Raw genomic sequence first — 72,089 nt, forward strand, 5'->3', positions numbered from 1 at the left:
AAATTGCAAGATACATTAATGGATTAAGATCTAGAATACAAGATGAAATAAGTTTTGTAAAGCTAGAAAGTGTAGAAGAAACATATCAATATCCCTTGAAAGCTGAGGAGATCTTGACAAAGAAGCATGAACAAAGATAGAGAGGTAGAGGTGGTAGATTCCAGAGAGGCAAAGGTAGATCTTATGGAGAAAGTGGCAGATTTGACAGTTCTATACAGGATAAAGACAAATTTGAATGGAAGAATGATGACAAAGGCAAAACTAAATGGAAAAGTGGTAATTCTTATCGAGGAGGCACTAATTCATATCGAGGAAGAGGTCATTCTCATTCTAGAGGTGGATTTCATGGTAATTGTTTTAGATGTGGCAAAGAAGGGCATAGATCCTTTGAATGTAGATCTTCTGAAGGTGGGCAGAATAATAGAAATGTTGTGATTCAAGAAGATGATAAGGGTTCACCAAGTGGACCTGAGGTTGGAGAAAATTTGATGGTGAGAAGAACCTTATGTAATAAGGGAGGTAATGAGGAACCTATTCTAAGGAGAATTCTTTTCAAGACAAGATGTAAAATGGCTGGAAAATGCTGTAAAGTGATCATTGACAGTGGAAGTTCTACAAATCTGGCATCAAAAGAGCCAGTGAGCATAAGATATTGGTAAGTGAGCAATGCCTTGTGAAATTCAAAATTGGACATTATGCTGATGAAGTTTTGTGTGATATTATGCCCATGGATTGTTGTCATATTTTGTTGGGTAGACCTTGGCAATATGATAGATATGTTGTACATGATGGAAGATTGAATCAATATACTCTTTGGGTAAATGGGAAGAAACAAACATTGTTGCCTTTGATTGAAGTTTTAGATGAGGTTAATTGTACTCCTATAAAAATTTGCATGGTTAATGGGAAACAATTTGAAAAAGAAGTAAAAAAAGAATCAAGTTTGTTTTGCTATAATTCCAAGAAAACCAAGTTTTATCAATGGAGACCGAGTGCCAAAAAATAATGTTAACCGAGTGCCAGTCAGTGGTGACCGAGTGACAGATGGTAGTATTGACCAAGTACCAGGAGAAATTGTAGAGTTGTTGAATGAGTATAAAGGAATTATTGCTGAAGATATTCTTGATGGTTTACCTCCAGTAAGAAGTATAAGTCATTGTCTAGACCTGATCCCTGGAGCTAGTTTGCCAAACAAAGCACCATATAGATTGACACTTGCAGAGAATTAAGAACTTAATAGACAAGTGCATGAACTATTGCATAAAGGTTTGATCAGAAAAAGCTTGAGTCCATGTGCTGTACCTGCTGTATTAGCACCTAAAAAGAATGGAGAATGGAGAATGTGTACTGATTCCAGAGCCATTAACAAGATAACAGTGAAATATAGGCTTCCTATGCCAAGAATGGATGACATAATGGATTGTTTGAGTGGAGCAAAGTATTTTACCAAGACTAATTTGAAGATTGGCTATCATCAAATTAGGATCAGAGAAGGTGATGAATGGAAGACTGCTTTCAAGACAAAAGATGGTTTGTATGAATGGTTGGTTATGCCCTTTGGTCTGACTAATGCACCTAGTACTTTCATGAGGTTGATGAATGAAGTTCTAAAAAGATTCTTGGGTAAGTTTTTAATCATTTATTTGGATGATATTCTGATATTCAGCAAGACTAAGGAAGAACATCTTGAGCATATTAGGCAAGTATTACAGAGGTTGAAAGAGGAAAAGTTGATGATTAATCTGAAAAAGTGTGCTTTTATGAAAGAAGAGATTGTGTATTTGGGATTTGTGATTTCAGCTAATGGTTTGAAGATGGATCCTAAAAAGGTTAAAGCAATTTTGGAATGGCCTACACTTGAGAATGTGAGTGAGGTAAGATTATTTCATGGTTTGGCTAGTTTTTACAGAAAGTTTATAAAGAATTTTAGTGTTGTTTGTAATGCTTGACTAAAACAATGAGGTGAGATAAAAAAGAATTCAAGTGGACACACGGAGCTAATAAGAGTTTTGAGACTTTGAAACAAAAGGTTGCTGAATTACCTGTATTGGCTTTACTTGATTTCAACAAAGTATTTCAAGTTGAATGTGATGCAAGTGGTAATGCGATAGGAGTTGTATTAAGTCAAAAAGAGTTTTACATTTGTGATCAAGCATAAGAGTGGAGTTACTAACAAAGTTCCTGATGCATTGAGTAGAAGACATTCTTTGTTGATTGAAATGAAGGTTGAAGTTCTTGGTTTTGATGAGATGAAAGAGTTGTATGATGTTGATCCTGATTTTTCTAAGGCGTGGAGAGAGTGTAGAGCACCAAATCTGACAAATCACATAAGTAAGTATGATGAGTATTTCATTCAAGAAGGTATGTTGTTCAAAGGTATTCAATTGTGTATTCCTAGAAGTCCTATGAGGTTGAATTTGATTAAGGAAAAGCATAGTGGTGGATTAGCTGGACACTTTGGAATTGATAAAACATTGAGTTTGTTGAAAGAGAAATATTATTGGCCACAAATGTATAAGGATGTTCAGAAATTTGTAAAGAGCTGTGGAGTTTGTCAAGTTGCAAAGGGAGTGAGTCAAAATACTGGTTTGTATACACCTATTACTGTTCCTAAGAAACCTTGGACTGATATCAGTATGGATTTTGTTCTTGGATTGCCTAAAATGATGCAAAGGTATGATTCCATAGTGGATAGATTTTCTAAGATGGCTCATTTCATACCATGTAAGAAGACATCAGATGTAGAGCATGTTGCTGAACTTTTCTTTAAAGAGATTGTGAGATTGCATGGATTACCAAGAAGCATTATTTCAGATAGAGACAGTAAGTTCGTTGGTTATTTTTGGAAGACTTTGTGGAAGAAGATGGGTACTGAATTGAAGTTTAGTTCTACATTCCATCCACAGACAAATGGACAGATAGAGGTTGTGAATAGAAGCTTGGGTAATTTGCTGACATGTTTAGTTGGGAATAAACCGAGCGATTGGGAGATGGTATTGGCACAAGCTAAATTTGCATATAAAATTTTTGTGAATAGAAGTACAAGGAAGACACCTAGAGGTATATTAGATTTGAGAGATGTTGTTGGTGAAGAAAAGAAAAGCCCTGTAGGAGAAGAATTTGCTGACTTTATGGAGTCCTTGCATAAAGAAGTGAAGTTGAGGTTGGAACAAAGTAATCAAAAGTATAAGGAGAATGCTAATCAGTCTAGAAGACTCCACGATTTTCAAGTTGGTGATGAGGTGATGGTTCATCTAAAGAAAGGAAGATTCCCAGTTGGAACATATAGCAAGCTGAAGATGAAGAAATTTGGACCTTGTAAGATCCTAAAAAAGTTTGATAGTGGTAATGCTTATGAAGTTGAGTTACCTGATGACATGGATATATCTCCTAAATTTTACATTGCTGATTTGTATAAGTATCATGAGTCAGAGGATGAAGTTGTTATACCAGATGATTATCTTAAGAAATAGATTGAGGAAGTTGAACAGATATTGGATCAGAGAGTTGGCAAGAATACAAGAGGAAAAGATTACTATGAATATTTGGTGAAGCGAAAGAACAGACCTATTGAAGATGCTTCATGGATTTCTCAATTTGAGTTGGATTCAGCTTAGGTTAGGACATCTTAATGATTTAGGAGAATCATTTATTCTGCATGATCTAATCTCCACAAGGATGAACTTCAAGCTCTGATACCAACTGACGCAAGCAAGGAGGATGAATAACTAGGGCCAAGGGCTCACCTAGCTATCCAAACCACCCCGCAAGAGTTAACACAATAGAAGCAAATGCAAATGGACAACAACCAAAGGAGGAGAAGAGGAAAATACTTCTATTGATTCATCAAAATATCTTCATACATGCCCAGTTGTGAGGCCTTCTAGGTTACGGCCAATTTAATACATTCAGTTACAAAGATCCAACAAAAAAATCACACTTTCAGTTCTGCTCCCAAAAAATTCTTCCCCTTCTAAAACTTACTTAGCTCTAGGCCTAAAATCTCTATGTATACTTGCCAAAACGGTTTACAGAACATTCTAGAACATTATGTAAGAGGAGGGCCGACCCAACAATAGTCTGGACTCATCCCAAGAAAAGATCTTAAATTAAATTTCGCAAATAAAATAATTCCCGCAAGTCGACTCGCAAAAATCGCGTCCAAATACTGGCACTCAGCATACACTGGATAACTTGGCACATGAAGGATCACTTGGCATCCACTGGGTAATTTGGCACCTGAAGGAATGCTACAGTAAATCGCCACTTGAAGAGTGCTACAGTAACTCGACACCTGAAGAGTGCAATAGGAACTCAGCACCTGAAGAGTGATATAGTAACTTGGCACCTAAAGAGTGCTACAGTAACTTGACACCTGAAGAGTGCTATAGTAACTCGGCACCTGAAGAGTGCGATAGGGACTCGACACCTGAAGAGTGCTACAGTAACTTGGCACCTGAACTTGGCACCAAATGCAAAAGAAACAAAAAAAAAGCAGGATAACAAGGCAACCCAGGATGCTCCTGCATCATCTTTTAGGTCTTTAGACAAAGAGAAAATTTGCATGTCTAGTTTGTGGTCCAAAGATGAAATGTCATCATTCAAGAAGTTTAGAAAAGCAGGTGTTTGATGAGTTTAGACACTTTCTCCACAATAATAATAGGTATCAAATTGTCAAAAAACATATTTTCAATGGGAAAGAAGAGACATCATCAAGGCCACAAAGAATGACATCTCATTTATGGAAGTTGGAATACGATCGACTAAATCATCGAGGTAATGTCCATTTTGTCATCTAAAGTTTACAATTTGTGTTTTGATATTGTCTTATATTTACTAATGCTATAATTGATGCTCGTAAAGGTCGTCAAGGCATCAATGACCAATTTCCTAGAGGAATGAAAGGTTATCCTACTCAATTTAGTAAGTTACCATACTACAAAGATCTCCCAATCGCGCATTTGTTTGATGCTATGCATATTGGAAAGAATGTAACAGAGACACTATGGAAAATGTTGGATGGAAGGCATGATAGAGAACAAATTGCTAAAAATTTTACTGGCATTCATGAATCCAATCATGCACTAAAAGTTTTCATTTAATCAAATAGCAATGGAGACTACATAAATACAAGTGCCCTTCCTTGGTTATTAACGGAGCAACAAAGTGATGCATTAAAAGAAGTCATAAAAAAACAAAATTTCTAATAGGATTTGCTGAAAATATAAGTTCTCTTCTATCAAAGAGAGGTAATTTTTTTTTCAAGGTTTAAAACACATGATCGGCATACCTTCCTCAAGGTAAGTCATGTTTTCTATTTACAATATATTTGTAAGATTGAATTTAGTACCAATTGCATTATTTAATAATATATTGAAATGATCATTTTTTAATGATTGCAGTTCATCCTACCTCTATCCCTTCCACAACAGTTTGACAACATTATTAAACAAGTTATATATGATCTTGGAAAATACATGAGGTTAGAAGTGTTTTTTCTTAGATCTGTAACTTTTTATCTGAAATCTATTATATAATATTATTTGAAATCTTCTTTATGTGTATTTGTGTGTTGAATCTCTTTTAGGTGGTTATCATCTAAAGAAATTGATAAAAAAGATATAAAATATTGGAAGAGAAAAATTCCACAGCTTATGTATGAAATGCAAAAGTGTTTACCTCCAACATTTTTCAATGCTCAAGAACACTACCTCATACATCAAGTTGAGGAGATTGAATTGTGTGGACTTGTATAAGCTAGATCAATGTGGATGGTTGAGAGGCACTTGAAATTTATGAAAGGCTTGGTTCAACAAAAAGCACATCCTGAGGTTTCTATGATAGAGGGATATATGATATACTAGACCATGGTGTATATTAGTGAATATCTTCCAAAGTTTGTAGCAGGTATCCATGTAGATTGCATTTGGGATCCCAATTGTAATGACAAGTTCAAAGGGGAGTACTTGACGGGGAAAGGTAGATTGAGGAGGGTGAGAGGTAATTATAAGTTTTTTTTTTGTAATTTAACAATTCTTATCCATCATCAATATATATATAAGTTGTTTCTAACTGGTGTAATTATCTTCTTTATAGTTTTTCATGAGTGGGATGCACTACACTTGTATATTACAAACAATCTTGATTGGATGACAGTATGGATTGAACAGTCTCAAGAAAATGGTCGCTCATTAACATGGGATGGTGTTGCATCATTGGTTAAAGAAGCTCATCATAATGGAGATACCAATGTTACACCAATGGTAGTTGATCTAATATATGGCTTAAGAGATACAAAGGTATGTATAAGATTACTAATCATGAGACATAAGTTTACTATCAACTCATAGATCAATGAGAAGATTCTTGACATGTTTGAATAATTGTAGGTCAAACACCACAAAGCTATGTACTACCATTGCTATAAATTTTGCACAAAAAAGTTAGATGAAACGAAGAAAACGTGTGATTTCGGGATAAGTTTTGTCTTCGCAGTCACCAATATTTTATCTAGAACTGACATACATTCTCAACAATCTAAAAATTGATACTATATCATTTTGAATGATATACTTGAGTGCAAATTTAATTCATTCAAAATAGTTCTATTTTTCATCAAATGGTTCAGGTTATGACTAAATTGAAATGATCCTGATAGGACTATTATTGAACATGATAGTGGATTTACTATGATTAATACAAGGTCATTTGAGCTAGTGGAAGATGAGCCCTATGTTCTTCCAAGCCAATGCGAGCAAGTTTTTTACTTTGGTGTTCCACACAAACTAGGTTGGTCATTTTTTGTTAGACATGACCCAAGAGAAAGTTCAGTAAAGTATAATGTGATCAAAGAAGAAGATATTGAAGAAACATAAGAGGAAGTAAATGATTATTAGGAATGATAGTTACCTAGTGATGAAGAAGAAGAAGATGGTGATGATTTTGGTCATGCTAACAATAATGGTGGTGATGATGATGATGCTGATGACACTCATGATCATGGTGATGAAGATGGTGATGATCATGGCGATAATGGTCATGATGATGATAGTGATCAAGAGGATGATGATGGTGATGAAGATGGTGGTGGTGACACCGATGATCAAAGTGAAAAGTATGATGATGGTGATAATGATGATGATGATGATGATGATGATGATGACATGGATGAAGATCATGATGATCAATGAAATGTCTAGGTAGGATCAATGTCAACTATGATGGGGTCTTGTATGACCAAATTTTTCTTTCCAATCCATATGTGCACATATAAACATTAAGTAGAACATGTCAAATATTTTTTTAGATATAAACATTAGTTATGCTAAATTTTTAACTTAAGAAAAATGATTTACATATACAATCTACTTTATTATTAATATTTTTTTTGGTAAGTCTATTACTTTAATTTCACTGCTGATTTCTAAGTCTTACTAATTTTTTTCACAGGGTGATATGGATGCACCGTCTCAGACACCTTCAATAGAGGTAAACATTAATTATTGTAAATTTTAATGTTAATATAAAAAAAAATTTAATATTATTATGTTCTTTTCTTTATGGATTTGGAGTTATTTTGATGAAAGTATACAGATATTTGATGTCAAAAATGATAGGAAAAAACTACAATGGTCGCTGATCAAATGCAATCTGAAATATGGGCATCATATCTATATGACATTTCCCTTAGTACTAACCCTGTATTCATCACCCAACAAATTATGAAAAGATACACTAATGAACTTGTTAACATTATCATCAAGGGTGACATAAGTGAGGAGAAAGAGGCACTGAGAATAGAATTGGACCGTAGAATCCAATCTTTGAAGGTAAGCAGTAATTCGACTAAAGCAGTAATAGAAGTTCAATAGATATTAATATTTTATAGTATCTTATGGATCATGATCTCTAATTTTATGTGTTCTTGTATAGACATATGTGCTAGTTGTGACATCACATGGTGAGCATGGTGAGGGTTGTCATGCACAACCTTCATGTAAGTAACACTTTGTTTGTTTTGATCAACATTATAACACTTACCTTTTTTTTGTGGGCATTTCTCGCTAGTATCCCATTTGATCTTTATCCATCATAAATGTCTTTGCTAACAATATTTTATTCTTTAGCTCATGATGAAGTGTAGACTCCTCTTTCGATTAGCGATCCAGTATTGTTTGCTGCATTGTCGGTAATAAGGACCATGCAAACATCATCGTCTATGCCCACTAGAACTAGTAAAACCTTGTTTTTCTATATTTTGTAATGTGCTATATTTTTTAATGTCTTTCTACAAGTTGATGAACAATGAAGTAGCATATTAGTGCTTAAATGATGTCTACAGAAGCTTGCATACACACAAACACATGCATACACACACCATACATATACACACACCATACATACATACATACATACATACATACATGCATACATGCATACATACATACATACATACATACATACATACATACATACATACATACATACATACATACATATATATATATATATATATATATATATATATACACCCACACATAGAGAGACATAGACATAGGCACATACATACATACATACATACATATATATACCCACACATAGAGAGACATAGACATAGGCAAGGAGGTAAACCAATAGAGAGCAGTACTAAAATTGTCATTTAGTTGTCATGATGTTTCAGTTGATAGACCAACAAAGAGTAGTACTACTGAAGCTAATCCATTTCCTGGAGCAATTCGTGTGATTAGTACTGGTTTGTGTGAAGGGACATTGTTGCTGAATAAGAAAACTATGTTTCCATTAAAAGAATGAAAGCTTCCAGGTGCTTTAAAATTATTATTATTTAAAGAGTAAATTTAGTTTACTTTTACATTACTCATTTTGGACTGATAAATCCTTTTTTGTAGGTAATAATGCTTTCTTTGAACATCTTTTTCATATGAGATTGAGACTATTTGGACTCACCATACATAAAAGGTACATAGTTTCATATCATTGCTACGTAATTTTTCTCTTCTTCTATTTATTGTAATATATTAAAGTTATTGATATAAAAATCTATTTGTTTTTAAAAAGGTGGAATTAAAAAATCAACTGATTGCATCTATTGAGGAGAAATTTGGGAAAAACATTTTTGACACTAGCCTACTTCTAAAAAGAGTAGCAAAGCATGTAAAGACTGTGAGGGATCAATATAAAAGGGCTCTTAAGGATAACCCAAAGTACGACTGTCCTCCTATGATTCCACCGATGGAGTGGAATGAAATAATAGAAGATGCAAAGGAGAAAAGGCTATGTGAAGATAGAGATAATGAAGTAGCACAGGGCAAAAAGAGGCATGTCATTATAGTATTAAGTACATTGTAATCATGCACTAATTATTGATATTTGTAAATATATAATCTAATGGTTGAAATTGTTCATAGATCACAAGACACATCTGTGGCTACAAAAGTGAGAGTAGAAAAGGTTGGCCAACACAAACTTGGCTCTAGTGGCTATATGAATCTCCAGTCTCAACTTGTAAGTAGAGCAATGAAATTTTATTTTTTTTAAATATAATGTTGCAAACACTTTTGTTTAACGAAACCATACATGGAAAATTGACATTATCAAGCAAAAAACATAGGGCACAGATTTCAATGTGGAGGTCACAGATGAAGATAGAAAAATTGCCTTGAAGGAAGGCTATAAAGTTGTGGCTGCACGCCTACGCGAAGAATTTGTAAGCCTTGCCCAAGAATCCAGTGCACCAAATGATATCTCACAAGTAAATTGGTCATATGAAAAGTAAATGAAATTAAATAGTTGAGAAGATTCTTTTTTGGTATTAGTTATAAACGTAAATTAACTACATAACAATATGCATAACATTTTACTGTAGCCTTCATATCCTACCATAGAACTTGCTTGTGACGAAGGCCATGATGTGCATTGTAGTGGTGGAGGTATTAATTTGCTATTGGAAATTAATTATGCAATTATGAATACAATTTAACATCTTCAATTGGAATTTGATGTGTATCCTTTTTTTGAATATTTCAGAGCATGTTGAACATCATGCTGAAGGAGTGGACCATTTTCCAAGTGTTCAACATGTTGACGTAGTGGCAGATGAAAATGTTAATGTACATGATGTGGCATTGTCAGGTAAGAAAAATGCATTTTATATTGTACACGTACTTAATTATAGACTTGTAAAAGTTAGAAAAAGAAAAAGAGTATGCCAATTTATCCCATTCACTTGTTCTTGCAATATAGCCCCCTTTAGTGCAGCAGCCTCCTGCTCCTCCAAAGAGAAGGAGCCATCGTAATTTGACATTACACATGCCAGAAGAGGAGGAGAATGATGCAGATATGGATGCTCCTATGAGTGCTTTTCTTAAGAGAGCTCATAAAAACAAAAAAAAGAAATGATGTTTTTAAAATCTTCTTTGATAAACCTTGTTGGATAATGAAAGAACTTTGTTTTAAGTAATTATGTATGAATGATGCATATTAATACAAATTTTTATTTTATGTTAATGAATATTGTTATGTGTTAATGAAGTCTTGATTAGTATTGTGTATTAATGAATTTTATATCATATTAATGAATGTTATAGTTCATAAATGGATGAATGGATGAATGAATGAACAAAGTATGTAATTAGATGATAATGGGTACTTTAAATTGATGTTAGGTGGAGGGGGGTGAGGCCAGATGAGCTTCCACCTTCACGTGGTTGGCCTTGTTAAGTAGAGAATATTATAGTATTCTTTAAACCAAGTGAAGCTCAAACTAACATAAAATGGACACTTTGCATGTCATAGGTCTAAAATGATCCACAACTACTGTTGCCCATAACATACAATGCAAATGTGATATGGGATTTATGTGTGGCTACCTACAATGTTTGATATTTGATCATTTTGTTCCCTTTATATATTTACCCTTTTTTTTGCCCTCAACAATAGTTGTCAATAATGATATTCTGAACTATGCATTAGGTGACTTAAATGACCATTATGGATAAATACTACAATATCATTCTAATAGAAATGGTTGATCAAAGATTCATCTCCATCTTTGGGGAAGAATTTGATAACTTCTCTATTGAATTCTTTATAGAGGGAACATACTTGAATGACTTCCATATAGAAACCCAAAAGTTTAGCATATATCTAGTTAAGTTTGGCTTTTTAAAACTCTACAGGAAGACCATCAATATGTGGGGATTTACCATACTTGAGGGATTGCACAATAGACCAAATTTCTTCCTAAAGAAATGCCTCTTTCAAGATTAGAGGCACCAGATTTGTTTAGGTTCATGGAAATAGTTCTGCTACAAATAAGTCTAGGTTTCTCAGCTTTATAATTGTTCTCATTTCATCAATTTTATCAGTTGAATTCCCTACAATATCAGTTGGTCTTATATGATCCTAGATAAATTCAGGTGTTGGCAAGCTGAAAAATCCTTCAGTCTTTTTAGCACCACATTTGATCCAAATGAAGTTTGGATCTATTTTTTCTCTTTGAGAAATATAGTTCTTATGGCATCTTTACATATGTTTAGCAAAGGCCAGGAAACCTTAGAGTAAGCTATAATTGGATTATATTGTAATTTATGTTTGATTCTCACCATTTATTCCTCAAAGATTCTACATCTTACTTCTAGGCTTTGTTTTACCAAATATACTTTTATGTCTGAATTACTCAATTACTATTTTTTCAAATTTGTTTATAAGACTGACAATTCAGTCTGAATTACTCAATATCTTCTTCAGGATGCATTTTTCATCCCCCCAAATCTCCATAATTTTTTTTGTAAGCTGTTATTTATACTGTGCATGGTGACACTCTTACTAATTGTTATCAACATATGATCAAGCATAAAAGAAGCTCCTAAAAGGACCTATCTAATCTAGATTACAACCTTTTATATCCCTTTTTTATTACTACACCAAATAATCTTGATATACCTACAACCTTTTTCATTATGTTCAAGAGGGTCAGAGAAGCTAAGGACCCTTTTCATTTTAGTCTAAAAAGTAAGTGTATTCTGTTACAAAAAGACGTATCTTTATTTTCCTATCATATTGATGTCCTCACCAGAATCCAAGGAACTTTAGGAAGTTTATATGTTAACAAATTCCACGTCTCTGGCCCATCAAGAATATTTGAGAAAGTTGTGGGCATTGACTCAGGAAAAAGGTTGCCCAAGCACAGTATGGTCATAGGACATAGCCAATGTCCACCTGGACATATAAATCAATTCTATCCTACCTAATATTCTTTCTAGCTAATATTCTACTTTACCTATTTTGTCTTTTGAATGTGGTATAATTGGCTTTTGAAAAACTCTTATGACAACATACAATTGTCTAACATAAACATAAACTTCATCAACCTGGCATAAACAATAAATAACCATCAGACTTCCTAAAAAACACTTAAGGAATCATTAACTAAGGCTGAAGCGGTTTATCTTCCAGCATTGTAAAAATTCTCCTTGTTCAAATTTCTTTTCCCTAAAGCAATTGTAGTGCCAGGTTCTCCAATATTTTGGGGCCTTCCTACATGGTATTGTACTATTGTCCAATGAAAAAGCCTTTGACTAAATGAGATATTTTTGTAGCTCCTTTGATCTCAATTCCTTCTCGTATCTATCTGGAATCAGAATAAAACCTCTATCATCTAGGGAATACAAGGATCTTGATATTTTAAAACTTTTGTCCCACTACATTCTGCAAACCTGAGACATGAAATGGTGTTATGCACTAGCAACACTAGTAGTATCTTAACCAAATATATAAACTATCTTCTAGATCCTTGTAAGACCCATGGTTAGTTGGTCCAAGTATTTCCCCTCCTATAATTTTGAGCAACTTTAGCTTATAAGGTTGTCATCTCAAGAAGATCTAATTTGTTACTTCTAATTCATGCTCATTTGAAAGCCAATTTGTTGGAAATTCAACCTATCTTGGGCCAATTTGAGGTTTTTCTTAGTTTCTATGATAAAGGAGAGTTATAACTATAGAATGTGTACCTGGTAATGTTCCAGGGTTGTATTGTAAACTGTATGATCATGAATCCTGCTAATTTGTAAAAGGGACAGTTAGTGCATGACAAAAGGAACAGCTATATAAAAATAGGGAAAAGCAAAATATGTAGTGAGATTTGAAATATTTATGAAAATATGGATAAGGTGTGTCTTTATACATTATAGGATCTTAAAATATAAGGATTAGGAGAATTCTTATGCCAAACTTGTATTCTAAGATTTCAACTCAAAATGCCTCTATAATTAATGTCAAATTCTCCTAGACATATGTTCCTAGGATGTCCTAGGATGGAGTGGTTGAAGGAGAACCTAGGTATGTATCTCAGGACAATGTAGGATTATTTGTTTGTGGCAATAGTTAGATTTTAGCAAAATGTGAATGCCATCTCCTTGCAAGAAAGATTATCAAGCAACAAAGACACTGAGTGATGTTCTTTGCTAATGCATAGGGTCTACAACAACCTAGAAAAAATCTTTTTCAAAGGCACCTTTGAGTTTTCTAGATTTCGCATACATGTGGATCAAAGACAACTTACTTTTACTAGTTTTCATTTCTCTCTAAGCTTTACCTTCCTTGCTAATTTCCTGTTTGCTAGGTCTTTCTCCCCTTCTAGACTAGCTTTGTTTAAACTAGACTTGGATATTGCAAAAATGCATCTTTTTGCAGTAATGTAAGAATCAAGAACCAAAACTCTTCACTGGTGCCTACTAGAGTTGAGAAATCTCTAGCACTTTCTAGTACAAATCATTTCTGAGGTTACAAAAGCAGTCTTAATCTATGGGTTTGTAGATATAAGCAACATGTTAGATGTAAGTGTTAACAACACTGACATCATTGCTTTAGTTATTAGTAATTACTATCTTCTTAATGTGTTGCAAACAAATTTGAGAATATCCAAATAGTTTGTATTTATATCAGATTGTGCTACTAGGGAGCAGCTTCAATGCTAGTTCCAAAATTATTCTCACAACACAAACAACCTAAATATCTTGTATCTTGATTCAACTATTATGATTTTGATTATCAGATGAGAAGAGTTGTAACAATGTAGGGAAAGTCCTAACTTGACAACAAAGGTGAGTGGTGCACTTGAAGTAGCTGTGGTGATACTTGATGCTTTCCATTAAGGAAGCACATATGTATTTTAGCTGCCTATTATAAAACTTATTTGGATAAGCATAAAGAAAAGAGCTTACTGTAAATTATTACATCAACATATCCTCATCAATCCTTTGGTTTGTTGATCATGTTATGTACCTCAAATGCATTTGACATTTTTTTATTGATCTCATGAAACAATGTTTAATGTTTGCCAAAGAAACTGCATTGGGAAATAATTTGAATGGTTTGGTTCGGTGTTTTCTCAAAGTTTCATTCAATTTATTATACAAGTTGCTTATTTAAGAGAAATTATGTCATATTTAGTTCTTTTCAGCGTATGTGAAATGTTGTATAGCCTTTTGGTGTACTTTATGTTATTCTTCAGATATTTTCTCTACTTTTTTGATGAATGATTGTTCTTTTGAGGCTTGCAATGAAAATAGTTTCGAATCATTCTATTTTGATGCTTGGGATAAGAAAATAATTGTTAACAATTAGAAATGTTGGAACTATTACTGTAGAATCTAGATAGATGTAAAGCTAAATGTTGTGATATTGAACACTTAAAGTGTGATTAACTCTACTGGTGAATTGAATTTTTAATTTTCTACAAGTTTGGGAAGGATGGGCAGAAGTGCGATGATTGTGGTCATTCAGCCCCACAACACTTTTGCTGGTGGAACAAGGTATAATATCATTGGTTGCCCTTTTTCCTTATGTAAGGGAAAACAAGGATTCGGGTTTATATTTTTTCTTGCCTAGACTGGCATATTCCTACAAATTCCTCCTGTTTGAACATTTTATTTTATGTTATATTTCATGTTACAGTTTGTTGCAAATCCAATAAAGAAATGGGGCTATACTCATGATGGGCACAAAGCACTGATTTTTCTCAAGTGCAAATATTGAATAACATAGTTCTAAGGCGTACAAAAATTGAACGGGCAACAGATCTTGCCCTTCCACCTAGAACAGTCTGTATTTCTTCACCTATGGCTTTAGATTGCTTTATTATAGTAGTCATATTTGTTATTTTTGTTTTCTTTAGAGGGGTTAGACAAGGTAGATTCTCATTATTTGTTGTGTCACATTCTTTTCATTACAGGCATGCATTTGATGCAAGAGAACAAGATTTCTATGAAGCTTTGTATACACAGAGTCAATCACAGTTCAACACATAAGCAAACATTTACATGAATTGCTTTCAAGGGATGGATTTAGATGCAATTTTTCAGTGAACTAAGTCACAAATATAAATATTGGCTTGTCATTTGCTTCAACTTTTTTCAATTCAATAATTCTCTTCCTATTTTTATAATTTAGTCGTAAAATCTAATTTTCACATTACTTATCTTCTATCCAATTATTTACCTCTTCTATGTGTTTTTCCTTTCATATGCATTAGATTGGATTTGCAAGCTGACTAGGGAAGTCAGCCTAGCGAGCTGACATGGCAAGTCGACTTAAAGTGGTGAGTTGGTGAGTTGACTTAAAGAGTCAACTCATTGAGGTGATTGGGTGGGGGTGACTTGGTGAGCTAACCTAGGGGGTGGACTTGGTGAGTAAACTTAGAGAATCGACTTGGTGAGCATACTTCAATTGTCAGCTTGGTGAGTTGACTAGGGGAGCCAGCCTGACAATCTAACATGGTGAGTGAGCTTAAAGTGGCAACTTGGTGGGGAAAGTTGGCAAGCCAACTTAGCAAGGCCACTTAGAGACGCGACATGGCGAGCTAACTTGGTGAGCAAGCTCGATGAGTGGACCTAAAGATTGACCTTGATGAGGCACTTTGGTGGGGTGACTTGATGACTGAACTCAAAGAGTCAACTTGGTGAGCATACTTGAATAGTCGACTTGGTGGGGCAAGTTGGCGAGCCAACTTAGCAAGTCCACTTGGTGAGGCGAGATGGTGAGTCAACTTGGTGCAATGACTTGGCGAGCTGACTTGGTGAGCAAACTTAAAGGCTGATCTTGATGAGGCACTTTGGTGGGGTAACGTGATGAGCAAGCTTAAAGAGTCAACTTTGTGAGCATACTTGAATAGTTGACTTGGTGACATGACTTGGTGGGCTAGCTTGGTGATCCAACCTGGCATGCATACTTGAACAGTAGACTTTGTGAGCTAACTGAAAGAGTCAACTCATTGAGGTGACTAGGTGGGAGTGACTTGGCGAGCTAACCTAGAGAGTTGACCTAGGGGATGGGCTTGGTGAGAAAACTTAAAGAGTCAACTTGGTGAGCACACTTGAATTGTTACCTTGGCGAGTAGACTTGGGGACTTGGTGGGACATGTGGGCGAGCAGACTTAGTGAGGTGACTTGGCGAGTTGACTTGGTGAGCAGATTTAAGGACTGACCTTGATGAGGTACTTTGGTGGGGCAACTTGATGAATGAATTCTAAGTCAACTTGGTGAGCACACTTCAACAATCAACTTGGTGAGCGTACTTCAATTGTGAGCTTGGCGAGCTGACTTGGGGAGTCGGCTTGGTGATCTAACATGGTGACTGGGCTTAAAGTGGCAACTTGGTGGGGCAAGTTGGTGAGCCAACTTAGCAAGGCCACTTAGAGATGCAACATGGCAAGCTAACTTGGTGAGAAAGCTCGATGAGCAGACCTAAAGACTAACCTTGATGAGGCACTTTGGTGGGGTGACTTGATGATCGAACTCAAAGAGTCAACTTGGCGAGCATACTTGAATAGTCGACTTGGTGGGGCAAGTTGGCAAGCCAACTTAGCAAGTCCACTTGGTGAGGTGAGATGGTGAGTTGACTTGGTTCGGTGACTTGGCGAGCTAACTTGGTGAACGGACTTAAAGACTAACCTTGATGAGGCACTTTGGTGGGGTGACTTGATGAGTCAACTTAAAGAGTCAACTTTGCGAGCATACTCAAACAATTGACTTGGTGAAATGACTTGGTGGGCTGGCTTGACGATCCAACCTGGCATGTGTACTTGAACAATAGACTTCGTGAGCTAACTGAAAGAGTCAACTCATTAAGGTGACTGGGTGGGAGTGACTTGGCGAGCCAACTTGGAGAGTTGACCTAGGGGATGGGCTTGGTGAGCAAACTTAAAGAGTCGACTTGGTGAGCGCACTTGAATTGTCGGTTTGGCAAGTAGACTTGGGGACTTGGTGGGAAATGTGGGTGAGAAAACTTGGTGGGATGACTTGGCGAGCTGACTTGGTGAGTGGATTTAAGGACTAACCTTGATGAGGCACTTTGGTGGGGCGACTTGATGAATGAATTCTGAGTCAACTTGGTGAGCGCACTTGAATAGTCGACTTGGTGAGCATACTTCAATTGTCAGCTTGGTGAGCTGACTTGGGGAGTTGACCTAGAAATCTAACATGGTGAGTGGACTTAAAGTGCCAACTTGGTGGGGCAAGTTGGCGAGCCAACTTGGTGAGGCCACTTAGAGATGTGACATGGCGAGCTGACTTGGTGAGCAAACTCGATGAGCGGACCTAAAGATTGATCTTGATGAGGCACTTTGGTGGGGTGACTTGATGACCAAACTCAAAGAGTCAACTTGGCGAGCATACTTGCACTAGAACATTTGGGTTCATTTTTTGACCTTTATTGATCGAATTTTTGACCCAAATTTTGACCAAATTTGACCAACCCATTGGTCAAAATTTTTCTACTCAAAATTTTGACCAACTAACTGGTACACATTTTTCTCAATCATATAACTAATTATATATTCTTCATATTAGTTACTGTCGATGTTTTTCAAGCATTCTATAAAACAATTCACATGCTTTGTGTATGATATGACATTTTGCATGCATCCTGCACTCTCTCTCATCCGGCTAATGATGGATTACACAGAGTGATCTGAAACCATGATGCTAAAAAATACACAATCAAATCCAAAATGAACTTGCACTACAAATGGATTGTGGAAATATGATATTGGTAAAATTGCATGCATGTCTACCAGGACAATCACAACTTAAACATATATATGTCCTGGTAGACATGCATGCAAAATTAACAATATCAGATTTCCACAATCCATTTGTAGTGCAAGTTCATTTTGGATTTGATTGTGTGTGTTTTTTAGAATCATGGTTTCAGATCACTCTGCGTAATCCATCATCATCTAGATAAGAGAGTGTAGGATGCATGTAAAATGTCATATCATAGGCAAGACATGTGAACTGTTTTATAGAATGCCTAAAAAAAATTTACACCTACCTATTGGTGGAAATTTCCACCTTCATTGGTCGAAATTTCCACCATTGCCTGGGTTTTTTCTACCTTTGTTGGTGGAAATTTCCACCAACGCCTAAATTTTTTTCTACCTTTATCGGTCGAAATTTCCACCTTCATTGGTCAAAATTTTCACCAACACCTGAATTTTTTTCTACCTTTTTTGGTTGAAATTTCCACCTTCATTGGTCAAAATTTCCACCAACACCTAAATTCTTTTTCTACCTTTGTTGGTCAAAATTTCTGCCAACGTGTAAATTTTTTTCTACCTTTGTTGGTCAAAATTTTGACCAATTCATGTATGAACTTAGACAATGGCTTTGGTGGGTTTTTGACCAATAGATTATTTGAAATTTTGACCAACCAGTGAGTTGGTTGAAAATTTGACCAAAAAAATATCGACCAATGGGTTGGTCGAATTTGGTCGAAATTTGGTCAAAAAATCAACCAATAAAGGTCAAAAAATGAACCCAAATATACTAGTGTACTCTTTCTTTTCTTTTGGGGTCTTTTTCACAAAAGTTATCCAAAATTTATTTTTTGCTCTATTTTTCATGAGGGGGCACCCTCCTCCCTTGTCGTCGCTACAACACAACTCCTATGACTCCTCTTCTCTCTCAAGCAACCTATATTTTCTTTTCTTTGATATAATGTCATCCTAACATCACATCAAAGAGGGGCAAAATGTAGACACTTGAAATTGTCCCAAACACTATTAATTTATTTAATATTTCCCTTGAAATTATAATTATTTATTAATTAATTATATTTTTCATATTTTTCTACTTATTTAATTAAATAGGTTCACTTCCCTAATGTATTTCATATTATTTTAAATGCATCCCCTCTAATGTGTTAAATTTATTTAATGCATAATACTCCATAAATCCCCTTTTAAATAAATTTTAATTTATTTAATTCCCTCTACTTTATTAAATTCTATAATCCTATGATTAAATTAAATCATATTTAATTTAATCTTAATCTCACCTAAAACCCTTTAGCTCCTAAGTCTACCCACTAGTTAATCTCACTTAATTATCATAAACACCCTTTAGCTCCTAAGTGTTTTCTCGCACACATGTGAGAAACTCAAAATCTAAGAAAGCCTCCCTTTTATTAATTTATCCAATAAACCTCTTACACACTTGTCCCTCCATCCTTTCTCCAAGGTTGGTCACACATGTGTGAGAAAACCTTGAGTCATCTCTATCACCAAAAAGGCTTATATTGACCTTTGCATGGCTTGTCTCCTTAGCCCATGTGTCTCCCCTATGGCACTTATGTGGATGCCACATAGATGCCACCTCCCTAAGGCCTCTCTCAAGCCTATAAATAGAGCCCTTGTATCAAGCATTTCTTATCTCCTCCATTACATTGTTATCATGCTAGTTTAGTTTTAGAGATTTTAGAGATTTTTATGCTTAGAGCTAACCTTTGGTAGTTGTTTGCACTCTAGTCTCAGATATTACATTCTGATTCTAAATTTTTATTGTTAGTTTGATTACTTGCATCTATCTTCACATCCTTTGAATGCTTTCAAGCATGGTTGCTTCCATAACCATTGCTTGAAGTGTTCTCCATTCATCTTAACATAGTTTCATATCATTGATCATTCATCAAATCATGAGCTTCATCCATAGTTGTGTTTGAAGAGAGCACATCCACATACCTCATCTTGAGTACACCAACAAGGCCTCTTGTGGGCACCCTTGTTGAGCTTCTTTGAGGTTGAATAAGGACTTTTCTTTTTATTTCACTAAGTTTTAAAACTCAAGAAGAATTAGTTGTATTTCAATCTTATTTGAATCTTTGATATACATGTACAACTAACATTTTCTTGTTTATGCATGCTCCCAACATGTTAGATTTTCTCGTCTATAGGTGTAAGGAGTAAAATTTTGTATTGAAATCTGAGGAACTTGTATTTTTTTGTGGTAACTAATTCACCTCTCCCCTCTTAGTTAATCCTCTAACATTTCCAATAATTGGTATCAAAGCATTGGTTCTTGTAGGAAAAAGGTTTAAGGACCTAAGCTAAAGATCATGATGTCTTCTAGAAGGGAGAATCCTAAACTTAATAGAGAAAAATTCTCAACATGGAAAGATTTGATGAAGCTTCATATATCTAGCATCAGTGATAATGATGTATTATATCTGGAGAACCAATATGTAGCACCACCCAAGCCTATGACTATAGAGCAAATCAAAGAAGAAAAAGGAGCACAGCATTATGATGATTGATAGTGCATCTTCTTTGAACTATTCTAAATTTGATGAAGTCAAGGATTGTCCTACTACATTTGACATGTGGGAAAAACTAAAGAAATCTTTGGAGGTGACAAAAATGTGCAAAGAGCTAAGGCAAAGAGCTTAAGAGGAAAGTTTGATCAATTGAAGATGAAAGAAGGTGAGAACATCACATAGTATAGTAAAAGCGTCAAAGAAAGTGTTAGTGCAATCAGAGCTTCAAGAGGTAAAATTAATGATGAATTAGTAATCAACAAGGTATTGAGAACTCTTCTTCCAATCTATGCAATCAGAGTTTTAGCTATTGAAGAGATGAGATGCAATCCAACACATGATCTAACCCTAGATACTCTTGTGTGAAGATTGACTACTTTTGAGTTGGATAATTTTGATAATTATGTTCTTTCTTCTAACAATATTGAATCTGAATTCAAAACTAAACTAACCCTTGGTAGAAAAGGAGGGAACTCAAAAATGAAACAAGTTGATAGTGAAGATGAAGAAGACATAATGAGGACCTTGAAGTTATTGAGGCTCTCTTAGAAAAAAGGGTAACAAAGGGAAAAGGAAAATTTAGAGGAAAGATTCCATTGATCTGTTTCTCATGTGAGGAAATTGGACACATTGCAGCTATATGTCCAAACAAGGAATATAAAAAAGAAAGGAAGTTAAAAAAATTTGAAGGCAAGAAAGACTTCAAAAGCTACAAGGACTTCAAAGTCAAAGGTAAGAAATCATGTTGCATTGCAAAGGATTCTGATAGTGATGATGATGATGATGATGAAGTTTATATTGTTGTCAAAGATGAATTTGATGATGAGGAAAATGAAAAAAAATGACACTTATCTCTAATGTTAGCAAAAATGATACATGGATCATAGATAGTGGTTGTTCTCATCACATGAATGGTGATAAAAAAAAATTGAACATTTAGAACATTATGATGGTGGAAGTGTTAGATTTGGGAACAATGAACCATGTTATGTAAAAGGAAAAAGTTATCATTGCATTAACTAATGAAATCAAATGTGAGAATGCCTATTAGGTTGAAGGTTTAAGACACAATCTACTTAGTGCGGCTCAGTTAAACAATATAGGATACAAAGTTGAATTCATGAATGAGAAAGTCAAACTATTGTATGGAAAAGGAAAACTGGTTGGAACTAGAAATTAGACTAAAGGAAATTTATTTTACATAGATCTTAATGAAAGATCTTGTTTATTAGCTGAAGTTGAAGAAAGTTGGCTATGGCATAAATGAATGTACCATGTTAACTTTGATAACTTAATCAACATAAGTAAGAATAACGAAGTAAGAGACATACCTTATCTAAAGAAACTTGAGATGGGAATGTGCAAACAATGAAAAATTGGGAAAATGAGTAAAAGAAGTTTCAAGAGAAAGTCCTATAACTCTAAAGTTGTTTTGGAACTAGTTCACATAGATCTTTGTGGTCCAATTGGTATAGAAAGCTATTGTGGAGATGTGTGTTTTATTTTATTTGTTGATGTTTACTCTAGAATGATGACAGTAATGTTTTTAAGAGATAAGTCTGACACTTTTCAAAAGTTCAAATGGTAGTTGGTTATAGTTGAGAAAGAAATAGGTAAAAATCTGAAATGTCTAAGATCAGACAAAGGAGGAGAATTCATCTCAAATGAATTCAATTAGTTCTACAATTAAAAAGGAATCAAAAGACATGTATCAACATCTAGAACTCCAGAGCATAATGGAATAGTAGAGAGAAGGAACATATCCATCATGGAATATGCAAGAACATTATTGTTAGAAAAGAATGTAAGAAAGGTACAAATAAAGCTCCTTATGAATAAAACACATTGAACCGAGTTTAATTTAAGAAAGGTTCAAATAAAACTCCTTATGAATTATGGTATGGACATAAGCGTAATGTTTTTTATCTTACAATATTCAGAAGAAAATGTTATATCTTGAAAGATGTAAGAAAAGGAAAGCTTTATGATAAGAGTGATCATGGAATATTCCTAGGGTACTCCAATAAAAGCAAGGCATAAAAATGTCTAAATATTTATACTCACAAAGTGATAGAAATTGTACATGTGAAAGTTGATGAGTTTGTTGAAAGCAGTGAAGTACAGAGCAACAAAGAGCCTGATGATTACAAAAGGTTTGTATGTTATGAATAACTTGAAGCCAATTAACAACCAAGTACATCTTTCAAATCACTGGCAGTTCAACTTGAGTCTTAGACAAAAGCACCCAAGTCAAAGTTAGTTCAATCAGAGTTGTAGCCCTAGGGAGTACAACCTAAGTTGTAGGTAGTACTACCCGAGCTTCAACATGATCAGCTAGAGGAACCTGAACAAAAAGAGGAAGATCTTTCTTAACTGAGTGTACCAAGTTCTAAGAAAAAAAAGAAAGATCCAAGGCTTGCAAAATATGTTAGGAGGCATCATACACCTAATCAAATAATAGGAGGAGAGTCAGAAGGCATATTGACAAGGAAAAGATTAAAAGGTACATGTTTACGTAGTGATGTTGAACCTAGATTTATAAAAGATGCTTTAGAAGATAAAAATTGGATAGAAGCAATGAATGAAGAGATTGAGAAAACAAAAAAGAATAAAACTTGGTCTCTTGTTCCTAGACCCAAGGATAAAAATGTAATTGGTACAAAATGGATATTTAGAAATTAATTGAATGGGAAAGGTGAAGTGTCAAGAAATAAGGCAAGACTTATTTGCAAAGGTTATTCTCAACAAGAAGATATTGATTATGGGGAAAAATTTTCCCCTGTTCCAAGAATTCAAGGAGTCATATCACTTCTAGCATGAAACACAAAAGGTATTCAAAATATATCAAATGGATGTCAAATCAGCTTTCTTGAATGGAGTCTTGGAGGAAGAAGTCTACATTGATCAACCTGAAGGTTTCATAGATCGAAGCCGAAGAGAAATGGAATGTAAACTTCATAAAGCCATATATGGTTTAAAGCAAGCTCCTAGAGCATGGTATAAAAGACTTCATGGATACCTAGTAAAAATTGGTTTTGGGAAGACAAATGATAATAGCAATTTGTATATCAAGGAAGGATCCGAAGATAAGATATTGCTTGCAAAAATATTTTTAGATGATATCTTATTCACGAGACATGATAACTTATGCAAATAATTCTCTGTAGAAATGAAGAAAGAATTTTAAATGTCTATGTTTTGTGAAATCAAATTCTTTGTTGAGCTACAAGTTAATCAGATGAAGGATGGGTAATTTATCACTTAATCAAAGTACATCAGGGAAATATTGAAGGTATTTGGAATAGAAGATTCCAAACCAGTTGGTACACCTATGTCTACTAGACATAAGCTCTCTAAGGATGATGATCAAAGGAGGTAAACCAAACTTATTATACATGAATTATTGGGAAACTTCAATAATTGGTTCACACAAGACCTGATATTACATTGGCAGTTGGTATGGTTGTAAGATTTTTTGCTAATCCTAAAGAAAATCACATGATGGGAGTCAAAATAATCTTGAGATATATAAAAGGAACTAAAGATTATGGGTTATGGTAAAAGAAAGGAAAAAATCTTGAACTAAGAGCCTTCAATAATGTAGATTGGGTAGGAAGCATTGATGATAGAAAAAGTACTAGCGGAGGAGCATTTTTTATCTTGGAAAAAGGCTAGTGTCTTGGACAAGTAAGAAGTAGAACTATATTACTCAATCCACAACAAAAGAAGAATATGTTGAAATAGTAGTAAATTTTTCTAACATAATGTGGATCAAGCAATTGATGCCAAGAATAAAGGAAGAAATCAAGGAACCACTAGTTATATATTGTGATAATACAAGTGCAATCAATATATCAAAAAATCTAGTGATGCACTCTAAAAAAAACACATTGCAATCAAATATCATTTCCTAAGGGAATTGGTTCAAGATAAAGAGGTAGGACTGGAATATGTGAACACCAAGGAGCAGATAGCTGACATATTCACTAAGCCATTACCTAAGGATGCATTTTTGTATCTTAGAGGTAAGATAGGGGTGATTCCCCTACCTAATGCTCACTAGATAACATATCAATGATGCATCAACCAAGTTGTATTGAAGATTTATCAAGTTGATGAAATATTTTTAGAGAACATTGCATATGAATCAATAGATCAGGTATATTGCAAATTCATTGTATAAAGTCTTTAGCATTAATGTCAAAGAGAGAGAGATTGATGTCTTGTCAAAGATAAGAATTTGTGAAAGAAATTTGTATAAAGAGAGAGAGATTAGATTGATTGATGTCATAGTCATTGAAAAGTATCTAAGCAAGAGGGAGAATTGATCTAGATTATAATGCCTACCCCTACTTGACTTTTGTAATTTGTTATGGCATGGATTGGTTTATGTATACTTGATTTTTGGATTAGTCTTGTTAGGATGATCATTTTGGTGGAATCTGTGATTATGATCAATGATTTTCAGTACTCGCCAAATGCTTGTTTAAAAATTGATGTATGGTATGTGGTCTTTTGTGATTCAACGTCATGGGACCCTTAAGAATTGTAATTTGTTTTATGATATGTGTTTATGTGAATGTTAATTGCTTCCACTATGTTATTGTTCTTTTAAAAAAAAATTGTTGGCAAACCTAATAAAACTTTAGGTTAATTCTTTTGGATCCCTTGACAGGGCATCACATCTATTATTAGAGCCTGAGTTTCTACATTGGGAGCTCTAGGTATATTGGAGGACCGCTGGTTGATAATTAGTTTAATTGAAATAAAACTTAAACTATTATATGTATCTTTTGCAACTTGAACACTTGGAAACATGAAACTTGAAACTTTAGATTTCATACTTGAAATATAGAAAAAAGAAAAACTTGTGAGTTGGATTTCAAACATGCTTTCTTATGATTATGCTTTAAGATAGTATGCCTTCGATTATTTTTGCAAGTATTATGTTGATTCTTTGTTTGGAGTGTTTTAGGGGATCTATTGCAATATTTGTTAAAAGATGAATGTTGGATCAATAGGGTTTTTGATTTATTATTAAACTGGAATCATATTTCTCTAAGGGATTGAAAGTGTATGCATAGTTAATTTATTTTTATTAGTTTCTTAAAGGAGCTTTTGTTTGAAATTTTAGATTGTACTCTTTGACTTTTAGTTACCCTAGTCATTGTAGTAGGCTTCCAGAAGTAAGCCTAAGTATAGGGGGAGTGGATGTAATGCCTACCCCTAGTTTAGTTTATCTTTCTTGTAGGCTTCCAAGAGTGAGCCTAATTCTAGAGGGAGTGGATGTAATTCCTACCCCTACTTGAATTTTCTGATTTGTTATGATGTGGATTGGTTTATGTATACTTGATTTTGGGATCAGTCTTGTTAGGATGATCATTTTGGTGGAATCTGTGATTATGGTCAATAATTTTTAGTACTCGCCAGTTGCTTGTTTAAGAACTAGTGTATGACCATATGTGATCTTTTGTGATTCAACGTCATGGGACCCTTAAGAATTGTAATATATTTTATAGTATGTGTTTATGTGAATGTTAATTGCCTTCACTATGTTATTCTATGTTGTTCTTTAAAAAAAAAAAAGATGTTTGACAAACTTAGTAAAACTTTAGGTTAACTTCTTTTGGGTCACATGGCGGCATGTTACATCACAGAGTTTGATAAAATGATAGAGGGAGAATCTCAGAGGGAGTTCTCATGCATGAAGACTCAGAATGAAAGTAAGAATATTATAAAATCTTATAACTCATTCTATTTCTCTAAGTTTTCTTTGCATAATGGCATGTTGTGTTGCCATCAATGACAAAGAGGGAGATTGTTGAAAACAATTATTCAATTGTATATTTTCATTGATGTTACATGAATTTCACACTCTAACCAAGCACATCTAGTGTTAACCAAGCTTAGTTAGGCACCAAAGGAGATTCCAATGTCAGTCGAGTTGAATTAAGAAGGAACCAAGTTAAGTTGTTCATCGAAGAAATTTAGTGTAAATCAAGTTAGGTCAGTTAATGAAGGATGTCAGTATTAATTAAGTGAGGTCAGTTACCAAAGGAATTCAGTATTAACCAAGTAAGGTCGGTTTCCAAAGGAATTTAGTATTAACTGATTGATTCATTTCAGTATTAGTCGATTGACAATAGAATACTTTTGTTTGTTGAATGGTTAATACAAGCCAACTCGGTGGATGTTAATTGTTTGTTTGAAAGGATATTTGAGCCGACTTGATATTAGGTTTCATATATATGAAAGGTCAAGTAGTTGATTGAAATTTTAAAAATATGAAGTGTGAAAGATGTGAAATAACAAGAATATTTGATTGAAGACTAAACATCCAAGGAGATGCAAAGAATATTCTGATCAGGGAGGATCCAGATGATAGACCAAAACAGTGATATGAATCTACAATGTCAGTTGCTTCATCAATAAGGTCAATCATTATTACTCTCTAACAATCGTAGCAGTCAATAAATCTCTTGACAGAGTTGACTTAACAATTATTTTGTAAATCCTCTAACAAGGTAGCATTTCTAGTTTGAAGTGTCTAAAGACCTCTAACAAAGCCACTCCTAATAGGGTGATTTGAATCCTCTGACAGGGTCAAACCTAATAGTGTATTTTGTAACCTTTAACAGGGTTGACTCCTAATAGGGCTCACTTCAGAAGAGTAAAAGATTGTAACTAGTTGCATTGCTAGTTTTTCCCAAACTAGTTTTCCACGTTAAATCCTAGTGTCTCATTTGTTCATGTTATTTTCTTTATGGTTTATGTTTCAGCAACTAGAGTTACTAAAGGTTAATGCATATAATATCTTAAGATTGCATTGTTAACCAAGTTACAATGAATATTAAGTTCTAATTGAGCAATGCAAATATTTGGTTTAAGGAGTAAAAGAACATGAGTATATATTTTCCTCTCATTTTTTCCTCTTACATTTCCAATGCTTTATTTATGATTTCAGCCATAGAACATGAGTATATCTTTTGGAAAATAAATTTGAAACTTTTGATAAGTTTTTAGAGTTTAAAGTCGAGACTAAAAAGAAAAGTGGACATTGCATCAAAGTCTTAAGGTCAGATAGAGGAGGAGAGTATACCTCTAATATTTTTGTAAATTTTTACAAGAAAAATGGTATAAGGAAGGAGCTAATAGCTAGTTATACTTAAATAAAAAATCAAGTCTTTGAGAGAAAGAAAAGAACTATTATTGAGATAGCAAGAAGTATGATGAAAGAAAAAGGTCTCCCAATGGAATACTGGGGAGAAGCTATAGAAACAAAAATTTAGTTGAAAAATAGAAGTTCTAAAAAGGAAATCTATAAAAATTTAGTTGATAAATAGAAGTACTAAAAAGGCAATCTATAATAAGATATCTTTTGAGGCATGGGCAAGGCATAGATTAATAGTTGAACACTTCAGAGTATTTGGGTGTGCAGCATATGAACATGTACCAAAGGAGGGAAGACAAAAGTTTGATAATAAATGTGAGAAGTGTATCTTCATGAGTTATAGTTCACAATCTAAGGCATATAGATTATATTTCAAGAGATGTTGATTTTTTTAACATGAGTCATGGAATTGCTCAGTGGATGCATCATCTAGCACTTCAAATAAAGTGCCTATTATTGATAAAGATGGTGTTGACTTTGTCGATCAATAAAGTGAAGTAGCAACAAAAACTGATGGCATTGGAGAGCTCTGGATTGCTCCTAATAGAAATAGGCTGAAAGGAAAGAAACTAGAGACAACCATATAGTCAGTTCCTGATAGCTCCTGATAACTCTAGATTAATACACATAGAGCTCCAGATATTTCTAGACAGCTCTAGATTTATCCAAAACAACATAGTAGTAGTAATGAGAGTTTTGATCCTACTCTCGCCTCCCTTATACCAAGAAAGACTAAAAGTATAAGGGAAATATACCAAGATGAAAGGTATGATGATTTTAATGAAAATGTTAATTTTGCTTTTTTTTCTCATAATGATCCAGTTTACTTTGAAGAAGTTGGAAAGAATAAAATTGGTGTGAGGCCATGGATGAGGAAATAGATGCTATAGAAAGAAATGAAACTTGGAGTTAACTAATTTGCCTCCCAATAAGCAAGTTATTGGTGTGAAATGAGTGTATAAGACCAAGTGTAATGCTAAAGGAAAAAAAGATAAGAATAAAATCATGTTTGGTGGTCAAGGGATACAAACAACAGTTTGGTAGAGACTAGGATGAAACCTGTGCACCTGTGACAAAGATGGAAACATTGTGTGTTGTCATGGAAATTTCATCCTAGCACAAGTGGAAGGTATTTCAAATGGACGTGAATTTTTCCTTCCTTAATGGTGTGTTAAAAGAAGAAGTTTATGTGGATTAACCCAATGGTTATGAAGTTTTGGTGAAGAAGATAAAGTGTATAGGTTGAAGAGAGCTCTTTATGGGCTGAAGCAAGTGCCAAGAGCATGGTACAACTTGATTGATTCATATTTGATGAGTAATGGTTTCAGAAAAAGCGATGGTGAGTGTACTCTTTACATTAAGGAAACAGATGGTAAGATCTTAATTGTTGTCTTATCTAATGATGATCTAATTTTTATTGGGGATGGTGATTGCCTAATTATTGATTTCAAACAAGCTATGAGGGATGAGTTTGAAATGATAGATTTAGGAATCTTGAGATTCTTTCTAGGCATAGAATTTAAACAAATGGATGATGGTATATTTATTTCTCAAGAAAAGTATGCAAATCAGATTTTAAAAAGGTTTCAAAAGTTTCTAAGCAAGGAATCCACAACACCAACAAGCGTATGTCTAAAATTAAGTAAAGAAGATTGCAGCAGCAATGTGAATCCAACTATGTTTCAAAGTTTGGTTGGAAGTTTAATGTATTTATCAACAACTAGGCCTAACATTACGCATGCAGTGAGTTTGATCTTGAGGTTTATGGAAACTCCAAAGGACACTCATTGGCAAGATGTTAAGAGAATCTTGAGGTATGCAAAATGCACCAAAGGTTATGGTATTTTCAACTAAAAATGATTCTAATTTGTTTGGTTATACAAATAGTGATTGGGCTAGAAATCTAGATGATAGAAAGAGTACTTCTGGTTATGTTTTTCATATGGGTTCTGGTGTAATTTCTTTGGCTTCCAATAAGCAACCCATACATTCCCAATCTACAGTTGAGGTTGAGTATATAGCAGCAAATGCAACAGTGTATCAAGTGGTTTGGATAAGAAGGATCTTGGCTGATTTGAAGGAAGAACAAATGGAAGAAACCACCATATTTTGTGATAATATTTATTTCATTGTTTTAACAAAGAATCTTGTTTTTCATGGCAGAAGTAAGCATATATAAATCATATATCATTATATTCCTAAATAGGTTGAAAATGGTGAAACACATATGAAGTTTTGTAGGTCTAAGCAACAACTAGCAAACATATTCACCAAGCCTTTAAGCATTGAAAATTTTCAAGGATTGAGAAAGAATTTAAGTGTAGTTGATCAAAAATGATGATGAGAGTTTTTTAAAAAAAAATTGTCAACTCTAGACAAAGGGAGATTGTTGGAATTTATTTTACCAAATTAGATTTTTCCCATATCCATCAGAAGCTTTTTAGAGTAGCTTATTTACCGTCTAGGAGTTTGAGGAGTTTGAGAAACTGATGGATGTGAGCAGATCAAACTTTATGATTGTTCATAAATTTTATTTTATATCCCCTTCATAACTTAGCGGTGAAGTCTTTTGAATGTCCTCACTTTTCTTAACTATTAAGTTTCCAAATTTATAAATAAGGAGAATTGTTATAGTTTAGAGAGATGCGTATAGGAAAGAAAGCAAGAGCTCAGAAAAAAGGATAAACAACAGTTGTATTTGCATTAGAAAATAGTCTTATCCCATACTCTATTTAAACATAGAGGTTTTAGCTTTATGTTTTTTATTGTAATGCACTATAGAGCAATGATTTCTCTAGGCATAGAAACTTTTTACAGCCCAGTAGTGTGGAATTTTTGTTTTGTTTTGTAAACAATAGTAGGAAGTTTCTGTTGTAGATGTTTACCAGTTGTGTTAGTTAGTCTCTAAATCAAATGGAAAGTGATATAATCTTTTGCATACTCGAGCACTGTTGTTGTCTCCATTTAATTTGTGTTCCACTGCGTGGTTGGACACAAAGTAACCATCTCTGTGCATCCACCACTCTGTCATGTTTGGGTGAAATATATTTTATTTTGGAAGCATTATTTTTGGTATTTTTTTCTTTTTTTTTCTTCTAAAATCTTCACATAAGGAATGGGACGAAATGGGATCACAAAGAGATTGAGGTAGACAGTTGTCCTACAATGCAATAGTAGGAGACTTATTGTACTCCTTTGGACAATTGAGCAAATGGATTCCACCTCTTCTAGGGGTGAAAAAATTGGTGTAATGGGGTTTTGATGTAGATTATGTGGTTTGGGATCCTTTTTTAATCTTATTAAAGACAATTTTTTGAGCATTCATTGTCCTATGCTTGGGATTTGGATAGGCCCTCCTAAGGCCAAGAGAGTTCATGTTGGGCTCCAGGATTCCCTCTATAAGAATTAAAGAATGTGAAGCGGAGGGAGCATGAACATGAGATTTAAAAGTTGATTGAAGGGCATCAAGGGAAGTAGACAAATCCTCTAAGAGCGGTTCAAGAATGATGTTGAGACAAGGAATAGAAGTGCAAGGGAGTCCTTAATGATATTTTTCTACTAAATATGACCAAACGGACCTTTGGGGGGAATGTGATTCTTATTAAATACAAAGTTGGCATCTATTTTTTTACGAGAGCAATCTCTTCGTAAGCACCCTTCCTTTTTTGCAAAGGAAGCAGGTGTTTAGTCTTCCCAAGAAGGAGAGTTGACATGTATAGTTTTGACCTTTAATATCAAAGACAATATATTTAGGGAGGTCCTTTCGAGGGTTGATAGCTTCATAAGTACTCTAGCATCAATGTGAGAAAGCAAGGTAGAAGTTTTATCAACCTAGATGACCTTGCCAAGGGGTTCAAGTGCTTGTGGGATAAGGCTTCAGAATAACAATTGTAGGTTGTTGAATATACTTATCTACCATGGCGAAGAGAGGGAAATAATTTATGCATTATTAGCATTAGGTGACCATGAGATAGCCCTTAAGTTTGTAGAACCAACTCTCCAATGTTATTTTTAAAGAACATATTTTTGAAAATTAGGGCCTTCAAAAAAATAAGGAAGAGACTTGAATCATTCTAAGGAAAGAGAAATGAAATCTTGATTTCTTGCTCCAATAACTGTCGAGTCATTCATTTAAATAAGTTTAGGATGGAATTTTATTAATGTATTGTGTGGCAAGAAAAGTCATAGTTCTTCTTAGTTTATTAGTCTCACCTTCAATGGCTTTGGCCATCTGGGCATTAGGAGAAAGAACACAAGGTTAAGGGGATTCTTACTTGAATGTCACTCATTGCAACTTCCTCGAGCATTTCCCCTTGTACAGACTTCAAATTTGGCTCCCTCTAGTAATGTTGGTTCATTTTTGAGGGCTTGGATGAAAGACCTGGGGTTTTCTACTCCCTCCATGGTGTTGGTTGGTTTATTTACCGATATTTCCTGAGAAATGTTGCTTTATTGCTTATCTCTCATAAAATATCAGGGCTTTATGACTCCTCCATTAAATGTTGCAAGATTTGTGAGTCAAGTAGAAGATGGTCCTCTGCCCTTAGGAAGGCCTCCTCGAGAGTTGCTTCAAAAATCAATACCAGTTGCCAAGTGAACAAAGTTGTAGAGCTAATCTCCTGTCAATGTCAAGCCAATTTTATTTTTTCAATACAATTATCATAAATGTTGCAAAATTGTCAAGCCAACTGGAGGATGGTCCACTGTCCTTAGAAATGCCTCATTGAGAGTTGCTCCAAAAATTTGTACCAGTCGCTAGGTGAACAAAGTTGCAGAGCCAATCTCTTGTTAATGTTAATGCATTTTCATTTTCAAGATTATTATTTAAGAATCATTAAAAAAGTAATTATTTATAGACTAAAGTTTAAATATCGAATTATAAAGTTAAACACCTATCTCTCTCTGTATTTACATCTTATTATTTTGTATTAAAGAACATTTTTTTTTTTTTAAATATCTGATAATTAAAAATTTTCAACAACTAAGTTAGAGAAGCAAAATGAATGAATTATTCAAACAAATAGAGAAAAGCCTTTTAAAACATCATGGACAAGAACTATCTATTAGATTAAAGTAGATAAACACATTCTGTCAACAATCAAACGAACATCACCTTTAAACATTATCTATTAAAAAAGAAATTAAATTTGAAAAAATAAATAAACTTTAACTATTTAACACTATTAACCTAATATATGAACAAAGATAGCCCAACATAAATAGGAGAGAAACGGCAAACATACAGCACAGAAATGGCCAGCTAATAAAGATCAGGCAGTCTCACTTCAAAGAATGAAGTTCTTATTGCATTCCATAAACTGTTCTACAAACCGGGATTCCAGCCCAGGATGAGAAAGAGAAACATGATTCGATCGACCCCAAAAAGAGAAATCAAATTTAATGAAACTCCAAAAACGATAAGATGCAAGCAGCAAAATGGGCAGACGATAATAATGCGAGACACAACACACGGAAATGGCGATCAAAATCCTTATCAACCCCCATTTGAAATTGCTATCTATAAATAAAACTGACAGTTTTAAAGAAACCCAAGGATTGGGACGCCCCATTGGAGCCAAAATGGGAAGAACATGGCGTACACAAACGATAGTTTTGATGATATCAGTCCTACTTTGCTTCCTACCAACAATGGCGTACTCCTCTAATGGAGATCAAGAATTGGGTTTTAGGGTTAACATGAGGCACATTGATTCTGACGAGAGCTCCTTGCTGAAACGCTCTCAGTCTGCCGTGGAGAGGAGCAAGAGGCGAGCTGAGATCATATCGGAAACACTGGGCTGCAAGCACAAGGAGAATGCTTCCAAATCTTGGGCTAAGTTTCAAACGCCAGTTCACGTGGGCAATGGAGAATTTGTGATGGAGATTGGATACGGAACCCCAGCAATAATGTCCCAGGGAGTGATGGACACTGGATCCGATCTCATATGGACTCAATGCTTCCCATGCAGGTATCAATTTCTCGGCGTAAACATCACACACTAATGACTGATCTCTAACTTTTTCTATTGTGCGTTAATCAACTATCCTTCATACAAGATGCACTATTGACCGAAAAGTTTTGCAAAAATTTGAACATCCTTGTTTTAATTTTCTCTTTTCTTAACCTTTTCAATTTTTTACTTTTATTTTAATTTTTGTAATTTATCCCTTGTCTTCTTTTTATTTTCTGCTTCCTTGGATATCTATTGACCTTTTCACTACCACTTGTCATTATCCCCTTAATCTCATTTCTTCTCTCTCTTAGCCCTCCCCCCTCACCTCCCTTTTATTTGACTTCGTCTACTACTTCTCTTACTTTCTCATGATGTTGATCTCTTTCTCTTATTGTGATGATGGCTCACAATTGTGATCCGAAATGTCAATGCAAAAATAATCACACAATCGAATTTAGAAGCATAGAATTTGATAGTCTGATATGGATTGGGAAAATCTTTTTCTCCTTTTTGTTCTTCATGATTTGCATATTTTGTGATAGAAAACAACAAGAAAATTGATTAAAAAAATCACTAATCTACAAAAAACATTAACTTTTTTTTTTTGTCTTTGGTGCAATTTGTTTGAAGATTAGCAAGTGTCGTGTTTAAGGGCCTAAGAATGACTCTAGAGAGGTAGTGTTAAATAGTCAAAATTGGATTACTCAAGTTTTTCTTAATATGTAATGTTTAATGGTTGAAAATTGACTAGAGAGAAAGTGTTAAATAGTCAAAATTGGCTTACTTTTTTTATGCTTAAATTCTTTTAGTGTGTGATGTTTAAAGATTGTGACTCTAGATGAAAAGTGTTAAATAATCAAATTGACTTACTTTTTTAGTGTGTGGTACCGCTATCCTCCATACCAAATGTACCATTGACCAAATGTTTAAAAATGGAAAAACAACAGTTTTTTGCAAAATTTTAGCATTTGTTCTTTCATGATCCACATATTATATGGTAGAAAATGACAACAAAATTGGTCATGAATCTGAAAGTAAAAAAATAAGTTTGACTTTTATTGGTCTTTGGTACACTTTGTTTGGAGATTAGCGGCCACCCTTAACCATCACACGCTCTAGGAGAAAAATTAAGCTTGGAAAAATAAGTCACTTTTGACAATTTAACAGTTTTAGCCTAGAAATCAAGCCCTAATGCGTGATGTTTAAGCCGTTTAGAGATGATCTTACATCTTACTCTAGACAAAAGTGTTGAATAGTCAAAATCGACCTGCTTTTCCTACACACATAGGTATGATGTTTTTAAGGATCTAAGCATTCAAAATTGACATTCAATTTTTCTTGCATGCAACTATCCTCCCTACAAACTGTAAGTTGACCAATTTTCAAAAAACTGAAAACATCATGGATTTTTCTGAAAATTTCAGCATTTGATCTTCGTGATCTACATAGTTTGGAGTCGAAAACAACAAAAACTTTGCAAAAAAATCACTAAGTACTCATGATTTTAAAAAAACTTGACTTTGTTTTGTCTTTAGTGCTCGAGATTAGCCTGTCCCAATTTTCTTAGCGTGTGATGTTTAAGAATATCAAGTAATCAAATTGATTACTACTTTTTTCAACCTCAAGTTTTTCCTTAATATATGATATTGAACCGCCACGCAGGAAATGCTTCGACCAGTCGGTCCCACTCTTCGACCCCAAGAAATCAACAACTTTCTCCAAGCTGGGATGCAGAGAGTCGTTGTGCACTAAAGGACTGGGGCCAGGGCAACCAGGCTGCAACAAGAAGTCCGGAAACTGCGAGTACACCAATTCATACTCCGACGGCTCCGCCACAAGAGGATTCCTCGTGCACGACACGCTGACGCTAAAAGACGACGCAAAGATCTCCCATGCAGGCTTCGGATGCGCCATTGAAAACAACGTGGCGCCGACATTCGGAGGAAAGGTGACGGGCATCGTGGGGATGGCGAGAGGCCCATTATCTCTCGTTTCTCAGGTGGGTTCCCAACTGGGTGCCAAGAGATTCTCATACTGCTTCTTGTCCTTCGACAAGTATTTCGGCAAGTCTCCTTCCAAGACGAGTCCTTTGCTCTTCGGCCCAATTGCTCGTCTAAACAAAAACAGCCCAATTCACACCATGACATTTGTCAAGAACGAGAAGCTGCCCCTCTTCTATTACGTCCCCATTACTGGAATAGCCGTTGGAGGGGCAGCTTTGAATGTTCCTCGGGGGGTTTTTAGTGTGAACAAGGATGGAAGTGGGGGCATGATTATTGATAGTGGGACTTCTCTTGTTCAGCTTGTGAATGAAGTTTATGGTCCTCTTGTGGATGCATTTAGGAAGGGGATTAAGCTCAAGCCCGTTGATGGGTCTTCTGTGGGGCTTGATCTTTGCTATGCTGTCAAGGCTCGCTCTCCTCTTCCTCGAGTTCCTTCTCTCATTTTTGTCTTTGAGGGCCGTATGCAGTTTAACTTACCATTGGAGAATTACTTTAGGCAGGCCAGTGATGATCTGTTTTGCCTTGCCATCATCCCCCTCCCTCCCGGTTCGGCCTCTGCTTCGGTTTTGGGCAACATTGCTCAGCAGAACTTTCATATTCTCTATGATGAGGACGCCAACACTCTCTCCTTCCAATCTACACAATGTGATTCTCTCTAGGATTTTGGGTTTCAACCTACACAATGTGATTCGCTTTAGGACTTCGGGTTTCATCTCTAATGTTTTGTGTTTGGGAACGGCTTAAACATCACACATTAAGCTTAATTCCTACACCAAAAGTTCTAAATAATCAAAGTTGACTTTCTTTTTTTTCTCTTGCTAGAAACCTTGGTGCATTTACACCATATTTTCTAGTCCTTTTTCAAATGAGGTCATGTTGTAACTCAAGGAGTAGATGATGATTGTAGCTAGATCGATCTTTGATTCCTCTAGGATGCATTTTGAATGGATTGAGGTTGTTTTGTGACATCATATAAATGGTGGATCCTCTAACGGTCACAATAATGATTCTCCCTATTGTCGATGTTCATGGAGAGGAGATTTTGATTTGGGGAATATTTTTGGGTTGTAGGGGTATCTTTAAAAGGGAGGAACATTTTCTTTTCTAGGAGTTGGAATTTTAGTTCTTTCATAAGACTAATAGTTTTATCAAAAGAGATATTTTATTTTTGTTATGATTCTACAATATCACATTTGCAGACTTTACTTCTAAATACTTTCATGTTAATTGAAGTTTGATTGTGCTTGACTAAGTCTTTTTAGTTTTGATTGATACTAAATACACTTGAAGTCTATGTCAATTTGAATAGTGCTATAACATTATGTGCATGATATTACTTTCACTAATAATGGACCATGTTTAAAAATAACTCTTCCTAACTAAAAGTAATTAAAAGTTAAAGTTTGTGATAATTTACTAAAAAATACATAGATGATAGAGGTTTCTTTGAATGCAATTATTATTTTCCATATTTTAGTAGATGTTCTCAGGAGATTATATGAATGTTCTAACTTGTGTCCAAGATCTGGTTATGATATTATAATCTTGACTATGAAGGGATTGTTGTATACTATGCTAATTTATAGAACAATCTTTACATTCTAATGTCATCATTTTGTCTTTTCATTTGAGAAATATTATGCTTTAATAGTGAAATGATATGGTATATCACGATTAATTTAATTTCATTTTCAATACTCTTCTCTTCCCATTTTATCATATTCATGGAGAGTATTATCCATCACAAGATCCATATTCACTCATTATCCATGGTTGTTGATCCCTCCCCTGATTTCTATCATTTGATGACCTTAACCTCTTCATCAAGTGCATTACTAGCATTGCCCCTTGCAATACCATGGTTTCTTAAAAAGCAATGTCAACTAGGATAGTGGGAGCCTCATCATTCTACCAACCACTGGTGAAACTAGAATGTTATCCCTCCTAATGCTTTGAAGGATTTTCCATGATAAAGATGACATCCTAGTTTTCAAAAATCATGTTTTCGCTTTAAAATACCACAAAGTTCAATAGGACTACAACAAACGTTCAAAATTAAGATTCACAAAATAAGCACCCTTGTCGATCTTACCGAGAAGAAGGAATCTACCACTTGGAAAACAAAGGAATTGAAGGTCCCTTTAGATACAAAGGTGAATGCAATGGAACAGTTGACAATTACCCTTATGAATCCATCCATCTATGATGTGCTTGCAATTTCTTATATGAAATAAGAGTTGCATGCAGCTAGAGTCCTTGCCTTGGGTAGGAGAATAATAGGAAATTTAACTTAGCATTGCACATAATAATGATCAACATAGGGCTAAATTTAGAAGGTTTCAACAACATGCTATATTTGTAAAGATAGGCACATGGTTGTTAGGAAACCTATTTGAAAAGTGCAATGCATGCAGTGGTAAGAATAAAGGGCATACATTCAGATTAGCAATTGCATTGAAAGAGTTGTGATAATTTAATAAACATTGCTTTTAATTAAGATAAATATTCTATATAATACATGTTTGGGGTCTTCCATTCTTATAGGGCATGTCATTCCTAAAGCATGTGAAGAGGATGAACTCGATAAAGAGTTTGTTGTCTTGTTATTTTACCCCTTGTATTTGGATCATTTAGATTTAAACCATGAGGTGTCAAGATGCCAGCTCCTTCAATTTTAGGAGTAATATTAGTTTTTGAATGGACATGCATGTTATCTTGGAAACTCATGTTATCATCTGGAGGAAGTCGTTCACTCATTAACTGGGTGTTAGATGAATATTGAATCTGATGCCAGATTATCCATTTCCTTTGACTTATCTATATTGGTGATTAAATTTTTTACTTAATCTTGCAAATTTACTCTTCCTTAAAATTGGTAGTGAGATTTGTACGTAACAACTAATGTTTAGGAGCTTAGTGCAGCCAATGAATCTAAATGCTTGTTGTACCTGACTCAAGTCCATTTTGATAGCTTGGAGATATAAAAACTGTTTCATTGTGGTGAGACCTACTTATTTGTTTCTAGTAGGTATGGACTAAATTCAATCCAAATTGATAGAATATTAAGGGAAAACTACCTTAGAAGATTCTAATGTAAAGGGATGTTTCTTGGAGTTATTACAGGAAACCAAAATCATGGTTGTAAATGCTCAAAAATTAATACAACAATGGTAGACAATATATTATGCACAATGCCATGTTTTACTACCATAAATTCAGTTTAAAATCGATTCTCTTACTAAGTTACTGATCTAAAGAGCATGGATCTAAAGAATGTAGATGTAATAGAATTCGAGAACTATAAACTTACATAAAGTAAAGAAGAATAGAGTATTACTAAATTGTACCAACAATGTCAATTTAGGGCATTTACATGTTCATTTTCTTAAAATTGAAACAATGAAACATGACTCCTATGAAATTTCTGCTAGTTAGGTTTGTACTTTTGGATGAAGCCTATAAGTGTGGATAAGTTAGACAACATTAGACAAAACTTTGTAGATTCATAATAATGGTCTTAATTTCTAAAACCATAATGTTCATACTACTGCCTATCTAATAACTTAAATGATGTCACAGTCACATGTTTTATCATGGCTGAAATGAACTATTTAGAGAAGAAATATATCTTTGAAGAATAGTCCATGCCTCTATGATTTATAGATATTCATTACCCAACAAATATTACAAAAAAGAAAATAAAAACGAGTAACCCCTAATAAAAATAAAAAAATTCAATATGGAACATAGTAGTCTTCTCCACGGATTCAATGCCAATCCATCTCGTCAAACTGTTTCTTTTGGCAAGGAAGATGCCTTCCCTGACATAAAAATATGCTTGTCAAACAATCAAATTTTTTATAACCATAAATAAATGAATGCATGTAAAAATATCATTAAACCCTAATTTTAAAAACTACACAAAACATGAAATTCTAACCACTGCAATAACCATCATCTGTACTCAATTGTATCATGTCCTAGTTTACAACTAAAAAATTTGGAACAATAAAAAAATTATATAGAGAACTTACAAAACAATTAGAAATTATATGATGACAAAAGGTTTGGGTTTTTATCCTTAGTTGAAACCCCATATTTTTCCTTCATCTTGACAAGCTTGTTGATTGACCTTCTTGCTCATCTTGGCTTCTTGGTAAAAATAATTAATGATATACTGATTGACCACATTAAACCCTGACATCAATTCTATTGTACTCAATTCCATGGAAAGAGATTAATCTCTCATTTATATTATGAGGAAGTCCCTATAAAATTGAAGAAATGCAGGTAAAGTATTAAATGGCTTCACAAGCATAAAATTTAAGAGGTATACAGTTGCAAGATTTCCTACACTACACATATCAAGAGTTGCATAAAATGAGACTTGTGTATTTAGCTAATCTACCATCTACAAATTTCTATGTAAAAGAAGACATCAAATGAGCAAGCATATCAAAGGTCATTTGCCCAATTGCTTACACAAATTTTGTGGACATCAAACAAACATAATCACTACATCATTTGTAACCAAAAATATCTTAAGAATATATGCAATGAGGAATCTGATGCATTGAAAAAAGAGTGAAAAATAAACACAACATTAGGAAAATATGGACCCTTAAACATCACACACTAAGGGAAGAATGAAGCTTGGACAAAAAAGTCAACTTTGACTATTTAACACTTATGGTCTAGGAATTAAGCTTAGTGTGTGATGTTTAAGTCGTTTCAAAAAATATGAGTTACTTGGATCTTGAGCAGTCATGTTTGCATTTCCATTGAAGTCACAACTAGTCAAAGTCATGCCATTCTTTGTGCTTTAGTTATCAAAAGCATAGGAGGCATGAACCGAAATAATAGCTAGATTATAGAAAGAACATACTCAAGTATTGTTGAACAATTTGTGCCTCCAAGACTGCAATGTAATCAAGGGAAACTTGTAGGCTTCTGTCTGCGACACCAAGTTCAGCCAATTGTGGGTGTTGTTGGAATGGTGTGTGTCGTTGGAGTAGTGGTAATAGGGGTTGTAGGAATGGTGTGAATTGTGATTAGTGGTATAAGAATAGTTTTTACTGGTGTTGTGGGTGTGACTATGAGATTTATGGGAGAGATAGATGTTGTGGAGCCGAAGGTTCCCCAAATCTACTAGTCGACTGTGTTGGTCAATTTTGACAACCTAACAAGGGATTTAAATAAAAAGGTAAGTCTAAACCCATGACATTTCTTACCTTGATAGTAGGGGATAAGCTACTACATAATTCAATAATAGGCTTAGGGGCTAGTAACACTATCATGACTAAGAAAATATTATAGGCCCTTCGCATAGAATGTGAACCTTTGAGAGGAAAATTATGCAACTAAATAGAAAGCAATATTATTTGCCCTCTTTTCTTGCTCAAATATCATAGTTCCACAAGAGGCTATAGTCATTGATATTCCCCTTGTATTTGGTTTCTACCTTTGGATAATTTTACTTATAAAATAGGAGGTTATATATCCCTTGATCAGTATCAGTTTATACTAAGAACCAAACATGGAGATAAAGGTAAAGTATTTTCATCTAGCCTAGACATGATACTCATGTAGTAGATGAACATGTGCTCAATTATAATTTCATTTATACCTCTATTACTAAGGATTAGATGTACTACATTGAAATGCTAGAGGATGAGGAAGTAACCTAAACTAGGTCTAAAGAAGTCTTGTCGAATAATGTTTTTGAATGACTCTTTTTAAAACTTTCATGCCACTAGGATGGATACTTATGTGATGTTTGATGAAGATCACTCAATGCCAAGAGTCATAAATGAAGAGGAAAATAAAAACATCAATAACTAGGCATATGAAATCTAGACAATGTATTGTGATAGAGCTGGGTGTTGAATGGCTTCAAGAGCTAGTATTCACCTAATTTCTCCCTTGAGAGAAGAAATAAAGAAAGTTTTCCACTTTTAATTTAGTTCAACAAAAAAAACCAAAAATTTAAGAAGAACTAGTATGGGGATTGGATTTAGCCAAAAAAATGGGAATCAAGCAACTACAAGTGTTTGGTGGTCCTCTAAGTTAATAGTAAAGCAAGCCCATAGTAATTTTGTAGCTAAGAATCGTCGAATGGGATGATAGGGCTACAATGTGTGGCACCTAATTGAAAGTTTTGATTCTTTCAATATCAAATTTATTCCAAGGAAGCATAAAATTGAGGCTAACCAATTAGCCACAATTGATTATCAATTTGAACATGTGATTGATTTATTAATAAATTAACACTCAATCTATGTGATACTGAGACCCTTTATATCATACAATGAAATTAGTAGCAGGTGCTTGAGAATGATTCTCATATATGGTTGTTTACCTGACATGATGGAGAGTTTTTCAATCAAATAAAGCCTAAGATAGAAGATCATACGAGGGTGGCTTCAAAAGTTGAGTCCCACTTTTGCACAAAAAGTGGAAGTGTTTTCCCTTTTTCTCAAATGTCTTCTCAACTGATGTCAAAATATGAGGCACCTAGGGATTGAATCTCAAAAAAAATTAGAAATAAAAATTGTAATTTTTGAAGTCCAATTTTCAAATATGTGATTTATTTCAATACCCATATGGGAAAAATTATTTTTTGATAGGCATCTTTAAAAACAACTTTTTTTAAATGTTTATTGCAGGACTATTCCATAGTCGTGTATGACTACCATATTTTGATATAATTAAACATTTTCTTGTGAATCCTTCTTTGAAAAGATATCTAAGAAATCAAAGATTAGTTTTCTTATTTTTAATGAATATTTTTCATTAATTTTTAATTGATTAAAAAGTTTATTTTCAAAATCTTTGGTGTATAACCACCATAATTTGACAAAAAATTATATTTTTCCAAAAAAAAATCTTCAAATGATTATATGTAGATTGATGACATATAATTTATTTTTAAAAAATAAATTAAAAATAAATAAGTATTTAAAGTTTTAGTAAACCTCACTATTTTTGGCTTAGGTACCACTTTTAGTTAATAAATAATGCCAAATAGAAAAATAATTATGTCACTGTAATTAATTTACATTTCTAAAATCAAGACAATGAAAATACTAATGAGTTTTCATTTAGTCAAAAAAATTGATCACAAAGGCCCTCAAAAAATTATGACAAGGCTGAAATTTGACATTCTAATGCCTTAGCCAAATGTTTGGAGGTCAAAGCATATGATTGGTCCCACCAAACCTTTCCCAAACCGAAATCTGACAATGAAGCATAGATCCCACCCATGTCTTAAAAAATGGGCACCCATTATTTAAAACTTAGAAAATGGGTGCCTTTTATTTGAAATTCAAAAATATGTGCCCATGTGTTGGCCTATTAAGAACAAAACGAGTCCCCACTTTATAAAATGGGAACCCAATTTATTCAAATAATAGGCACTCATTTCTAATAGATATATTAGGCCCCAAAACTAGCCTACAGGGGCAAAGTTTAATGATTGAATGACTTTTTAATCATTGCTTGATAGTCCCAATTTGCAGATAGAATTTTATGTCAAAATATTCTTTTTTCTTGTCTCCTTTTGGATTTCAAACATTGGGAATGATTTGAATTCAAAATTGGTGCAAACATGGGATCAAAATAATGAAGAAAGAGCCAAAGGAAGGTATTGATAGTTGAGGAAGTTGTAGCAAGAAGGGAGAAGGAAGCATAATGTTATTGAGAGAGAAGGGAAATTTAGAGAGTTTTTTATTAAGGGAAAACAGGTTGTGAGGGTACATTGAAACCTCATACAATTAGATTTTGATAGGGATCTACAACCCCGCATAGATGAAATGTTTTCCAAGAAAGAGCCAAAGAATATCGAAAGCCCTAATCCAATAGAAAAATAGCAGCTAAAAATAATAGTGCATACAAAGAACTAGTTGCATCCAATTCACCAAATGAAGAGTTTAATACATTGATTCACAAGACCTTCCAAAATACTGAGCTCAGAGGAGATCTTATGGATCTCTAAGTCGCACCTTAGGGTTTTACCTTGGAATCGAAAACCATCATCCAAAAATGCCTCCTTAGAGTGATCATCATAGAACCTATAAAGTTGTAGGGGATACTTCCCAAAACAAACTGGGTATAGATCAACCCATAGTCAAGGCCATCACTACATAGAGTCTCTCACATAAGATCTTGAATTACTACTTTCTAAATATTTGCAACTATCTCAATAGGAATGGACAAAAAGGGTAACAAAAGACCGGTGAGCCAAATTCAATGTGTAAGATATTTAAGAAACCCTTCCTCAATAAGGGCTAGTCCCCCCTCAATGGGAACTATAATGGATGACCAATCATGAACTAACATAATCCACTCTAAACAAGGTCCAAGAAGAATCATGGTACCTTCAAAACCATACCTTAACATAAAACCAAACTGAGCCAAGTTAGGCCCTTCAAAATTGCCAACATCTTCCTTGACCATAACAAGAGATCTTTACCAAGAGAATTAGCAGCATCAACATGTAAGAAGCCATCTAAGATAACTGTCTAAAACAAAATCACCACTCTAGGAGAGACAATAGAGATAGAAGATTTGTCTCAAAAGGCATTGTAGGGGATAGATTCTTAGCACATATAGACACCCAACAATAACTACTAGCAATAGTGTTGGGACTAGAAGCAAAATCCCTCCCTCGATTAGCAAGAGTGCACCAGAATAATCTAGGGGACAAGAGAAAGTCCAACTGGAGACCCACTCATAAACACTTATGCCCCTCAAATAAGATGCATTGAAGCCTATAGAGGTACAAAACATTTTAAACAAAATTAGGAAAAGAGGATCCCATATGGCATACCATCCCCAAAAAGTAAGGTATCCCTTAAGGTGATCATTCCAATCACCTCCAACACAACCCCAAACCTAGAGGACATGTAGGGAAGGAGAGGATTGACAAGAGAAGAGATCTTCAACACCCAAATGCTCCACTTCACCCCAAAGAGAGAGCCAAAAACAACTAGCTTCTCATTCAACAACCAAGGATGCCTCATCAAGAAAAAAGAAAGGAAAAAACCTTCATCTAAAGAGAGACCACAATCCCCTTGCCAATAGAACTAGAGACTCCCAACATGACATCCACGAAAAAAATAGAAGCCCTGATGGTGCCACCAATAGATCCATCTATAAAACCACAAAAGAAGCCCATACAAGTCATCATCTTCTACAATGGCCACCTCCAGCTCCCCTACACAACCATAAACCCTAGCCACATGCTTATGATTGCCTCTATCCTACTCATTTTTACTTTTCCTACTTGTGTATATCAACAATTTGGTTATTGAATAATATTGAGGATTCAAGTTACAATCATTTTAGAAGAGGAGAACATTGATGATACCATAATGGATTCAAAGGTTGAAGAAGAAAACACAATACGAGGAGATTCAAGTGCATCTTCTAATCTAATTTTAGATACAGGTATGTCTCAACAACCTTGTGTTTATTTTTATAAATAAATTCATAATTTTGTACAACTAGGTTACTCTTTAAGTAATTTATTTTGTGTTCATGAAAAGAGAGCAAAACATCATGCACATCAAACTCCAATTGATTTTCAAACCCCAACTAAAAGTGTAATAGCAAATGAAATTGCAATTCAAATCCCAACTAAAATTGAAAATCAAATAACAATTGGAATCAACAATATGGATGTAGACATGGAAGCAGCAATTAATGAAGAAACTATTAGCATGAATGTTGATGATACTAAATTGGGGGCATATCCTAAGCATTGGAGAGTACTGATATGTTGCATTCATGACTGCATTTGTCATTGATATCAACGTAGTAGTAATTATGTAAAGACTAGAATAATAGCAGTCGATAATCTTATGATGCACAAAAGCTGAGAAAATTTTAGATGATTCACAGTGGAGGACATGTTCCTGAGGTTGTTCTGATGATGTGGTTAAGAGGACTAATTATGATTCAATGGTGTATAGAAGTTACACTTGATTTACTGGAAGTAGTGCATAAACAAAGCATTGGAAAATAGAGTTTTGATGATCTATCACTATCTTTCATTTGAGATGTAATGAAGAGATGCATAGTCAAATAGTGATAGAGGATAGTTGTATGGTGATGCCATCATGTGCGCAAGATGTGGTTTCACAGGTGTGAAGTTTTGTAGAGACTGTGAGCTGAAAATATCATTACAATTGTGAATTAATTAATTATTTCATTTTAATTAATTAGGAAAGCCTCAAGGCCAACTCAAGGAATTATTATGAAGATAAGGTATAAAGGAAAAAAATTTTCCTTATTTGTAATGTATCTTGATTTAGAGGATCAAGTAGAATGTAAAGTATTAGTGCACAGTGCAAGAAGGAGCATAATACTTGTTGAATGCATGTAAGTGATCCAAGGGATCATTGGATGTGTAGTATCAAATTTGGTTACAAGATTTGAAGGAGTAGAGGTCTAGTTTACAAGACAGAGATAGAAGAAGAAGTACATTTTAGTTATATTATTCTACAAGGAATAATACATAGATCATTTGGATAGTGGGTTCTTTGATCTTAACCTTGAAGTTGTTTGGGCAGTGGGTCCAGCCATCTTCCACAACTCCTAACAGGGTTGGAATCTCCTAACAAGGATTCAAAATATCTTAACAGGGACTCATATGTACTAAATATTGTAACAGACTCCTAACAAGGTCTATCATCTAACAAGGAATATTTATATTAGTACATCATCTTGCAGGTACCATCCCCACTAGGGTTTTTCCTTTGATCAAGGGTTCCCTAGTTAATATATCTAGTGTTAATTGTGTATGAGTATCTTGTTGTGGTTTTAGTTTAACTTACTCATATGGTTAAGATTTTATAAAGATATTATTTGTGATATTAGTTGGATAACTTATTCACCCCCCCTCTCAATTATATATGTTGTGATGTGGAGCCTAATCAGACTTAGAGGTTTATTCGGTGCATTTTTGTCTCCATATTATTTCCATAGGATTTTGGGGGTAGCGCCCCAAGAAGGGTTCAAGGGGCATCACCCCTGTTGGTTCCTGGAGCAATGCCCTTATATTGTAAAAGGTGTCAACTACTATTTTTCCTATTGGATGACTTATTCTAGCCCTAATTTTGTAAGTGACAAAAGCTTGTATAAAAAGGCTTAGGATTAGAGATTTCATAATGTAATGGTGATTTTTTAGCTTCTTGTGGTGGTATTGAGGTGTAAGGGATTGCAAATTGTAATCACTAGATAATAATAATATTGGACTTGTTGCTGGTGGACATAGCCCAAAGATTGGGTGAACCATGTTAAATCTTGGTGTCTTGTGTTCTCTTCTGTACAATCTATTATTTTTTGATATTAATTATAGTTGCATGTCACTATTATTTCTATCTAAGGTTAATCCTAACAAGTGGTATCAGAGCTAGACAGTCATCATTTTTTTTAGCCAAATCGTTGTCGTTATTTTTTTTAGCGATCCTTTGTAGGAAGATCTCATGGTTGAGTGGGAGTCTCACAGTTGAGTGGGAGTGAAGATAGAATATGGTAAGCTAAAGGTGGAGAAGTTTATTAGGTATAACTTTTAGTTATGGGAAATGCAAACGGAAGACTATCTTTATCAAAAGGATTTATGGAAGCCATTGGAAGGAAAATGCAAGAAACAGGGAACTATGACAGATGAGGACTAGGAGATTTTAGATAAAAATGCACTTGGAAACATTCAATTATGTTTGGTATCATCATTGATATTTAATATTACAAAAGTGAAGATGATGGAAGAGTTGATTGAAACCCTAGTGAAACTATATGAAAAGCCCTTTGTTTCAAACAAGGTATTATTTCTCATGAAGTGTTTATTTAATATGAAGATGACAAAAAGTGGATATATTTTAGATCATTTAAATAAGTTTAATATTGTTACTAGTCAGTTATCTTCTATGGGTATTCATTTTAGTGAAGAAATTAGGGCTCTCTTGATTTTGTGTTCTTTGCCTGAAAGTTGGAATGGCTTGGTAATGGTTGTGAGTAATTTTGTTTCTGGATCTAATACCCTAAAAAAAATTTATGTCATTGGTGTTATTCTGAGTGAGGAAGTTCGTAGGAAAACCTCAAGTGGATCTACATCAGGAAGTTTTTTGCATGCACAAAGCAAAGGCAAAATGATTGAGAGAGGAAATAATTCTAAAAATTGTGGAAAATCAAGAGGAAGGTCAAAGGGAAAACGGTCTCAATCTAGAGGACCAAGAGATTACTGGTACTATGGTAAAACAAGGCATAAGAAGAAATATTGTTGGACTCGAATGAACAATGATGGAGATAAACTAGAAGGAAACAAGGAGGCAAATGTGGTAAGTAACAAATCCAAAGAAGATGTTTTGCTTTTGTCTTTAGAAAGTGTTGATGATTCCTAGATTTTAGATTTTGATGCTTCATTTCATGCTACACCTCATAGAGGTTATTTTATTGATTATGTCCAAGGGGATTTTGGGCTTATTTATTTGGGGGATAATGAACCTTGTCAAATTTTTGGAAAGGGGAACATTATGATTAAGTTGTAGAATGAGAATCATTGGATACTACATGAGGTAAGACATGTTCCAAGTCTGATTAGGAATTTAATTTTAGTAGGGCAACTCAATGATGAAGGTTGTGTAGTTACTTTTAATGATAAAAATTGTAAGGTTTCAAAAGGTTCCCTTATAGTAAAAAATGGCGTGAAAGTAGGAACCTTATATCTTTATATAGGTCATATTGTTCCTTATACTTTGATTGTTTTAGAAAAAAATGAATGTTCAGGATAATTTGTTGTAGTTGAGCAGGGAGAACAAACAATTATTGTAGATTTTGATACAACGCTATGGCACAACAAACTTGGGCACATGAGTGAGAAAGGTATCAAAGTACTTCATTCAAAACAAGTTCTATCAGGTCTGAAATGTGTTAATATAGATTTCTGTGAAAGTTGTGCATATGGAAAACAAAAGAGGGTGAGTTTTGTGAAGACTGCAAAGGAAAAGTAAAGTGAGAGATTAGATCTTGTGCATACAGATGTATGAGGACCAGCTTGGGTGTCTTCCCTTGGTGGCTCTCATTATTATGTTATATTTATTGATGATGCAACTAGAAAAGTATGGATTTATTTTCTTAGACAAAAATCTAATGAATTTCAAACTTTTAAGAAATGGAAATGCTTAGTTGAAAATGGGAATGGTAAGTAATTAAAATGTCTCGAATCTAATAATGGTGGTGGGTATTGTAGTCATGAATTTGAAGATTATTGTTCCATTAATGGTATTCATAGACATAAAATTGTTCCAAGGACTCCATAGGAAAATGGAGTAGCGAAATGCATGAACAAGACTATAATGGAGTGTGCAAGGAGCATGAGGTTACATGTTGGGTTGTCCTTAAACATGTGGGTGGAGGCTATTAATACTATTGTATATTTGATTAATAGAGGTCCCTCTAATCCTTTGGGTTTGGTATTCTAGAGGAAGCATGGATCGGTAAGAAGGTGAGTTATTATTTTCTCAAAACCTTCGGTTGTAAAACATTTTCTCATATAGATGATGAAAATAGAACCAAGCTAGAAGCTAAGTTAAAAAAATGTGTATTTTTTAGATATGGTATTGATGAATTTGGTTATAGGCTTTGAAATTTTGAAAATCATTAAATTGTAAAAAGCAGGGTTGTCATATTCAATGAGAAAGTGTTGTAAAAATATCTATTTCAGCAATATGAGAAGAAAAAAGATGGTTATGTAGTATTGGATGATACTCCAAAAGATAATGTTTCAACAATTCCTAATGATCTGCAAAAACCACAACAACAAATACCACACACACCAGTGACTGTTAGATGGTCAACAAGGCTAAGTAGATCTCCAGAAAGGTTTTCTCCCTCTTTGTATTCTATTTTACTTAATGATGCTGGTGAACCTAACTATTATGATGAAGCTATGCATGTGGATGCAAAGATTCAGTGGAAGTCTGCAATAAAAGAAGAAATGCACTCTTTGCTGAAAAATAAGACATGAGATTTATGCAAGTTTCCTGTAGGTAAATAGGCTTTACAAAATAAATGGGTTTACAGGTTGAAAGAAGAGGATGGAGGTAAGAAATGATTTAAAGCCATGTTAGTGCTAAAAGGATTTTCACAAAAAGAAGGCATTGATTTTGATGAGATATTCTCTCTTGTTGTAAAATCACTTCTATTCGTACTATTTTAAGTATTGTGGCTACTAAAGATTTGCATTTGGAACAACTTGATGTTAAAATATCCTTCCTTCATGGTGATTTGGATGAAGAGATATATATGGCACAGCCACAAAAATTTGAGGTCAAAGGTAAGGAGAACTTAGTGTACAGATTAAAGAAAAGTTTATATGGCTTAAAGCAAGCACCTCGAAAATGGTATCTAAAATTTGACAGTTTTATGTATGAGCATGGATATAGTAGGTGTCATTCAGATCATTGTGTTTATTTAAGAGGTTGGATGATGTCAGCTACATTATTTTATATTTATATGTTGATGATATGCTTGCAGCTAGGTCTAACATGGATCACATTAAAGGGTTGAAATGCTAGTTAGCACATGCATTTGCTATGAAGGATTTGTTGGCAGCAAAACAAATCCTTTGTATGAAGATTTGTAGAGATAGGAAGAATAGGAAATTGACATTATCTTAAGTTGAATATATTGTGAAGATGTTGCAATGTTTCTCTATAGAGAATGCTAAAGTTGTCAGCACACCTTTGCCTAGTCATTTGAAGTTGACTAAGGATATGTATCCAAAGACACATGAGGAGGAGGACAAGATGTCTAAGGTACCCTACGCTTCAGCTATAAGAAGTTTGATGTATGCTATGGTATGTACAAGGCTAGATATTGCAAATGTAGTGGGAGTTGTTAGCAGGTATATGAGTCATTTAGGAATTGAGCATTAGAATGCAGGTAAATAGATTCTTAGATATTTGAGAGGAACATCTAGTAAGTGTCTACATTTTGGGAGCTCTACTACTAATTTATAGGGCTATGTTGACTCAAATTTGGTAAGGGATATTGACACCAAGTGGAGTACTATAGGTTATGTATTTATTGTTGGTGGGCCAGTAGTAAGTTAGGTTTCTCGATTGCAAAAGTCTAATGTTTTATCCACTATAGAGGTAGAGTATGTTGCTGCTACAAAAGCAATTATTGAAGAATCAAAGCTGGAGGAATGTAGTGAGGGAGAAAGAGATTTGTTCATGTGTAACATAAGAGCCAAAGAAGCCCTACTATCAGCTCCTCTGGAGAATGAATATAATCGAGTAAAGACATTTCAAACTTCTCATGAAATTTGGAAAGCTTTAGAAGTTTCTTTAGGTGATGATCGTGCAAAAAGAATAAGATTACAAAATTGGATTTCTGTATTTTAAGATGCTGAGATGATGGAAGATGAATCTATAATAATTTATGTTGGTAGAATATTAGAAATTATTGCAGGTATTTGGTCTCTTGGTGGAACTAAAAAAGATGGTGAGGTTATATGGAAGATCTTGAAAATTTTAACACCACCATTCAAGCAGACGGCTCAGATGATTCAGCAAGTAATGCCTTGCACCCAAGATTTTACAAAGGAAATATTGCTTGGAAGGTTAGAGTCTATAGAAGTAGAATTGAGACAGTCTAGAGAACTAGCCAAAGTTGAGATAGCTTTCAGTGCTCTAAACATTTGATGACACAATCTCATAGTGAAGGCATCATTCACTTTCAAGTACTCTTTGAAGCTCCTCTGCAGCTGAAGGTGAGGGTAGAACTCGTACACATTCATACTCTCATCATAGTCTTCAATTCTGGGAAGACCCGACCATAGGTGATACATGGCTAATGTATATATTAAACATGAGGACATATAGAATTTCTTGAATGCATTAGCTAAATTTAACCATGAGGCAAGCTCATCACATATAATTTTAGACTAGTCGATCAGTAGTCCTTTGATAGATATGGCTTGCACCAAGAACAAGTGATGCTAAATGAAATCTAAAATTTCTTCATTTCCTTTCAATCTTAGTAGTAGTGCCAAGATGTTGACAATTTGTCTTTTCAAATTGGTTCTAAAAAGGGTTTTCAAAATTTTTCTCTTCTTTGAATGAGGTGTTTGGAACCAGGTTCTCTACATATCCTCTCTTCTCAAAGTCTTCTCTTTCATTGAATATAGATGCAGAGGACCTATGTCATATCCCCATCTTAAGATAGAATTTTAATAATTATTAGATAATACAATGTTATTAAATAAATAATAAAATTATATTAAGACTAATACTAAAATATTAAAAATAATAATAATAATAATTTATTTTATATTATTATTAAAATAATATTTAGCATGATATTTTAACTAATTAATAATAATTACAATATTTCAAGCAGTAAAGAAATAAATAAAATTAAATACAAGAGACAATATTGTAGAAAGTATATTAAATTTCTAAATAGAATTTCATAATAAATAATAATAAACACAAGTAAGTAAGTAAATAAATAATATAATATAGAATGATATAAATTAACTAAATGTAATAAAAAGTCAAGAGAGATTTAACAAATAGACATGACTTTTAAAAATTAAGATATAAAAGGGAGGAGAATTTATTTTAGAGAGGGCAAAAAGGAAGAGGAGAAGAGAGGAGTTCAAAAAGGAAAAATGGAATAGGAAAGTAATATCATGAATAAAATAAGGAAGTGACCTTTTGAAAAGGTATGAATGATATTGAAAGGATGTAAACCTTTGAAAGAGTCATAATTATGAATGGTTGTGACTCTTCAAAAATATTGTGATTATAAAGCATTGGGATTTTTTCAAAGAATTTTAATTATGAAGTATTGTGACTTTTTGAAAGGATTATAACTATGAAGTGTTGTGACTTTTCAAAGGATTTGTATAATGAAAGGTTGTGACTCTTGGAAAAGAAAAATGGTAATAAGTTAAACATTTATTATTTTAAATATTGTTTAATATTAATTATGATAATGATGAGGTAACATAATTATATAGAAATACCAAGGTAATAAGAATGAACATTTTCTTTCATTTGACATAATTAAATAAAAGAAATAAACATCTAATCAATGTTATTGATTAAGAGATGATAATGACTTGAAAAAAATTCTAAGAATTACATTAATCAGTAAGAACTAGGTGGATAAGAGGGTAGGGTTGAGTCCTAAGGCAAGAGGGGAATATACTGACTCTTGGGCTTAGGTTTATCGAGCTATGGGACCCCACCACAATGTTTGAAGATTGAGGTATGGTATAACATCTAGGCATGGTGAGGGATGGAAAGCACTCATTTGAAAGGTGGGGACCAAGGTCCTATCAAGCCTTTAATGTGGTCTCCTTATCCAATCCTCGGGTGACCTAGCCTATACGTACAATGTGATAGATTTGGTAGGAATATATACATATATAAAGAATCATTAATAATACAATAATAACCTTTAAATTGATTATTTGGGAAAAATAGGACAATATTATAAGCCCTTGCAAGTAGGGACATTATAGTGGTATCAGAGCATGATCTTGCCATCCTGTAGGGTTAAAGGGGATTTAGAAAAATAATTTACGTGAAAAATTAATGTAGAAATTTAATGACTATTAGAAATGATTCAAACATATCCATGATAGCAACCTAAGAATTTGGACTAAAAGAATATAAATTTCAATTCAACAGAAGAAGTTATCTAATTACTTGAGGACAAGCAATTTGAGGAAGGTTGGACTGTCATATCCCCACTTTAAGATAGAATTTTAATAATTATTAGATAGTATAATTTTATTAAATAAATAATACAATTATATTAAGACTAATACTAAAATATAAAAAAAGAAAATAATAATAATTTAATCTATAATATTATTATTAAAATAATATTTAGTATGATATTTTAAATAATTAAAAATAATAATAAATTTTCAATGAGTAAAGAAATAAATAAAATTAAATACAAGAGACAATATTGTAGATAGTATACTAAATTTCTAAATAGAATTTCCTAATAAATAATAATAAACACAAGTAAGTAAGTAAATAAATAATATAACATAGAATGATATAAATTAACTAAATCTAATGAAAAGTCAAGAGAGATTTAACAAATAGACATGACTCCTTAAATTAAGATATAAAAGGGAGGAGAGTTTATTTTAGAGAGGGAAAAAAGGAAGAGGAGAAGAGAGGAGTTCAAAAAGGAAAAATGGAAGAGGAAAGTAATATCATGAAGAAAATAAGGAAGTGACTTTTTGAAAAGGTATGAATGATATTGAAAGGATGTGAACCTTTGAAAGAGTCATAATTATGAATGGTTGTGACTCTTCAAAAATATTGTGATTATAAAGTATTGGGATTTTTCCAAAAGATTTTAGTTATGAAGTGTTGTGACTTTTTGAAAGGATTATAACTATGGTTGTGACTTTTCAAAAGATTTGTATAATGAAAGTTTGTGACTCTTGGAAAAGAAAAATGGTATTAAGGTAAACATTTATTATTTTAAATGTTGTCTCATATTAATTATGATAATGATGAGGTAACATAATTATATAGAAATACCAAGGTAATAAGAATGAACATTTTCTTTCATTTGACATAATTAAATAAAAGAAATAAACATCTAATTGATATTATTGATTAAGAGATGATAATGACTTGAAAACAATCCAAAGAATTACATTAATCAATAAGAACTAGGTGCATAAGAGGGCAAGGCTGAGTCCTAAGGTAAGAGGGGAATATATTGACTCTTGGGCTTAGGTTTATCGAGCTATGGGGCCCCACCACAATGTTTGAGGACTAAGGTATGGTATAACATCTAGGCATGGTGAAGGATGAAAAACACTCATTTGAAAGGCGGGGACCAAGGTCCTATCAAGTCTTTAATGTGGTCTCTTTGTCCAATCCCTAGGTGACCTAGCCTATATGTACAATATAATAGATTTGGTAGGAATATATACATATATAAAGAATCATTAGTAATACAATAATAACCTTTAAATTGATTATTTGGAAAAAAAAAAATAAGACAATATTATAAGCCCTTGCAAGTAGGGACATTACAACCTAATCTATGAAAAAGTGCAAGCACACGAGGAGACTTTGCTAGTAGTAGAATATTTGAAGAAGATAAGAAGAGTGAAGAAGCAATAGCCCTTCTAGTAAGAAAAGATAAAGATGGTAAGAAAATCTTTAAATATTGGACTTGTGATGAATATGGTCATCATGCATCTAAATGTCCTAAAAGAGAGAAAAAGCTTAGAGAAAAATTTAAGCCTAGAAGAGATAAAGATATAAATTATTTATATGCTAATGAAGACGAAGAATCTGATGAAAGAGATCAAAGTGAAAGTGATGATGAATTAGGATTTGTGGCTATCAAGGAGGATGATCTTGATAGAGAAATAAGAGAAGGGAGAGCTCTAGTTACCCAAGTTGAGAAGAAATCAGATTGGATAATTGATAGTGGATGTTCACGTCACATGACTGGTGATATGAAAAAAAATTGTTAAGTTCAGAAATCATGATGGAGGTATTGTTAGAGTTGGTAAAAATGTAGCCTATCATATTATAGGGATTGGATCTATTACTCTTGATGGTAAAACTAACATTGATGATCTTTACTTTGGTGATGGTTTGAGACATAATTTTCTAAGTGTTGGACAATTGGTAGACAAGGGATATTTTTTGCAATTCATAGAGAAGACTTGCATTATCAAAGACAAAGGTGGTAACTTGATTGGTACTAAAACCAGATCTAGAGGTAATGTATTTCAATTCAATCCTACTTAAATAACATGTTTGGTTGAAAAGGTTGACAACACTTGGTTATGGCATAGAAAGATCTATCATATAAACTTTGATAATATTGTGAAATTTAGCAATACATTTGAAGTGAGAGATCTTCCTAAGATTATTAAGCCTACTAATGTTATCTGCAAGGAATGTATTTTGGCTAAGAAGAGGAAAGCGTATTTTCCTAGCAAGAAGTTCTCTACTATAGAGAATTCAGAGGTTGTTCACACAAATCTGAGTGGTCCTACAAGAACTAGAGGATTCTATGGTGAAAGATACTTTATGATTTTTGTTGATGATTTCACTAGGATGATGTGGGCATCATTTCTTAAAGAGAAGTTTGAAGCTTTTGAGAAATTTAAGATATTCAAGAATGGTGTTGAAAATGAATTTGGTGTCAAGATTAAATGTTTAAGATCAGACAAAGGAGGAGATTCACCTCTAGAGATTTCAACATGTTCTATGAAGAGAATGGAATCAAATGATAGTTATCTTCACCTAGAACACATCAACATAATGGGATTGTTGAAAGAAGGAATAAATCAGTAGCAGAAGCAGCAAGAGTGATGTTATTTAAAAATTATGTCTCAAAGACATTTTGGAGAAAAGTAGTTAATGCTACAAAATATACTAGGAATAGAGTATAGATTAGAAAAGTTATGAGCAAGACACCCTATGAGTTATGGTTTGGTCATTCACCATTAGTCAAGTATTTTAGAATATTTGGAAGTAAGTGTTACATAAAGAGAGATGATGATATTGGTAAGTTTGATTTTAGAGGTGATGAAGGTATGTTTCTTGGTTACTCATTGAAAAGTAAAGCATATAAATGTTTCAACTATAGAACTAAGACAATAGTTGAGTGCGCAAATGTAAGGATTGATGAAAAGTTTGGTACTAAAGAGAAGATGGTAGATTATAATTCTGATGAAGAAGAGGATAATTCTAGAATTGTTAGAAAGAATGTTGGAGTTCTTTTTAAGACTAACAATGATTTACAGAATGATGTATATGTTGAGCATAGAGAAGAATAAATATCTAAACCTAGGGAAGAGATGAGAGTTGAGATGTCAACTCCTACTACCAATAGAAACATGACAAAGAATCACCCTCTAGAGCATATCATTGGGAGCAAGGATAAAGGTGTGATGACAAGGAATAGAATGAATGAGGAATTGTGTCTAATTTCTCAAGTGGAACCTAAGAGCATAGATGAGGCATGTAAGGATGATCATTGGATGCCAACTATAAAAGAAGAATAAGATCAAATTGTAAAGAATGAGACATGGGAATCAATTCCTAGACCTAAAGACAAGAATATGATAGGAACCAAATGGGTATTCAGAAATAAGCTGACTAAGCAAGGAGAAGTTGTGAGAAGCAAGGCCAAACTTGTTGGCAAAGGTTACTCATAGAAAAAAAGGCATAGATTATGAAGAAAATTATGTACTTGTGGCAAGAATAGAAGCAATAAGGATGTTCTTGGCTTATGTAGCAAGCAATAATTTCAAGGTTTATCAGATGGATGTCGAGTCAACTTTTCTAAATGGAGAACTTGAAGAAGAATTCTACATTGAGAAACCTGATGGATTCCCTTTGAAAGAAGATAAATATTTTGTATGCAGACTAAAGAAAGCACTGTATGGTCTAAAGCAAACACTTAGAACCTAGTATGCAAGGTTGGACAGGTATTTTTCTAAGCTTGGATTTACCAAAGGTACAATAGATGGTAACTTGTATTTGAGGAAAATTGATGATAGTTTATTTATCATTGTAATGTTTTTGGATGACATAATATTTGAAGGAAATTATAAAGAAATTGATAAATTTGTTGAAGAGATGAAAAATGAATTTGAAATGAGCATGATAGGAGAAATGAAGTTTTCCTAGGACTACAGATTGCACAGAGCAGAGATGGGATATTTATTTCACAAACTAATTATCTAAAAGACTTGTTGAAAATATTTGGTTTAGAAAGTTGCAAACCTATTGGTACATGCGTGATACTTGGTCACAAGTTATCTAGTAAAGATAAGACACCTACAATTGAGCTGAAAAACTATAGATCTATGATTGGAGGATTGCAATATCTGACTCACACTAGACTGGATATAGAAAATGCAATTGGGATTGTGGCAAGATTCCAAGATGATCCAAAAGAGTATCATTATGTAGTAGTAAAGAGGATATTCAAATATTTGAATGGTACATCTAATTATGGAATTTGGTATGATAGATCAAGTGACTTCACTTTGTGTGCATATATTGATGCAAATTGGGTAGGTAGTATGGATTATAGCAATAGCACCAGTGGTGGAGCATTCTTTCTTGAAGGAAGATTAGTTTCTTGGTAGAGAAAGAAATAGGACTATATATCTCAGAGTACAATTAAGGCAGAGTATGTTTCAACAAAAAATAACTGTAATCAAATTATGTGGACAAAACAAATGCAGAGGATATTGGGATTGATTTTACAGAACATGTTATCATTTATTGTGATAAGAAAAGTATAGTAAGTATGTCTAAGAATCCAGTATTACACTCTAAGACAAAGCACATATCCATAAAGTATCATGTTTTGAGAGAGAAGGTAGTTGAAAAGGAAATAAGGTTGGAGTATGTAAGTACTAAAGATTGCAGATATCTTTATGAAGCATTTGCTTAAAGATAATTTTGAGTACCTAAGAGGTATACTAGGGGTTATACCCCTACCTACTTCAAAGTAGATGATGCAAGAAGTGCATTAGTCCAATAGTATAGAGCACTATGGTTAGATTGGACTAAATGTCAATGCTTCCTGTATGGGGGAGTATCTGGTATATATTGAGTCATTGAGAACTCTTGGTATTTTGGTGTTCTGTATTAAATAGCATCTTTGGACACTTGAACTAATTAAAAGAGTTGGAAGAAGTATAATTATGTACTTGTATTGATACCTTTGGCATTGATGTCAATGGGGGAGAAGAATGTGTACATGAAAAACATCTCCTAGGAAAATGGGGAGAGGAAATGTGAGTGAAGCACCTATTGAGTTGTCAATGGAGGAGTATTATCTCTTTGGGGAGATTTAGAAAGATTTGTGTGTGTAGATGAATATGTAAGTGCATAGAAGGTTATCCATATGGGAAAGATATGTAGCCAGAAAAGTGTTGGAAGTTGTTTACTATAAACAACTCATGACAATAGCCAAAATATTTCAGATTGATGAAAAGGATTTGAGAAGATGACAACAGGAGTAGCAACAGAGTGCAGTTTGGTATTCTTGGAACTTAGATGTTTTTCGTCTGCATTGCCATCAATGCCAAAGGAGGAGATTTTCATCATGAATGTTGATGATACTACATTGGGGGATTATTCTAAGCATTGGAGAGTATTGATGTGTTGCATTCATGACTGCATTTGTCATTGATTTCAACATAGCAGTAATTATGTAGAGACTGGAAGAATAGTAGTCAATAATCTTATGATGCATAGAAGATGAGGAAGTTTTAGATTATTTTTAGTGGAGGGAATTTTCTTGAGGTTGTTCTGATGATGTAGTTAAGAGGACTAAGTCTGAGTCAATGGTGTACAAAAGTTACACTTGTTTTCCTAGAAGCAGTGCACAAACAGAGCATTGGAAAATAGAGTTTTGATGATCTATCATTGTCTTTCATCTGATATGTAATGAAGAGATGCACAGTCACAAAGTGATAGAGGATAGTTGTATGGTGATATCATCATGTGCACAATATATGGTTTCACATGCATGAAGTTTTGTATAGACTATAAGCCGATAGTATCATTAAAATCATGACTTAATTAATTATCTTATTTTAATTAATTGGGAAAGCCTGAAGGCCAACTCAAGGAATTATTATGAAGATAAGGTATAAAGGAAAGTTTTTTTTCCTTATATATAATGTATCTTGATTTAGAGGATCAAGTGGAATGCAAAGTATTAGTGTGCAGTGCGAGAAGGAGCAGAATGCTTGTAAGTGATCCAAGGGGTTATTGGATGCACAGTATGAGATCTGGTTACAAGATCTGAAGGAGAAGAAGTCCAATTGATAAGATAGAAATAGAGGAAGACCTACATTTTAGTTCTATTATTCCATAAGGAATAATAAAGAGATCATTTGGACAGTGGGTTCTTTGATCTTAACCTTGAAGTTGTTTGGATAGCGGGTTCAACTATCTTCCACAACTCCTAACAGGGTTGGAATCTCCTAATAGGGACTCATATGTACCGAATGTTGTAATAGACTTCTAATAGAGTTTATCCTCTAACAAGGAACATTTATATTAGTACATCATCTTGTGGGTACCATCCCCACTGGGGTTTTCCCTCTGATCAAGGGTTTCCCTAGTTAACATATCTAGTGTTGTGTATGAGTATCTTGTTGTGGTTTTAGTTAAACTTACTCATATGGTTAAGATTGTTTAAAGTTATTATTTTTGATATTAGTTTCATAACTAATTCACCACCACACCCCCCCCCCAGTTATATTAGTGGACTATATATTCTAATGGAAATGTGTTTCAATAATATTGAATTATATGAACATTTTCAAAGTAATAGTGATGTGCTAGATAATCTTTGTGGCTTGGTTTCAATAGAAAGATTAAGACACATGCTAGTAGATCATTTAAATATTTTTTTATAATAAAAAAAATAGATTTCAATGTTACAAATAATTAAAATGACTAACATGCAAAAAGAATGAAGAGGTTAGGTATTAATGTCAAGCCCAAGAATAAACATGATTCTTTAAAATAAGTTGTATGCATTATTATTAGAGCCTTTGACACTATCAAAAAGAAAAGTTGTTCTAAAGATAGGAATGCAACATGAAAAGTAATAAAAATATCGTTGATGAGTAACATAATTGAATATCTCAATGTTCATCATAAAACATTGGAAAGGGTTGTAAAGAGGAGTTAACTTTGATCATAGTCCAACAAACAATTTGTGGACTTCTATATGGAGCTTACTAGTGAAGTCAAAATATGTTAAGCACTCAAAATATGTTAAAATATGTCTTGATGGACAATTTTGAGCACTCCTAGATGTCTTGATGGACAATTTTTTATATGCAAGAATAAATTTCTAATTGGTACTATACTTTTAGTCGTTGACTTTGCAGAGAACTAGACACTTGCACTACAAGATGAGCTAGAATTGCTATAATTTAATGAAACTAGTAATTTTTCTTCATATTTCTCATAGGCATGTAACTAATAGTGTAGAAGAGGATATAAAAAAATTAACCAATTCTATATGAGTGATAATAAACTACACGCATCAGAGTCTATCATGTATTTCTTCAAGAACTTTCATGAAAATTTAAGGGAGAAATAAATTCATATGACACAATATCTAATATGGTTAGATAATTGTACAAGGCAATTCAAGAATGCTAAAATGTTCTGTTGGTTGAGGACATATTATCCAACTAATATCCAACATATGTGGAGTTTTTTTTAGGATGACCATGTTAAAGGATGACATGATGGTGTTAGTGCATGTGTTAAGAAACCTCTTTGCAAAGAGAAACTAAAATTTGAGAAAAAAATCCAAATATTAAAATGCACAAGAAATTATGAAATGGTGTAATACATATTTATATACAAGATCAAGTTTCAAACTCTACAATTAGACATTTCTTTTGGCTTGTTGAAGAAAAGAATATCCTTTCAAGATATGATAGTGATACAATCAGTGAGCTAGCTAAATGACATTTGTTTAGAAGTTTTGATTCTAACGCTTGGTCTAAATGGAGGGGGATTGTATGTTTTTGTCATTTTGCGTTGTCAGTGAATGGAAAGAATGCATAATGGGTTGAAGAATGGCAACATAAGTCCTTAACACCTATTGACACACAAGTTGAAGATGATATAAGAAATGAAATTCCAAATCCTATGCTTGTATCAGAAGACTATGATTGTATTTCACACCTCATATAACCTCATACAATTTAATTTAATTCAATTTCTTGTATTTAAATTTAAAATATACTATTCATGTATGTCATATGATTTATTGATGTTTTTGCATTACAATTTCTACGAAGCTTTAAATTTTTACATATAATTTATTTTGTCTAATTGGACATTTGTATCTTCTTGTTTATTTTTTCTAATGACATGTGTATCTTGTTGTTGTAGTTGATGATAATGATGAGAAGATTGAGTACTATCTAGCTAGATGTGTGTAACCTAAGAAAATTTTGATGTGTCATCAAGTAGATGATGATGTTTTTCACTATCCAATTGTGTCTATCATGGCAGTTGGTACAGGGCTACACAAATACTTAACAAGGAGGAATGGTTTACTAGATTTTATAGTATTCTCATTTGGTGGTATAAGAAAATATCAAATTATAAGGATACAAAGGGAGACTCACCAATAAAATATTATGGACATTTTCAATGGAAAAGCATGAGGCAATCATAGATGCATTGTAGAAGCGAGAGGATAGAGATGGTACATTAGGTTGCATCAAATTTACACACATAAGTTTTTGTTAATTGTGTTATTTTTATATGTAGTTCTATATTAATATCTATATGCCCTATATCTTCTTAAATATGTAGCTAATTAATTTTGTGTTTATGTCTCAAGTGCAACTTAACAACATGGATGCCACTCAACTTTTGGCTAACCAAAGTTATGATTCAATAGGTGAGCGCAATTCTTTTATTTATGTTTTTTATTTTACAATTCAATTTGGTTAATATTTTACATCAAAAATTTCCTCTATCATATAATATATTATATATATATTATATACATCGGTAATATTAGATTTTGGTATTGCTCAATGACATTGATGATATTATTCAAAGTTGTAATACTTTGTGAGTGCAATTCTTCTATTTATGTTTTTGGTTCTAGAATTATATTTGATTATTGATTTTGATTTAAATTGTAGTCTTAGTCTCTTTAACATGTATATTTTTGTTATTAATCTCCTTGCATAGCTTCTAGAGATGGTGGTGGCACTGGTGCTAGCACAAATGATGGCACTGGGATTCTTTTGTCCACTGGTGGTGTTGTTGGTTATGGTGCAGCTAGTTGTGGTAATGGCATGAATATTGGCACTAGGTTTCTATCATCTATTAGTGTCTATGTTGGTTCTAGTGTAGTTGAATATGTTATTGGTGCAAATGTTGGCACTAAGGTTTTGTAGTATGTTGGTGTTGTTGTTAGTCCTACTATAGATATTTTTGGGGTTAGCATGGGGTATGACAATGGTACTAGTAAGGATGTTGACACTAGGGTTATTGTCATCTCTAGATTTTTTGGATCAAGTGTTGGTGTTGTTGTTGGCATTGGTGCTAAAGCTAGTTCGACGATTAGGACTAGGGTTTAGCAATTTATTGGATCCAGTGCAGCTCGCTCATGTGTTGGAGTGGTTTTTGGTGTTGGCATGAGTGCTATCACTACGATTTTACCTATTGCTAGTGGCAGTGGTGGTATTGGTGTGTCTATTTCTAGTTCTAGTGCTTACACTAGGGTTGGAGTGGATGTTGGCCCTAGGGTGTCTAGTGGTTCTTTTTTATTTGTTGCTAGGATTGTAGCAGGGTCTTTATCTCCTTTAAAGGTGAAGGATACCTTTCCTGTCTATAGATCCATCTCTCTCAATCTAGAGGAGAATGTGGAAAATGACATTGTGTTTTCTTTTGACATCCTTTTAGATCATACGATGATTTATCCCTTTTGGGGGCTTTGGATGAGTTTATTAAACATGCATGCATAGATTTCCACAAAGTGGGATCTATTTTATTAGGTTTTATCCACATTTTCCCCATGATAAGGGTTTATTTATTGTTAAGTTTGAAGATATAGAGGATTGAAAGTGGATCCTTCATAGACCTTTTTTTTCTTCGTCAACTCAACTCCATAGTTGATGGTGAAACCATGGCATCCCAATTTTTCCCCTTCTTTTGATTCTCTTACTAAGTTTTTTTCATTTGGGTTCAACTCCCTTACCTTCCTCTTCATCTTTTGGTTGATTCCCTATTGGAAGTTGTTGGAGATGTTATTGGATATTTCTTCATGGTTTATGAAGATTTATAAAATATTTTGCATTCAACTTATGCTAGAATCCTTCTGAGGTGAATATTTCTAAGGGTCTACTTGAGAAGTTTACAGTTGGGCTTTCTAATGAGAGCAGTTAGATTCATACTTTGGACTATGAAAAGATTCCTTTCATATGTAGAAAATTCTACAATATTGGGCACTTGGTAGCTCAATGTGGTCCTTAGAGGCCAAATTCTAATAAGGCTTTTTCTTAGTAGAAGGGGAATTCTTTTGAAACTTATATTGTTTCTATGAAGCTTGCCGAGGTTTTTTCCTCTATCAAACTTATTCCTTATTTTACTCCTGGTCCTATTGATGTTATTTGTGTTACTATGGGTAGGGATGTGATTAGAATGGGTATAGTTAAGGTTGTTGGCTCTACCTATTTCTCTGTTACAATAGGTTCTATTGATATATCTATTGGTTTTCATGTTGTCACTTTTGGTCTTGTCTTTGTTATAGAAGGTTATGCTGATATTTCTATTAGTTTCCCTATTGTCATTGTTGGTCTTAGCTCTATTACTATAATGCCCTACCTAGAGATCCTTGGAAGAAGGATAAATATTAGAAAAGATAATTTTTTTAAACAAGTATGGATGTATGTGACATACAACATATGAGGATCACAAAGATCACAAAGGAAGACTAAACAACCATCCAAACACCAAAGGATCTCCAAATGCCACTACTAACCAAAATGACTAACCACAAAAGGATGCAAACGATCTCGAATCCAAAAACATACTGAACTTGAAATGTAATTCCAAGGTATTCAAGAGCATCGTAAAGGTATCGAAAACACCTCTAAAATACTTTCGATCAAACTAAAAACTGTCCATTGTCTGCCCAGACAGGTTTTTCCAAAACCCAATCGATACTTTAAATTAGCATAGTGTGGTACTTTCCACTATCATCTGACCTTTCTAATGAAGGTGTCCAACACAATCAGGGTTTGGGTGACACTTCTCAAGAAGGCATACAATACTTCACAAGTATCATATGACCTTTCTTCGGTTAAACTAAAAAGTGTCCATTGTCTGCCCAGACAAGTTTTTCCAAAACCCAATCAATACTTTAAATCAGCACAGTGTGGTACTTTCCACTATCGTCTAACCTTTCTAATGAAGGCATGTGACACAATCAGGGTTTGGGTGACACTTCTCAAGAAGGCATGTAATACTTCACAAGTATTGTATGACCTTTCTCTAAGGGGTGTGCAATACAACAAAATATCGCATGATAGAGTTTCAATGGACGTGTGATACTTTCTAGTATCACATGATTCTTCTTCTTTGGGTGTTTGATACTTTCCAGTATCACCTAGTGTTGATGCATGGTCACCTAGGAAAAGAAAGAAATAACTCTAAGGACAAAAGAAGAGATAAAATAGGAAATCAAAACCTCCACACCAGGGAGCACCAAATCCACAGTCAAGGCATAAACACTTGAAACAATAACTACTAGCCGAAACTACATCTAACCATCTAGCAAAGTAGTAAAGGAAAATAACTGAAAGTAACATTGCTATGTACTAAAACAACATCGTAGTGAACTAAACAACCAACCTAAGTACATGGTTCCTCCCATCTATAATAGCATCATAAAACCTTGAAAGTCCTAGCCATCCTTTATGCATAACATCCCAAACTAATGACCAAATCATCAAAGTTATCTTATGAGGTAGTCACTACTAAAACATACTACAACATAAGAATAAGGAAACATATCATGCTAAAAGTAAAGCATAAGATAATCCTACAAATCAAACTCATTACCTAACATATGCTAAATATCATAATACAAGAATGTGTCAATTAAACTAACATCATCTAACATGATATCCAAAAATTCCAATGAAAGAATAAAACACAAGATAACATACTCTAGAACCCAAAGTACCAAGTGTAACAAAAAGCAACAGTCATACTAGAATAAAGAATTGTCTCTGTACATTGGTCCCTAGTAGTGGTCAAGGTAACTATGCCTCCCAACCATGTGGAACTTGTAGGTCTACTCTCGTCATACTAATGGAGATAGTGATAAAACCACAAATACACATAAAGCACAATATCCATGGCTAACACTCATTCCAATTAGTATGATAATTGAAACCAAGATCAAAGACAATGCATAAACTATAGGTCCTAGTTAGAAACTCAATGGGCTACTATGTAGGGGTTGACATCATGGAGAGTCACTTGGCATTGACAAGACCAAGCTAGTATTAGAAATTGCTCTCCCCAATGGAAGGCGCACAATCTAATTTTGATTATCTTAATTTTATTACCACCAAGTATTTTATTTAGTTATCACTTACTTAAAACTTCCCATGCAACACTCTGGGCACAAACACCAGGCTACAGAAATAGAAGCCCCCTCCATATGCTACCCTACCCTATAGATGTTCATCTAGTGATGAGTGCTCATAGGCATGCATATTCCCAACCCAACCTTAATGATCATAACTCCTAGAAATACCGTAGAAGATCAGGCCTCACAAGTCACCTGACAAAGGTATGTGCACGTACTCGTGTGTGGTGCACCACCATCATGAAGATCATAACACAAGCACTGGATGAGAACACAATACAAAATATCACTCAACCAAAAATAGTCTTGGAAGGCTGTGTGTGACATGCATCCCAATGCAATGTAAAAGTGCAACAATGGTTGGATTGACATCCAAATGGATGATCCAAATCCACAACCAAACTCATGCCAAGAAAAACTCTAGAAAATAGGGTGACACACAAAACAAGGTAAAAACCTCAAAAACTAAAAAACTTTGAAACTAAAACCCATTTATTATTTGGGTACCAAAGCCTTGAGGATCCAATAAAATTTGGGTTAAGACATTGTATACAAAAATGGCCAACATAACGATGTGAAACCCCAAACCCCCATACCAAAAATAAGAAACAAATATAGGTAGAACCAACAAATAGAAAAAGAAGGGAACACTAGTTCTCAACCTCCAAAAAAATAGCTACAAAAAAATAGATACAAAATCTAAGCTAAAACAAGAAAACAGGAAAACCCTACTTGACAACCAAAAGGGCTAAAATAGAAAACAACTAGGTAAAATAAATTGCCTACTAAAACTGTTGGAAATCATGGCAAAGAAAAGTCTACTTGAGCTACATACAACAAGATTGACCTCATGAAGATCCCATGCCCACAGCTCTTGCAATGAATAGAAACATGATCCTCCAAAAGAGGAATCTCAAAAAAAGCTCTCAAATTTGTGTTTTGCAAAAGTGAGAAGTGAGGAATTAAATTCCTCTTTCAATACTTATTCACTTTTTGAGTGAAAAATCAATTAGGGAAGATAGCTAGTCTGACTAGATAGACTCTGAATTGAACCAAATGAAAATAGGTTATCCCTCATAATAGGAATTCACCTAAGGCAAAGCTACTAGAAATTAAATTCAATAAAAATGAAAGCTCGAAAACCCAAAATCACAAAAATTTCCTTAACAACTTTTGCAATAATGTGAACCTCTAAATGCACAGACACACTCACTAGTCTAATCACATAATGCAGATGAATTTAGATTTAATAATCACCAAAAGATTTAATTAAACAATTAAAGTAAGGATACATCGACCATACAAGGACGACATTGGTAAAATATGAATAGTTGAATAACTAACTCCATGTGTCAATGCTAGGGATATAATTCTTACACACTAAAATACATGATTGAGTGAAATTGCATATAATATCATAGCCAAAGAAATCGATGCATTAAAACGTAATTTAACCATTTATTCAATTATGCCTAATTATTCCATTTACATCACTCACATTCGCACAAAGCATAATGAAACTAGAATGAAGTAAATCACTATAGCATAAAATCCATCACATAACAGAATCAATGATATGTCCAAGTACCAGATAACTAGATACCATCATAGACCTACTATCATCTCAAAATGGCATCAACATGAAAATATGATAAATTGAACAGCATAGTAGTATAACATTTATGATACTGAAATCAAAGTATAACATCTGACCCTCAGGTCATCTCAAAGTACAAATAATAAGAGTATCAAGTATCTCTCGAATCAAAATAAAAAAGGTACAAGCTACAAACATGAGAAGCACTATATCCTCCCCCTTTAGCGTAGGCTTACTCCTGGAAGTTGGTAAACAGATAGGAGTACAATCCTCTTAATCGTGTAGCATCTTCCCAAGTTGCAGATGTCTCATCACTTGGGTTTCATTGGACCCTTACCTGCTTGATGTCTTGACCTCACAAGATCAGCCTTCACTATTGTAGGATGTGAATGGGATCCAAAGTAAGCTTCCTATCCGCTACTTGCAAGGCATACCAATCAAGAACATGGGTCACATCGGGAATATACTATCTCAAAATAGAAACATGAAAAACATCATGGATGCATGATAGGCTAAGTGGCAATGCTAGTCAATAAGAAATAGGACCAATCCTCTCGAGGATCTCAAAAGGCCTGAAAAAACATGGCACCAACTTAGAGCCTTCCCCATAATGGATGGGACTCTTCTTCGGATGCACTTGGAAAAACACTCTTTTACAAATAGAAAAGTGACTATCCAACCTATGGGCATCTGCATACTTCTTCTTCCTATCTTGAGTAGCAACCAAATGCTCTTTGATATGGACAATCTGCTACTCTATGTCCTAAGAGGACCCAAAAGAACTCAATCCTCTAAATGATCCCAACTCAAAAGGGTACAACACGGTCTATGGTACAAGGCCTGAAAAGGTGACATGTCAAGAGAACTATGATACCCATTATTGTATGTAAACTCAACAAGATATAGATAGTCCTCCCACTTCAACTTCCTATCCATAATATACAAGTAAAGCATGTCCTCTAGAACCTGATTCACTCTCTCAGTCTGCCCATCAGTCTCTAGGTGGTAATCCAAACTAAAATTGAGCTGCACACCCAAAGCATGCTAGAGAGATGTCCATAGTGTATAAGTAAACACTAGATCTCTATCTAAAATAATCTAATGAGGGATCCCATGCGAATAAACAATATCCTCCAAAAAAACATGCACTATAGAAGAAACTGTGTAGGATGCTCCCATTGGTGAAAAATGTGCTACCTTGGACAGCTTGTCCTCTGTCACCATGATACAATCATGTCTTAGTGATGACATAGGCAACCTTATGATGAAATCAATAGATATTGTATCCCATTTCCACTTTGGAATGGTATGTGATGCAAAAGACTTGCCAGATGCTGATGCTCTGTCTTCACTCTCTGACACTTGAGACATTGAGCAAAAAAATCAACAACATCGCATCTCATCCCTGCCCAAAAGTATAGCTTCTTAAGATCAGCATGCATCTTCTTCACAATAGAGTGTGTGCAATATGGTGCATGATGTGCTTTCAAAAAAACCAAGGCATGAAGATCACCTAGCACAGGTACATAGATATGCCCCAAGTGTCATAGTAGCTTATTGGGCTCAAGAAAGTATCTAGAAAATTTCCCCACAAGGGTACGTCTAGACTCAATCTCCACCATCACCTCCTAATACCAAGTGTCACTAGGCAAAGCCCCCAAGATATGGGCTCACAAATCCACTCCCAATGACATCACTAATACCTCATACCACCTCCTACTCAAGTATTCCATGATGACATTCTCCTTCCCTTTGATGTAATGAACATCAAAGTCATATTCACACAAGAACTTCATCCAAGGATGTTGTCGTGCATTCAAGTTTTGTTGAGTAAAGATATACTACAAGCTCCTATGATCACTATGCAACTCAAACTTGTGTCCCAAAAGAAAATGTCTCCACTGAACAAGGGCATGCACCATGGCCACGAGTTCCAAATCATGAGTGGGGTAGTTAAGCTCATGGTCCTTGAGTTTTCTAGACTCATGCAATCACATGACAATCCTGCATCAACACCGCACCCACACCTTCCAACAAAGCATTCGTGCAAACCATGAAATGCCCTACAGGATTAGGCACTACAAGGAAAAATACTCCTTAAGAGCATTAAACACTACTTCACATTGATATGACCAAACATAATTTTTCCCTTTCCACTAAAGAGAGGTGATGGGATGAGCTACTTGTGAGAAATCCTTCACAGAGCGATGGTAATAACCCACCAATCCCATGAAATTGCAAACTTCTGAGACATTAGTGGGTACCAGCCAATCTATGATAGCATTTTCTTCAAATCCATCACAATACCATCATAGTAATTATATGTCCAAAATACTTTACCTTTGACTGGAAGAACCCACATTTAATCAAGTTGCCATACAAATGATGGTCTCTCAAGCACTGGAACACTTGACATAAATCCCAGAGGTAGGATATGAAGATCCACTATGGTGGTGAAGGTTCCCAAATTCAAAATACAACCCCTAACCAAAGAGTCTATAGCCACTTTGGAACCTATGGCTAACTTAACCTGCCACCTATCAACATAATGCACTACCACTAGCCCACATCATTGAACAAGAGATGGTGAAATGAATGAATCTGAAGCACTAGAGTCAAATAACACTGAAGAGGAAATACCATGCAATGTAGTTTTAGCCTTGACTACTATACCTTCATGCTCAGCTTAATGATTTTCAACCACCAGAAAGACTTAATGATCCCTACCACCATCACCCATTATAGACTTGGATCTAGGTGCATTCTTACTAGGTCTTGTAGATGGTTTGATAGAACACTAAAAAGATCTATGGTCAAGTTGAGCATAAGAATAACAGTTCCCTAGAAAGCTGGAACCTATCCCACAGCCACCCTAAGTAGCACTAGGGTAAGGTGAACTACCCTTGCTAGAGTTTTGTTGACCACTCTAAGGAGGGTGATCCTACTGAGATTTCTACCCATGACTCTAGATATCTCCTTTATTTCCTAAGGACTAAGAATATTGTGTATCCTACCCCAAGTTTTGTGCACTTTGGCTTTGAGAACTTGCCTTGCTATTGAATGCTTTGATTACATTACTCTCTAGAATCCTTGCCTTCTCTACAGAAAGTGCAAGTGTCCTCAGTTGGTGAGCACAAACATCCCCAATGATAGAGTCCCTATGGCCCCTAACAAAATGTTGAGTAATGAGTGCCTCATCATGCCCATACCTTGAGTACTATCCCAACCCAAGGAACTTCTTCTCATATTGATCTACTGCCATGAATCCCTACTTAAGCTTTTGGAATTTATCAATGCAAGCCTCATGATGCTATGGAAATAGGAACTTCTCCTTAAACCTCTCCTCAAAGATCTCCCAAGTGAGATCCACAGCATTAGTATTAAGCCTATCACTCTCTGTATCCCATCCAATGGAACCATGTTCCCTCAACTGTGTAACTCATCATCTAACATATGCTAAACATCATAATACAAGAATGTGTCAATTAAACTAACATCATCTAACATGATATCCAAGCATTCTAATGAAAGCATAAAACACAAGATAACATACTCTGAAACCCAAAGTAACAAGTGTAACAGCAAGCAACAGTCATACTAGAATAAAGATCCATCTCTATACACCAGTCCCTAGTAGTAGTCAAGGTATCTATGCCTCCTAGCCATGTGGAACCCCTAGGTTTACTCCCATTGTGTTGATGGAGATAATGATCCAACGACAAACACACATAAAGCACAATATCCATGGCTAACACTCACGCCAGATAGTATGATAATTGAAACCAAAATCAAAGACAATGCATAAACTACAAGTCCTAGTCAAACACTCAATGGGGTATTATGTAAGGGCTGACATCATGGAGAGTCACTTGGCATCAACAAGGTCAAGCTAGTATTGGCATCTACTCTCCCCAATAGAAGGTGCACAATCCAATTTTAATTATCTTAAGTTTATTCGCACCTAGTATTTTTATTTAGTTATCACTTACTTAAAACTTCCCATGCAACACTTTGGGCATGGACACCAAGTTGTAAAAATAGAAGCCCCCTCTGTATGCTACCCTACCCTACCCATGCTCATCTAAGGATGAGTTTCCGTAGGCATGCATATTCCTAACCCAACCCTAATGATCATAACTACATTTCTCTTAGCTGGTATGATCTCTCTTTGTGTGAGACCAGCCAAGAGCAGCATCTAGCAGCTCTTTGCAAGTCACTCGACAAATGTACACTCACATACTCATGTGTGGTGCACCACCATCACAAAGATCATAAGACAAGGGCTAGATGAGAACACAATACAAAATATCACTCAACTAAAAATAATCTCAAGAGGGCAGATGTGGCACACATCCCAATGCAACATAAAAGTGAAAAAATGGTTAGACTGACTTCTAAATAGATGATCCAGATCCACAACCAAACTCATGCCAAGAAAAACCTAAGAAAATAGAATGGTACACAAAATGAGGTAAAAACCTCAAAAACTTTTAAAAATTTGAAATTAAAACCCATTTGGTCTTTGGGTACCAAAGACTCAAAAATCCAATAAAATTTGGGTTTAG

The 72,089-nt window shown here is 34.1% G+C and overlaps 1 protein-coding gene across 1 annotated transcript; it reads left to right on the forward strand.

Moving 5' to 3' along the window:
- The first annotated feature begins 33,253 nt into the window (after window positions 1-33,253).
- LOC149534685 (aspartic proteinase nepenthesin-1-like) lies at window positions 33,254-36,394 on the forward strand. The gene is made up of 2 exons (XM_089806061.1): window positions 33,254-33,747; window positions 35,395-36,394. The coding sequence occupies exons 1-2, from the start codon at window positions 33,254-33,256 to the stop codon at window positions 36,392-36,394; spliced, it is 1,494 nt and encodes a 497-aa protein (XP_089662187.1).
- The last annotated feature ends 35,695 nt before the right edge of the window (window positions 36,395-72,089 follow it).

This window comes from Cupressus sempervirens, chromosome 10, assembly GCF_028749045.1.
Source record: "Cupressus sempervirens isolate cs-2001-9-10 chromosome 10, ASM2874904v1, whole genome shotgun sequence".
Taxonomy (NCBI): domain Eukaryota; kingdom Viridiplantae; phylum Streptophyta; class Pinopsida; order Cupressales; family Cupressaceae; genus Cupressus; species Cupressus sempervirens.

Bases quoted from the DNA above. Each gene is read 5' to 3' on its own strand.
- LOC149534685 (XM_089806061.1), top strand. From the start codon at position 33,254: ATGGCGATCAAAATCCTTATCAACCCCCATTTGAAATTGCTATCTATA. The intron at 33,748-35,394 runs GTATCAATTTCT...ACCGCCACGCAG, and splicing joins ACTCAATGCTTCCCATGCAG to GAAATGCTTCGACCAGTCGG.